The sequence below is a fragment of the Grus americana genome, chromosome 1 (genome assembly GCF_028858705.1).
Source record: "Grus americana isolate bGruAme1 chromosome 1, bGruAme1.mat, whole genome shotgun sequence".
Taxonomy (NCBI): domain Eukaryota; kingdom Metazoa; phylum Chordata; class Aves; order Gruiformes; family Gruidae; genus Grus; species Grus americana.
The window spans coordinates 166,609,066-166,681,154 of NC_072852.1; positions in this window are offsets into that span (position 1 = coordinate 166,609,066).

The following is a 72,089-nucleotide window of genomic DNA, read 5'->3' on the forward strand; positions in this document are numbered from 1 at the left end:
TAAAATATAGTATTAGGAGAAGAAAAAAAATCTTTAACTAAAACTTTATTTTTATTAAAAATAATGTCACTGCTGAAAAAGTTACAAAATAATATCTAGAGTGAGTTGTTTTTTCAGCCTGAATTGTGAATGTTCTATGATGGTATAAAATACAAAGACACATCATTTGGGAGCTTATTAAGAAAGTTCACAAGTTAGTGGTAGCATCAGAAAATGCCTATAAAATCTTAGTGATTTTTCTAATGGCAGCTCTATATCACTGCTGACACAGTTTTAAGTGGGTTTGCAGATCTACATGACCAGAAGGAAACTACTTCATCTAGTAGTGCCATATATTTCTAATTTAGTCTGAATAAGTGTCTCCAAAGGTGATTTAGACAGATCATAAGACAAATTTTGTCTACAGATCATTATAATGAAATGGAAATGATAATAGAATTTTAAACTGACAACATACTAAAATTAATGCAATAATGTGATGACAGTGATTAAGATGACACATAGATTTATAGGATGGTTTACATGTGGAATGAAGTTTTCTAAAGAGTAAGCATTAAAGTGAAAACCGAAAAAAGCACATTGTGAATAAAAAAAATCTGCAGAGCAGTAACACTTCTAGTCTTTAAAGAGATTTAAGATGAGGTATAAAAAGGTAGTGTACTTTCTAACAGTTATGTTAATTGAAAAAGGAAAGTAAGTACTAAAACTACTTAAAAAGCACTTGGAGTTCTAATGAATAACTTTGCGGCTGTGCTTGGACAGAGCTTGTACCTAGAAATGAATTCAGCAATAATTACAAAGCTACCCCTACCTTCCTTTTTTTTTTTTTTTCCTTAAAGAATTAATTACTTGGAGACAAGTTCCAGGTTGGTGGGATTTTTAAAATATCTTTGATGGCCTAATTCACAAAAGTCAATGTGAACAGAGATAGGTTAAGACTCAGGATTTTGAAAAGGTTAATTACTTAATGAGTTGTTAGAAAACACACAATGAGACAGTGAAAAAAAACATCAATATGTCTCTATTTTTCTTATATGATGAAAGTAAAGCAGGGCAGCTGAAAGCTGTAGTAGAGTGACTATCGGATCTATATCAAAAATCAAATGGCATTTATGTTCGAGTTAACATAATTAGACCTTACTGTTGATTTCAATATTCTGTTACTTTTCAAATGTTGCAGGTATTAGTAGCTGTGAAAAACAGATCCGAAGACCTTCGGAAGCTAGACACAGTTTCTGCCACTACAGAAACAGGGCAAAATTTTCTCTGCCATATTATCAAATTTCAGGAAGAAAATATTCCTTCAGTTTTCTAGGTCTATATTGAGGAGAAATTTCAGTGGTTATCAATCATCTGTTTAAGAGTATGCGTTATAATCTGTACTCCAGTCAATTATTATTGGAAATATAAATGACTGATTTAATTATATCATTTTAGTAAATAGGCTGATTCCTTCCAGCTTGTACTGATAGTGGTAATGAAATAATGCCTAGATGTCTCAGTATGGGATTGGTCCAGTGTGTTTAGTACAATGCATATGTGTGAAAGAAAGAGAGAGAGAGAACATACTCATGATTTAAACATATGACAAACTGAGAGGAGATATGCTAAGGGCAAAAGTTATAAGGGATCCGAACATCCAAATGCAATTGGAAACATACTTTGTGGCAGATATTATCCAGTCAGCTCAAATATTTTCAGCACTGCAGAGAAATATGAAATTTTCTGCCCTCAAGTGTTAGGGGGCTGTGGTTGGGCTGCTTCTTTTCTACAGAAAATAGATGGAAAAGGGGACCAAACTTCAAGGGCTGGTACTCGTAGTTCCAGCTGCTCTGCAGTGTGGGTTGGGTGTTTCTTCAGAGCTGAGTGGCGTGGGTTTTTTGCAATATCATCTCCTACTTTTTAATTGGTGGAAGTAGCAGTGACCTATAGGCCATGCGGAAGTTAACCGCATACTTCATCAATGTTACACACTGTGCTGCATCACACATCCAGCAATCCCATGGAACAGGATGACAGCTCTAGATAACAGCTTATATACCCTGCATGACAGCATGTGAGAGCTGAAAATATCTCCCTTCAAATTTAACCTGGACAAAGCAGGAAGCAATTGATCCATTTGGGAATAATAGCTGAAGTAACTTTTGGTTTTTGGTTCTCTCATGCAGAATTTTGTCTGGTTTTGAAATAACACTACCCATTAAATTGCATTCTTAAGCAATTCTCCATTTGTTTATTTGTGCAAATTTTTGATTTTCTAAAAAATGTAGTACTAAATTATAGTTGCAACATGGTGATGCAAAACTAGAAGCAATAAGAATGTACAATGAAATATTTAAGGCAGAATTCGGTTGCATAATGCCCAAAATCTCAGTGTTTATGTCTGACAGCATAATAGTCCATTTCCCAAATGTAAGTGGGAATAATAAGTGGGAATAAATGATAATAAAGCATCAAAAGTAGGTAAAAGAGAAAAGAATGTCTTCAAAATGCTTTGAAATGTTCACAGACACTTTATATAGAACTTCCAAATACTACATTGATGAAACACAGTTGCTAAAACCCCAGTAAAATATAAACAAATAAAAAATGTGTGTTAACTTCTATTGAAAACCAGATCATTACTATTTTGCTAAAGGAATTATGCTGAAATGGAGACAAGGGTGGAAAAAACAAATCCAAAGCAGATTGATTTTCTGTAGTTAAAGAACCATATACACTGGGAAAATGCCAGCAGCTGCTTTGGTGCAGGGGATGTTGTAGGTCCCTAATTCTCCAAGTGACAAAATCCCAGTGATCTTTATAATCCTTAAAATACACTGCAGATATTTTTGGCAAAGTTCTTAGTTTTGAAGGAGTGGATTATTATGAGTGGTGAAAAATTTTTGTGTTGGCTGATCAGTTAGATGCTTAAGACCAGAAAATAAGGAGCAGATATTTTGAAAGTCTTCCAATAAAACCTAAAAATAGCCAAACAAACCAATCAAAACAAAAACAGACAAAAAAAAAATTATCTAAAAAAATCTCAGCAGGAGTTTATGAGAGAAAAACACTGTAGTGTTTGCCTTCTTTAGCCTGAGAATATGATAAGTACTAAAAGTAAGATGTTTCCAAACTCATTGATGCAGCTTGATTTGAATAATAATTAGAAAAATTGTACCATAAAAAAAATCTCATTCTAATATTCCTCCCCAAAGTAAAGGCCCCTGTTTAATACAGATATTTTTCAATGACAAGTCAGTCTGAACTGTGGCTTTTCAACTTAAACAGTCTTGAAATATATCTTCAGAGCCCAATTGTAGCTACCAAATTTGATGAAAAAAATAGTTGTATCTAAAACCAAATATGAAGAACATTGTTGAAAAACATAAACATGTGTTCAGATATTTTGATATCAATTTTAAGAAATTTGCTATCATGTTGTGAGGGAGAAACGGGAGCAGAGCAAACTTGTTTTTATTGGAAATGTATTTTAAAACAACAAAAATGGGAAACTGTTCTTTACTTCTCTACTGTATTGTCTGCACCAGAAAAGTTACTCTGACAAAAGTAGCTGTAGTGATTAGATATAATAAGATGGAATAGATAGATCTAATAATTAGAAGTTATTAATATTAATTGTGGTAGTTATGGTGAAAAACTGTTGAATTACTTATATACTTGATTTGAAAATGACAGAGGTTAAAAACTGCCTGGAATTTCTAGAGCAGAGTCTTGCTCTTAGAAAGATTGATGACATTAACGCTGCTTGAGTGCTATGGTTTGCAAGGCTCTCCTAAGATGAGGAGTCAGACACTTCTAAGTGCCTTTGCAGAGATCACTGGAAGTCATCTCAGAGAATTATTTTGGCTGTCTGCTCTTTCTATAAGTCATGGAAGATCTGGTGTAGGAAGGGCACCGGAGCTCAGCGAAAAGGCAGTGGAATAGATGGCTAGAGCTAGCATTCCAGCAACAACTAACTGCAAGTGTTTTAGCCTGGAGGTCACTCTCCAACCCACTTCATTCTGTGTAGATGAATTTGCAAGTAGTAGTGATACACAGAAGATGGGATCCACAAACAAAATGGAAAATGTTCTAAAACCATTATCAATGGTTTATATATCTTCTATTTCTGCTCAATTACCTGTTTTTTTGTTTTGTTTTGCTATTGTTATTGTTGTTTTGACCTATTTTATTTCTATTGCTAATATACTGTACATGACACTGATAATTACTGCTGAAATCATCATTGACCCCTAATTAAAGAGTAATGTAATTTAATTGTATGAAGTATCTGGCATCACAAGGAACCAGGAAAATGGTATATATATATTTATTTTAAATTAGAGCACATAGAAATCATTTCATAAGAAGTTTATATATAAATAAGTAATTACTAAAATTATTTTTCCTTTTGCCTTGCCTTGCCTTGCCTTCCCATTCCCATTCCTCTTTCCTTTCCCCTTTGTTTTAAGGAGAGTTTATCCTCATCTAGATAGATGTACTCTCTTAACTATTCCATAATCTCTGGATGAACAATATTTGCCATGTATTTACTCAATATAAATAGACTTTTAGAACAGAACAAAACAAAGGTGGAGTTGGCTATTGTCTACATAGGCTCTCTTTCTATGCACATTTTTTATGCAATGTGTATACACCCCCCCCCCCCATTTATATACATATATACACACTACATATCTATATATAATGTATATATAGCATATCTACTACATAATGTGTACATGCAGTATGCATATGTATTATATATACTATAGCACAGGGATAATAAAAATATTTTTGTCCTTAATACATTAAATTGTCTGCTTTTCAAAAGCATTGAAGTGATTTTGCATTACTCCAGTGATTATTCTGATTCAGTGAGATTCAGTGAAGTTACATGAATTTTCCATCAGAATGAAATTAGAAAGATCTCTTTATAATGAAAGATTGTAATGAAACAAGATTCTCTGTGAATTCATCTCCCCCTTCATTCTTTCAGTTCCACACCTGCTGTTCCTATTACCTCTTTTTTTCTTCTTTCATCACTGTTGAAGTACCTTATTTTTTATCATTTTACAGTGCAGTACGATACATTTTTCATGGCTTCATCAGCTTCCTTCAAATTAGTCATTTTATTCAAATTCTTTCTCATCTCAGTAGAAGCACTCAAGACTGACATCCTTTCTAACAGGATCCCCATTGAGTGGCACCTTCACCCCAACTTGCTTTCACTTTGGCGGTGGGTTGACCACAGCCAGCAACTAAGCACCCAAGCTGCTGGCTCAGTCCCTGCCCCCAGAGGGTCAGGGGAAAGAATTGTAACAGCAAAAGCAGCAAAATCCCAACACATGGGTTGAGATAAAGACAGTTTAATAAATGAAGGAAAGAGGAAGAAACTGTAAGTGAAGCAGAGGAAATCACTTACCATGTCCCACCAGCGGACCAATGCCCATCCACTCTCTGAGCAATGGGTATTTTAGAAAGACTACTCCTCAGTTTTATTGCTGAACATGATGTTACATGGTATGGGGTACCCCTTTGGTCAGCTGGGGTCAGCTGTCCTGGCTGTGCCTGCTCCTAAACTCTTGCCCACTCCCAGCCTTCTCACCCCCGGGGAGAAAGAGCAAGAAACAGAGAAGGCCTTGATGCTGTGCAAGAACTACTCAGCAATAGTTAAAACATTGATGTTTTATCAATGCTGGTTTAGCCACAAATGTAAAGCACAGCACAATATAAGCTGCTGTTAATAAAATTAATCCCATCCTGGCCAGACTCAGTACAACTTTTTGCCTTTAAAATTGGTGAAAGGATTATATCTTCCAGTTGCCATAAATTCGTTTGTGACATGCCTTCTTGGTACTTTCCATTATGAATTCTGGTTTACTAAAATTTGATCCTACTAAAATAATGCCATCCCTTAGTAACTTTTGTCTATTTTGTTCCACTACTTTTAATTGTATTCTTTATGCTCCCAAATTTTTCTCCTTGGTTGTATTTCATTATTGTATCCTCCCTTGCTTCTTCTCTGACTCTTGATTCCTGGGAGAAAGAGAAAGCTGGAGCTGTTGAAAGATACTGCTCTCCTCTTTGACAATGACTATAGCATGGAGTTCTGCAGTGTTCTCATGCAGAAACAATGCCTTTCTCTGTTCTATACCCTACTTCTCATATGCCATAGCAACCATTACAATGATGTCATGCAGTTTGTACTAGAGGTCAAGAAGCAAAACTGATGAACTTAGTTTTGTAATTGCATTGAGCAGTTTAGATGTTGCACAAGAATACTAGCAGGAAGAAGCCATGACTTCTTGTTCCCAGATGAGTGGCTCTACCAAATATTACCTCACGTGTGTGCATGTGCATCTTTTATCTCATCCTGTGACTTTGACATTTTTGAAGCTGTACCACTGAGCAGCAAATATATGCCTGGAATAGATTGCACATCTTTTATCAGGACAAGGCTACACTCTGATGAATTAGGAAATTCTCAGGGAAATTGGGAGGTATTGTTTTTAACTCGTGAGGAGGAAACTGAAATTAACTGGTATACCTCTTAGGTGAGTGTTCCTAGACATTATTGATGCATTACTAAAAATGTGCAATGTATGAAGTTACACAGTTGTGGTGGGTTGACCCTGGCTGGAGGCCAGGTGCCCACCAGAGCCGCTCTCTCACTCCCCTCATTCACCAGACAGGGGAGAAAAAGTACAACGAAAAGCTTGACCACGGGGTCCTGCCAGCAAACCTGCTCTGGCATGGGCTCCTCTCTCCACGGGTCCACAGGTCCTACCAGGAGCTTGTTCCAGCACGGGCTTCCCACGGGCCACAGCCTCCTTCAGGTGCCTCCACCTGCTCCGGCGTGGGGTCCTCCACGGGCTGCAGGTGGAATCTCTACACCCCCTCATCCTTCCTCCATGGGCTGCAGGGGGACAGCCTGCTTCACCATGGTCTTCACCACGGGCTGCAGGGGGATCTCTGCTCCGGCACCTGGAGCACCTCTTCCCCCTCCTTCTGCACTGACCTTGGTGTCTGCAGAGTTTCTTACATCTTCTCACTCCTCTCTCCGGCCGCAAAAGCTCTCTCTAACTGTTTTTTTCCCTTCTTAAATATGTTATCACAGGGCGCTGATTGGCTTGGCCTTGGCCAGGGGCAGGTCCGTCTTGGAGCCAGCTGGCATTGGCTCTGTCAGACACGGGGAGCTTCTAGCAGCTTCTCACAGAAGCCACCCCTGTAGCCCCTCCGCTACCAAAACCTTGCTACACAAACCCAACACAACAGTTCCTCCCCTCACTTGAACAATGGCAGCTTAAGAGAGGGTTGTAGGACTGCTAGTCCTCTGCATTATAGTGAATTTAATCTAAAGCCAACTGACTCAAATCTTTTCTGAAACTCAGAACAGATACTATAAGGTCTAGTTATGTTATTTTCAAGACTTTTCAGTTCTTAGCAGTAGAGCTATCAGAAATGCACTATCTGCGAACATTATCATGCTCTAATCTTGAATGAACAATGCTTCACCAAATTAAATGTATTATTCCATTGAACTGAGGAGAGGCACTGTACTATGAAAGACTTCCAAATTTGTAATGCAAATTAGACAAAGGCAAGCCAGACTTAAACATGCCTTTGAAACAGATGACAAGCTATGCTTTCCCAAATATGTGATGTATTTCAGGGTATTCTCACTGATTCATTATGAGAAACAAAAATCCTACATAGTCATGGATGACAGCTTGTAGCATCTTCTGTCCTCTTTTCTTTTCAGAAATTCAAGGCTCTTCTTTTTTTTTTTTTTTGTTGTTGTTTTGTTTTGCTTTGTTTTGCTTAGCAGTCTTTACCACAAAAGCGACACTCCTCCTTTCAATAACTAGAGCCCTTTTACCTCCACCTCTCTAAAATGTTAATATATTTTCTCTCTTAGACTCGGTTCCAGGCACTGATGGTCTATAAAAGTCATTCTGTTTCTGCCCTCCGCACTTCTTAGTAGAAATTATTTCCTTGGGCAAGAAGAGTGTAAGACAAAGTTTGCTTAATATCTTTATGCCTAAATTGTGGTATGATTTATCTATAATCTTACAGACATGTAATACAATATTGTTTTTAGTAACAGGACATAAGCTTTTTAGTGGATTTGCAAGGCCTCAAGACTGAGGCTTGTCAGGCTTCCTCAGACTTAACATTTCTTGACATGCCTACACTTGTTTTACTTGGTTCAGCAGTGACAGCAATTTCCCTAACTGACCAGGTGTCTGAGGATAATTTGTGTTACTATTGTCTCTCTGTGTGGTGTAACTATAGTTTTATACAGAAAGCAGTAACAAGCAGCTGTCTTGTTCAGACTGGGATATTTACAACTCTATTCCACTATTCTGCATACACAGCCCAGGCTTCAAAGAAATATCTGCAGTGGTAGCTTTACAGAAACCTTTCTTTTCCTCTGTAGAAATAGATGGAAGTCAATGTTATACTGTACTTATGCACAGGCTTGGCAGATAGAAGAGTTGGAGTCAGTTACTGGATCTCCTTGCAGGCAAGGAAAACGCCGAAGGATCCAAAAGCTAGCCCCCATCTTTGCCTGTGGGCAGGAACTGATGAAAGTCTGAAGCCGGTATTTGATTCTGACTGCACATTTTGCATCACAGGAGCTCTCTTCTTGCACTGCCTTCCCTGAGCTGGCAGCAGAGTCGACTCTGGACTCTGCTACAGACAGCTCTGAGGTTGTCCTAGTACCGATGGTATTACACATATGAAATGTAGGAAACCTCGCTATAAAAATTGTGGTGATAATAATTGGCCTTGTGGTTCAAACCTAGAACAGTCAGACTTATAAATGCCTACATATAGAACCAGTATAAACTGAGGAGATAGATATCTAAATACATATGCACGTTTGATCTTTTGGACCGAAGGAAAAAAAAAACAAAGTTGGGCTTATTTTTCAATTTGAGGCAGTATAAGACATTAGAAAGAGTGTTAGAAAAAACATCATGAATGATTAGAATAGGGAGGAAGATTTTCTCAAGTTAAAATTTTAGAAAAGTTACATCGTATCAGTTTTACAGTGTACAACACTTGAAAGTTATCTGTGAAAAATCAGTGCACAAGACCTCTGACTGCAACCCACCAAGGTGTAAATGTTCTGTATTATATTTTCATGCTTATGTATTTATGTAGAATGAGGTAATTGAACAGATTTATCACTTCCTCAAATAAGAAAAATAAAGACTAGTAAGATTAGTTATATTTTGTTTCATAATTCATGAGCTCATGAAATTTCAAGACCAATCATGAAATTAAGAAGCCTGTTAGCTTGCAGTGAATTTTGCTTTGCTAGAGGGGATATTTCAGTAACCTCACTTTTCCTTTAAAATATTTATTAATCATATGAACTCTAATTAAAACAGTAGTATAATGAATTACATGAAAACCAACAACTGTAAAAAAATAGTTCTAAAAGTTATAGCACAACCCACAGTGATTTCTTTAAAAATAGCTGCTAAACAATCATGCACACCTATGAATGGTTAAACAATAATAATCACAAATAACAACTCAAAAAAAAATCATTTAGATACATTAAGTGTGATTTAGAGCCTACATTCAGAAGCATAATCTACCAAAGCCAAATAAAATCCAATTAAGAGTCCAGGAAACTCAGACGTCTGTCCAAAAAGCTATTGTGTCTCATGTTCTGCAATATGAATTCTGAGCATCACTGTCTTTAAAGAACTGAATATCAAAATACACATCCTGATTAAGGCTACATGGGATCCAGACACTTAGCTTGTCTAGGTTATTAAGTAAAAGTTATATCAGCTAGAAACACAAAGAATGGGCCAATAATTTTAAAGCTTGTTCTGAAAAAGTATTTTTCAGGTTCACTTGTGTCTATGAAAATATAAGACTGCCTTCCCCCATAAATGTCTTAAATGCCAAGAAACTTCTGTTACTTTGTTTTAAATTGGGTCAAAATATAATATATTCCCACACAAGAAAAAAGTCTGATTGTAACCTAGTTGGAAAAGAATTCCCTTAAGATTTGTGATGCATGGCTATAATCCCAGTTTGCCCAGTTTCTAGTTTCTATTTCTGGTTTTATTTTCCTTGTGGGTAAGAGATAGAGATGCAAACCTCCTCAGCGAAATGGATGTAAAGCCCAGGTCTCACCATCCATTTTTGGGCAACTGTCGTAACTATCATTCAAGTAGGTTGCCCCTTCTGTGTTTAAATACCAAAAATTGCTGAATGTGAGAGAATTTACGCTTTGAATCCCACGTTCACAAAATTGTTTAGCTTTAGCTGCCAGAAGACTCGAAGTCATGCAAAATACAGTATTTCAGGTGTACTGAATACACTGACTTTATGACCCCCAACATAGATGCCTTTAAAGTATAGCATATACTTTATCTAGCATTTTAAGGATTCAATTTACAGAGGTGGCTACCCGAGTTCTTTTCTTTTTTTTTTTTTTTTTTTTTTGGCACAGCTGAGAAGAAGATTGTGGTAGTGTTCCATAGTTTACTTAGGTGTCCAGAAGTCAACAAGATTAATTCTGAAAAATACTGAATGTATAATGCACACAGTTTTAAGAAAAGAAAGAACAGAAATTGGAAGCTCATTAGAGCTTTTGTACATGTAGTAATAGACAAGGCTACAATAATGCTACAGTAACTACCTGGGTGACTAGCAACATTGAGTCTAGACTAGTTAATCCCAAACTGATGTTTTAATTTGCTTACCTGACAGCAGCAAATTATATAAAATCATCTTGAAGTGACTACATCATATGAGTAAAAGATAGCATTTTGGAGATTTCTTGATCTATCTATATATATTTTTTCAGTAGTTAAAATGAGTGAATGTGTGTGAGAGTATAAGCACAGATATACATGACAGGTCTGAAACCCTTGCTTTCTTCTTTATATTTTTTCATACCTAATTTTTTATTTTATACGGGTAGTTGAAATAAAAGGTATTTGCTCTTTTCATATTCTTGGTTGCTATTTTACCCACAAATCTGTACCTTTTCATAGAATTAAGGACAGCTAATCAAGAAAACAAAACTAGTGAAATGATTGAGTTCTGAACATTCAAGGTTAAAATAACTTCAAAGGAAAGTAATTAGATAATATGTTGAAGTGAAAGCAGAAAAAAACCCCAAACCCAACAAATAAAACCCCTGCAAACCTTAACCTCAGGAATGTATCCAGGAATAACAGAAAGTACACTTCAGAATTCCGTGTCAAGAATCTAAATTATGGACCTTGGTTAAAAAATTGTTAGAGAATCTGTGGTTATAAGTCAATATCCCATACATAGAAAGTTTCCAAAACCATAGAAGTAAATTAAAAAATTAAAATGTCTGATGTATTTTGTGTCTTATTACTTGTTTGTTTTTTGTTCATTTATATGCTTCATTTGTTTGGTACAAAACATTGAGAAAAAAGTATAGACAGGAGAAAAAAGAAATACAAAGTCCCCCTCTTTGGTAAACACTTTAACATAAAATCATGCCTAAAAATGAGTCAAAAATAACTGAAGTAATGGCTAGGTGGAAATATGAAATTATTTTTCAAGAGAAGACAGAAATCATATTAATATAATCATGTTAAGAACAACACTTTCAGATGATTTTCAGCCCTTGTTTGTTCACAGTCAAAATGCATAGATGTTCAGTTACTTTGTTAACCTTCGTAATTTAGTCTTAAATATGTGTCTCACCGGGGCAAAGGATGGAGTCTGTAGCAGGCGTGTGTGTAAGCAGGAGTAAGCTACAAAGACAGGGGGAAAGATCAGAAGCTGCAGTGTGCCCATTGAAATGGGGTCCAGCCTGCCTTGAGACAAAGGAAAATAATAGTGGAAAATATTATTTCTGCACCAAAATTTAACTACACTGTACCCAACTTGATCCAATCAGAGGAACAGCCTGGGCCTGGCTAAAACATATCTAACAAAGACGGTGGTAGCTGTTAGGGGCTGGAGAGAGATGCCTGGGGAGGCAGTCCATGAAGTCCCTAAAGGCACCAGGATCTGTGGGCGACCCACGCCAGGGCAAGGACACCCCAGAGGGACTGCAGCCCATGGACAACCCACTCTGGGGCAGGGACAACCCTCTGGGACTGCAGCCCACGGGCAACTCAGGCCAGGCAGGGGCACTTAGGAACGGAGCGACAGGAATCATTAAAGGCAGAGACACGTACCACCTCAACCTCCCACACCATGCATCCCCTGGCTGGACGACTTGCACAGACTAAGCATAAACTATGGTGAAAATCAGCAAAATTGAGATAGGGGAGAGGAGAAAACAGACGTTTATGTATGTGTATGTGTGAAAATGTATGTGTGAAGGGTATATTGGTGTTCTTTTCTTTTTTTTTTAATTATTTTTTTTATTTTCCTGAATACCTTAATCAGTGATCAGCAGTTTGCCTTGGATGGCAATAAATCAATAAATTAAGTCAGGTAAAATTCCCATATTCTAGCCTTTTTATTTGCCTGTGACAGCAATTCGTAGAACATACATCATCACTTTTGTTTGGAAATTGCATACTATGACACAAATGTACATCTCAGTCTATAACCTATGCCTATCTTCACTTTATTAGCTTAAATTAAATATAGGAATATCTTAAATGTTTATTCAGAGATACAAATGAAGAAAGACACAGATAAATATACCCCTTTACTTATTTGTTTAAGGTAATTGTTTTAATACGTCCCTTTTGGTAAACTAGTATTAACAAAGAGGTAAGAAACCTTCTATGTAGAACTCAAACAAATATTATATATTTATATATTTATATATTTGTATATTTGTATATTTGTATATTTATAATAAATTTATATATAATTAATATAAGTAAATATATGATATGTATATATTTGCATAACTTTATATGTTTACATATATTAAACTATTGTTTTATATAGTTATATTTACAATGTAGATACATAGATAAGAGTGGAATGTTATTAAAGAGACTAATTCGTTAAGTATATGCACAAAACCCCAAAGCTGTTCTTGGTGAACTTTAAACAACATTAGAAATAAAAGGCTGTGACTGTGTACGGCTTTGGCTTTAGCAATGCTCTCCTGACTTCTGTCTTTATCCTGCTTCTGTTATAAACTGAGCTTGCAGCTGGCACTGAAGTGCGAAGAACATAAAAGAGTAATTTCATGCTTCCTAATATATTCTTCTGATGAGTAGATGTTAAAACTAAAATGTACTTTTAAACTAAAAGTACATTAACAAATTTCAGCACAGTCCAGGAGATGCAGAAACGAGTTGACTGATGAGCCCAGAGATGAACTACGGCTCATTTTCTTCCTCTTCAAATTCTCTCACATTTTCAGAATTTATACAAGTAGCAACCTTTCCTTGATAAGTTATTAAAGTAAATATTATTTCATGAATCTTAAAAAATCCTCACTGAATAATATACTTTGTATTTTACAGGATGCTTAGCATACTGCATAACACAATTTTGTTAAACATTTTTAGTCACTGTATTCAATGGAAGGTAGGCAATAGCTATCTAAACGCTTTAAAAATCTTTCCATTGTCCTTGTAAGATGTTACATTTGTATCAGAAAACAAAGATATGTGTATGAATATATACGTATAGCGAGCTTCTCCTTGATGGCAGTGATAGCAGTGAGTTAGATTGTGATTTGGCAGTATCATATAGCCTGAAGTTATTTTAGTAATTTTTCAGCCTGTCACTGATCTAATCATCCACTATTATAAAACTTCTCCCCTTTTATTTGGAAAGGATAGGCATTGAAACTTCATATTTTGTCTAACGTTGAAGACAGCTCTCCTTCCTCTCAGAAAATGAGCTGTCCATTTATTTAGCCCACTTTTAGTGCTTTGCATCTGCACCATAGCTTTCATCCTTGTCATAGAAGGCTTTGTGTTTTGTCATGTCTGAACATGTGACTGTTAAGAGTATATACATGGTTGGAAATATATGTGCGTAATGGTAGATAAATATTTAATGAAATTTGTGGATAGCAACTCTTCAACAGCAAAAAAAAAACCAATGCAAGTCTCTTTTTTGCAGAACGAAAATTATTTCCTAAATATAAAATACAGTATTTCCTTCTACACACAGTAGATCATCAATAATTAGATCACTAATAGAGATAATTAATTGATAGATAGGAATGATATAAATTATTGTATCTATTACAGTAATTACTATGAGCATGACTATATTAGTCTTTCCCAGATGAGATTTAAACCACTTACTTCAGGCAGAGATAACAATATTATAACAGTGACTCCCAGGCAAGACATGACTTCTATGTGCAAGACTAGTGTAAATAGGACTTATACATGTTGCATTCAAATATGAAAGGTTGCTTTTGCTTGTGCCTAACTATGAAGACAACTCTGAATAGGACTCTCTAACTTATTTCAGTCTTTTATAGCCCATAGTTAATTTAAATAAAACAGGAAATACCCACTTCCTTCTCTGCCTTCTAGTCACTTGATAGCTTTCTCTAAATTTGTGATCCAGTAGGCCACTATTTTGTGTGGATAGAAAATTAGGTCACAAAACTCATAATAAAGCTTTTCTTTATCCTCCTTTTCTACCCAGCTTCCCTACTGATGAAGATGATATCTTCACAGAAAACACCTTCCCTCTGCGCAATTATTACAGGAAATTATTATCTATGTAAGAGATTAAATATTGTTTGTTATCTAATTGGTAAGGCATTTCAACTGAGGTCCTGTAGATATCTGTCATGCGATTAGTACTATTCAACTTTTTAATTATTTACTTAGCTGATTGATAGAGATTACACTTAGGAAAACTGTGTATGACCCCAAAAATAAGGAGGTTAAAAACACTTAAAAAGATGACAGCAGAATTTTATCAAAGTTTTGGACAACTAGACCCAAATCAATAGGATTACATTCAATAAAGTACTTGACAGAAGAAATCCAATACATAGCTATGAAATGAGGAAAAAATGGCAAAGCCACAGTGTTGCAGAGAAAAATATGGAGGTTATAACGGACTGAAAACTAGTTTTGAACAGAAAAGGTAAATCCCATTCTGAGACAGATTAATAAGATTGTTGCATCTCAGGCAAAAATAGTAATAGTAAATAGTAATAGTAAAAGAAAAATAGTTTTCTGCTATCTGATGTTGGCAAGACTGCAGCTGTGATAAAGTGTGTTTTATAAGAACAGGTTCTTAAATTAATAAAACAGTCCTTTCCTCTCCTTACCTCCCCAATTTCCCTAATCGTGAAGATATTCAGGAAGGAAGATACCTTATTATGTTGATTTTCAGGCACCAACTCTTAAGGAAGATATTAGAAGTCTGGAGGAAAGTAACAAAATTAATTGAGTAGAGGCTGAAGAAAACAGACATACCTATAAGATTAAGAGAAGATGCAAAAAGACTCAACATGGAAAATGTTACAGGGAGGCTGGTGACACAATTGTTCTCTTTAGTAATTTGGTTATTAAGACATTATGGGGTGGAGGGAAACAAAGCAAAATATTTTCTAAATACGAGGATCATGAGATACTAAAAGTTTTTGAGATCTTCCTCTGGAGATTTTTAAGAGTGGGTTAAACAAACAAAAGCCAAGTATACTTGCTTATCCTTCCTCAGCAAAAAACAGACGAGATGTTTTCTAAAAGTACCTTCAAGACCTACATATTTATGGCTGTGTGATTATGATGGATCAGATAATCTGTAAATCTGCATATGGTTTGTATATTATGCTTATGTAAATATATCTGAATTATATTAAATTATCTGGTTTATGTATAACTGCCCTATTGTAACTTGTAAGGATAGAAAAGACACAGGTAAATCTCATCTGATTTCAGAAGGGTTCTTTCACTGCCATTTAGGGGACTTTCATATATCTTTTATTTATAAGTAAAGAAGCAATAAATTCTATTATGGAGACCAGATTTTGCTGTAGATTAATATTGACCTAGGATACATTAGTTGTAAGACTGAATTTCTGAAAAACACCTACAGCTTTTAGCATTGCAAGTTCCAGTGTAAATTGGTATGTACTCAAATTATCCAAGATGAGATTTATGTGAAATAACTGCACATCTTTACTTAGTCTACCAAGAGTTCTTCCATTCAATGGATGGTTCCAGGTGAGGTGGAGGGGTAGCGCTTCATGTAAAGGAGGGGTTGGACTGTACAACACTCACACTTAGAGATGACATGGTTGAGACCTTCTGGGTAAGGATTAGGGGAAAAACTAATACAGCAGATGTTGTTGTAAGATTCTACTGTAGACCACCTATCCAGGATGATGACATGGATGTATTATTGTGTAAGGAATTGAGGGAAATCTTTATATCAGTTGCCCTTGTCCTTCAACTTCCTAGATGTTAACTGGGATTATCATACAGTAGACACAAACAGGTTCAGGAAATTCCTGAGGCACGCTGAAGATAACTTTTTGATACAGGTACTAAGAGAGCTGACTAGGAAAGGGGTAACACCTGGTTGGTGGCCAGTCACTAGTGATGTTCGCCAGGGCTCAGTTTTAGGGCCTGTTCTATTCAATGATTTTATTAATGACTTGGACACAGGAGTTGAGCGCACACAAATAAATTTGCTGACAATACTAGACTAGGAGGAGTTGTTGATACCCTCAAGGGTAGAGAAGCCTTACAGAGAGATCAAGAGCAAATGCTGAATTCTGCACCCAAGACAGTGTAATCCTGGATGGATGTATAGATTGGGGAACAAGAGGCTGGAGTGCAGGCCTGCAGAAAGCGATCTGGGAGGTTTGGTTGATGGTAATCTTAATATGAGTCAACAATATGCCCTGGAGGCCAAAAGGGCGAACTGTGTCCTTGGAGGGCATCAGGCACAGTATGGCTAACCAGTCGAAAGGATTGTCCACCTGTACTCAACATTGGTGCAGCCTCATCTCTAGTACTGTGTCCAGTTTTGGGCTCCTGAATGTAAGAAGGATATAAAGATATTATAATGTGTCCAAAGGAGGACAACAAAGATGGTGAAAGGACTAGAGGGCATGACTTATGAGAACTGGCTGAGGCTACTAGGTTTGTTCAGCTTAGATAAAAGGAGACTGAGGGGTGACTTCATTGCTGTCTACAACTTCCTCATGAGGGGGAGCAGAGAAGGAGATGCTGATCTCTTCTCTCTGGTATCTGGTGATAGGACACAAGGGAATGGCTTACAGCTGCATCACTGGAAGTTCAGATTAGATATTAGGAAAAAGTTCTTCATTGAGAGGGTGATCAAGCACTGGACCAAGCTTCCCAGGAAAGTGGTCATGTGTCCAAGCCTGTCATTGTTCAAGAAGCATTTGGGCAATGCTCTTAGCTATATGATTTAACTTTTAGGTTGCTCTGTGCGGAGCCAGGAGTTGGACTTACTGAGCCTTGTGGGTGCCTTCCAACTCAGGATATTCTATAATTCTCTGATTCTAAATAAGATATCCCAGAATACTTTTAGAATGAATAGAAGGACATGAGCTCTTCTAGGGCATGACTTGCCTCATTCTAAATAAGATTTGTACATATGATCATCCAAATTGTTCCTTAAAATGGCCTGTACCTCCCTATTTACTATGAGAGTATTTTAGAATTCTAGACAGCTCCATTAGAGATGTCTGAAGTTCTGTTGGTTGAATTGTATCCTTAGGCATCTTAGTCCTTCAGCATTGCCAAAAATTCTTCTAAAAGGAAAACAAGACAAAGAAATGCAATTCATCTGAAGTCCTAATCTCCTTTATTAAATTCAAGTTTGTAGTTTTCCTTTGGGAACATGATTTGAAATTAAGCTATGCTACCACAATACTTTTTTTCCTGATAAAAAGGAAACTAAATTCAAATCATCCATTCATTGCACTTAAAAGTTATTTTAGAAGGTTCCTTCATAAAGTATAATTGTTTACATGTAAAAGCTCATTTTCTTTATAGTTCAAAATAAATGAGATAAAGGTAATATTGTAAATTTAGGCTAAGCAATATAATAAATTTCATAAACATGTTTTCAGAAAACTGTCTACAAAACAGAGTAGGCTCGAAATAGGCTAAAAGACACAAAAAAAATCCACCCTCTATTCTTTAATTTTATCTTCTTTTTTTTTTTTTCCTATTAAATTTTTTTTATTTCCTAATAGGTAGTACATTACAATGATATATTCTGCAACTGCCTGGATGATGTGACAATGTCTCTTGTTGATCTAAATGTAAATACATAGATAGAGATGTCCTGAGCATATCCTGTTAGTGTCTTGTCCGTATTTTAAGAAATCTCCCTAATTGTCTTTATCACTGGCTATGTATACTTTTATAATTTTAAATGTATATCAAATATTTGTGAGCAAAATAACATTTCATAAAAATAACCAGACCTAATGTGATGTGAAGACTATGAACGAGATCTAATGAAGCAGGAAAAAAACAATAGTTTTTCATTCACCTCCCAGCTCTGAAAACATTTCTTGGTACTTTAACAGGGAACAGTTTCCATCAATTGCACCAAAAAAAGTCAGCATATTATTAAGTTACGTTGTACATGCAAGACAAGCAAAATAGACCTGTGGTGGGTTGACCCTGGCTGGAGGCCAGGTGCCCACCAGAGCTGCTCTCTCACTCCCCTCATTCACTAAACAGGGGAGAAAAGGCATAACGAAACGCTTGTGGGTCGAGATAAGGACAGGGAGAGATCACTCACTAATTGTTGTCACGAGCAAAACAGACCGAACTTAGAGAGGGAATTCATCTGATTTATTACCAAGCAAAACAGAGTAGAGCAATGAGAAAATACAATCAAGTCTTAAAACACCTCCCCCCACCCCTCCCATCTTCCCGGGCTCAACTTCACTCCCGGCTTCAACCTCCTCCCCCTCCCAGCGGCACAGGGGGACAGGGAATGGGGGTTACGGTCAGTTCATCTCATGGTGTTTCTGCCGCTTCTTCATCCTCAGGGGGAGGACTCCTCTCATCGTTCCCCTGCTCCAGCATGGAGTCTCTCTCACGGGAGACAGTCCTTCACGAACTGCTCCAACGTGGGTCTCTCCCACGGGGTGCAGACCTTCAGGACCAGACTGCTCCAGCGTGGGTCCCCCATGGGGTCACAAGTCCTGCCAGCAAACCTACTCTGGCGTGGGCTCCTCTCTCCATGGTCCACAGGTCCTACCAGGAGCTTGCTCCAGCGTGGGCTTCCCACAGGGCCACAGCCTCCTTCAGGTGCCTCCACCTGCTCTGGCGTGGGGTCCTCCACAGGCTGCAGGTGGAATCTCTACACCCCCTCATCCTTCCTCCATGGGCTGCAGGGGGACAGCCTGCTTCACCATGGTCTTCACCACGGGCTGCAGGGGGATCTCTGCTCCGGCGCCTGGAGCTCCTCCTCCCCCTCCATCTGCACTGACCTTGGTGTCTGCAGAGTTTCTTACATCTTCTCACTCCTCTCTCTGGCTGCAAAAGCTCTTCCTAACTGTTTTTTTTCTTCTTAAATATCTTATCACAGAGGTGATATCAAATCCACCCCAGGGGTGGGTCTGTCTTGGAGCTGGCTGGCATTGGCTCTATCAGACACAGGGGGAGCTTCTAGCAGCTTCTCACAGAAGCCACCCCTGTAGCCCCCCCCGCTACCAAAACCTTGCCATGCAAACCCAACACAACAGAGAATGCAGAACTAGAGTACAAGAAATGATACCATGATATCATATACTCTTGTAGGATATATCCAGTACACTTTTACAGCTCAGTTATATCCAGTAGTCTATGATAGCTCAGCTTACTAAAATTAAAAAGAACGCAACAATATTCATTTCTATAGAAGTACTTTGCAGTATTTTAATCAGATTCCATAATTTTTATTAGTGCTATTTAACAGGAGACTCTTGTAAAACACAGCTATTAACCAAGTCTGAATCAACATAAAGGCATACTAACATGAGCTCCTGAAAATATGTCATTAAATGGAGCAAAGGCAGTTGTCTTTGTAGTTAGTGAAGTAAGGGCACAATGAGACCCAGAATCTTTACTCAAAACTGTGCACTGATGGAGCTAGCACCATCTCCAACACCAACTGGAGTAGCTATTCCTATCACAGCAGAGACCTCCATCCAGACCACTCCTGTGGTAAGGTGCTGCCATCCTAGTCTCTGGCAGTGCCTGCTGCTCTGGGAACACCCTAGCAGTGCCTGGTGCCTCTCTTCAGGGCCTAAGCAGTGGCTTCACCTGTGGGAGATGTGCTCTGGTTGAGGTGCGGAGTCACCAGCTGAAAGGGCTGTGGGAGGAAGTGAGCAAGCTCTGCACCATTAGGGAGGATGAACAGGAGATTCATGGGGTCTTCAAAGACCATACAGAGCAAACAGCTCTTGCTCCAAGAAGAGAGACACAACTGGAGACTATCCTAACAGGGAGCAGTGCATGGAGATGCCCACGATGGAGGTGGCTAGAAACTTACAACTTCTGACAACTGTCCTGGTTTCTGGCTAGGATAAAGTTAATTTGCAGAAGAAACTGGGACGGAGACACAGCCAGGACAGGTGATCCAAACTAGGCAAAGGGGGTATTCCACACCATATGATGTCATGCTCAGCATATAAAAGGGACTAGCTGGGGAGGAGCAGCAGTGGCTGTGGGACAGGCTGAGTGTGGGGTCATCAGGTGAGAAATTGCACTGCGTATCACCCGCTTTGTATATTCTGTTATTAGTACTGTTGTTGTTATTTTCCTCTCCCTTTGCTGCCCCAGTAACCTTTCCTTATCCCAACCCATGAGTTTTACCTTTTTCCGATTTTCTCCACATCCCACTGGGGGATGGAGGGTGAGCGAGTGGCCATGTGGTGCTCAGCTGCCGGCTGAGGCTAAACCATGACAGTAACACAGCAAAGCTCCTTCTCTTTCTGCAGTTCTGCAGTTACTGAACAGGTATAGTGCCCTGGCAATGGCTGAGGAAGATGACCTCCAGTTAGGCAGGCATCAGAGACACCTCAGCCTGAACCAAAGAAGAAAAGGAGGGTGACAGTCACTGGAGACACCTTCTTATGGGGAATGGAGACACTCACTTGCTGACCAAAGCTGATGTTTTGGAAGGTTTGCTACTTGCCACTTCATTGCCTCTTGGATCTCAGAGACTGACAAGGCTTGTCCAGCCCTCCGACTATTTCCCTTGCTGCTCATCCATGTAGGCATCAATGATACTGCCAGGGGAAACCCTGCACATGTCAAGAGTCATTACAGAGCTCTGGGAGCAGGAAGGAAGCAAAGGACAATGAGTGGCAGGGATGGTTACTCCCGCTGGAGGCCCAGATGAAGGTCTCAGTCACTCCAGTAAAGGGGGAAGGCTGAAGCAGAAGTGGACACACCAGCATATCAACACCTGGTTGAGCGGCTGGTGATCCATACAGGAGTTTGGCTACTATGACTATGGGACCCTCTTTGAGGTAAAAGGACTGCCTACAAGGGACAGGATCCATCAGACAAATGGGATGGAAGTCTAAAGTAGGTACATCAGGGAAGGGTTGTCATCATCTGAAAAGAAGCGAAGCTATGGAGGGGCAGTGAAGAACTGTCTGAATGTGCTGGTTTTGGCTGGGATAGAGTTAAATTTCTTCATAGTAGCTTGTATGGGGCTGTGTTTTGGATTGGTGCTGAAAATGGTGTTGGTAACACACTGATGTTTTAGTTATTGCTGAACAATGCTTACACAGCATCAAGACTGGGACACTGCATGATGGAGGAGGTTCTTGCACTTTCCCTGTGAAAGCAGCATGGCTGGGGTCCATCTCAAATGCCTGGATACATACACATGCAGCATGGGAAACAAACAGGAGAAGCTAAAAGTCACTTCACAGCTGCAGAACTATGACCTCACTGAAATTAGAGAGAGGTGGTAGAATAGGTTGCATGACTGGAGCCTTAGTGACTGGGCACAGGATTTGCCGAAAAGACAGGTGAAGAAAGTGAGGGGGAGGGTTGTACTCAATGTAAGGGAGTGACTGGAGTGCACACAGCTTTGCCTTGGAACTGGGAATGAGCTGCTTGAGAGCTTGTAGGTAACGGTAAGGGGAGAGACCAGCATGGGTGATGTTGAAATAGGCATCTACTACAGCTAGCCAGTACATGAAGTCTTCTTTAGACAGCTGGAAGAAGCCTTAAAATCCCTAGTTCTCTTGGTGGACGTCAACACCCCCATATCTACCAGCAGAAAATGAGGCTGGGTGCAAGCAATTATACAGGCAATTGCTGACTATAAAATGGGTAGAAATTGACTGGATTCACAGACTCAAAAAGTGATGGTAAGCAGTACCAAGTCCAACTGGTGACCAATTAGTAGTGGTATCATTTAGGGATCAGTTCTGGGGTCAGTATTGTTTAAAGCCTTTATTACCTGTCTGAATGATATAACAGACTGTAAGGCTCTGATAACAAGTGAATGTCGCAAACACCCGTCTTGACATGGACAGGGATGGGCTGATGATGACCAGGGAGTGTTGAACAAGAACGGAGCCTGCGGAGGCAAGATAACGTCTTGTGAGACCACTCCTCTATTCCTGAAACACGTAAACAAAGACCATCTGTGCCCTGTGCACCATGTGCCTGTGACAGATCACCACTCACTTGGTCAGCCCTGAAGGGGGGGTACAGTGAGACCCCCAGGACCCCCACAACCCACCGACTCATTTCTAGAACATTTCTGAACATTCCTGAGCACATATTGCGCCTGCTCAGTGATGACAGACCCCCGCCTATGGGGCAGGCACATCGGGTTATAAAAAGTGGAAACATAAGTTTTCGGTGCGCGCCCCCCACCTGAAGACTACAACTACAAGCAGAGAACATCGCTGGATCCAAGGGTGGTGATATCTTTTCTCTTTTCTCTTTTCTCTTTTCTCTTTTCTCTTTTCTCTTTTCTCTTTTCTCTTTTCTCTTTTCTCTTTTCTCTTTTCTCTTTTCTCTTTTCTCTTTTCTCTTTTCTCTTTTCTCTTTTCTCTTTTCTTTCTTTCTTTCTTTCTTTCTTTCTTTCTTTCTTTCCCTCTTTCTTTTCCTCTCCATCACTCTCTTTGTCTCTAACTTCATTTTCAGCACATTAGGGTAATATCGTCACAAGTTTTGCTAAACCCTTACCTTTCATAGTTCTGCTAAGTTTTAAGTATTGTTATGACTTTTGGCAAGCCACTATCTTTTGTAGTTCCACTGAGTTTTAAGTAAATTTGTGATTTGTTTGAACTTCTAGAGCAATTGTCTTTACTCCTGATTACTGCGCAGGGAATTAAAAAGTTAACCTGACCCTAACCCGTCGAGTGGGACGGGACACAGACTGCACACACAGTAAGTCTGCATACAGCATTAAATTGAGTGGAGCAGTCGATATGCTGCAGAGTAAAGTTGCAATTCAGAGGAGCCTGAATAGGCTGAAGAAATTGGCCAGAGGGAACCTCAAGAAGTTCAGCAACTGCAAATGTCAAGTCCAGAGCACATGTCATATAAGGAGAAGCCAAGAAAGTTGGGTTTGATCAGAAGTTTCAGGGGAAACTGTTTTGCTGTTTACAAATACCTAATGGATCAGTATGAAGGAGATGAAGCCAGACTTTTCTGAGAATTGCACTATGAAAGGGCAAGAGGAAACAGACACAAGTTGCAATGTCTTGATATAAGAAAAGTTTTTTCATTGCAAGGAGGATCAAACACAAAGAGGTTGTTGAGGGAGTTTGCAGAAGCTCCACCCTGGGAGACATTTGAAACAAAACTGGACAACATACTCGAAATGGATTTGCTTTGAAGTGAAGGTTGTACTAGGTTGCCTCTAAAGTCATCTTCCGACCTACATGGTTCTGTGATTCTATGATTCTTTGAAAAATTATTGTTGCATAGCCCCAGTACTAAATGTATTTATATTCTATTCATCTTTACCACTTGCTTTAGTTCAGTCTCACCATTGTAGTTAACTGAAACTCATTTTTTTCTTTCCACCCTTTCTTTTATACTTTTTTCTTTTGAAATGTGATAGGACAAAATCCTTACACCCTTTTCATGTACTTCTTAAGAATATGACTACCTCCAAAGTACTTCCCAAGACTGTCTGGCACAATTACTGAGCAGAAGTCTTCCCCAGTTAATGTATCTTATGTTATTATAGCAGGGAATAAAATCTGAAGATTTTGCTTCTGTGAAACAGAATATAAGTCAGGCTTATATATAAGGGAACAGTTACAATGCCTTCTTTCTGATCACTTCTCTGCAAAAACTTAAACCCTCCTTAATCTCTGCCTTGTTTTCCAGTATCCTGCTATTTATTAGGAAGTAGCACCTATATCTTTGTATACGTTTTATTTCAACTTATGATTTCTTATATAAGAAGTACTTCTAAAAGAAAATTATTTCTTAACTCATAGGCACTTCTGAACTTTAACAGTAGCTATCTTCTTTAAGCTTTCTCAATACAAATTATATATACTATGTCAAGAGTTTTGCTCTTGGTAGCCACTCAATGGATATCAAGTAAAGGAATACATAAAGTGATAATCCAAATGCTATGCTGTTATATTCATGATGTGACATGATGTGTTTTATACAGAAAAAGTTATAAAAGGAGAGATTCAATATCACTATTATTTAATAATTGCAGGGAAAGGCTTATTTGGCTATTTTTTTTGCCAATTATTTGAAGTAATCAGAGTTCAAAATTTCAGTGTAAAGTCTGAGTACGTGGTCATTTATTGACTGCCACTTTAGATGAGATTTATTGATGCTCATGGTTGCAAGGACTTTGACGTAGAGGCATGCACTTTTGATAATCTTTAAGTAAATTACTACAGTTCTGCTAGTGGTTGGCCACAATTAAAAAAAATCCTTCGTGCATGAATAAAAGAGCTTTGAAGGCCACAGGCAACCTGAAGACTGCACCTTAACAACTGGAGAACTATGCAGTATATTTAAAAACAACAACCAAACAAACCCAAACAAACAAAAAAACCCAAACCTTTTTAAAGCATTTGGAATTCTAGTAAAATCACTCTTCAGGCACTCCCAGAATGCTCCCCCACATCATAAATATTAAATCAGTTGAAAAAGAGTGAGGCCAAATTTAAAGACCCCATCCTGTTCATAATCACTGAAGTTCTTCTGTTGTGTTTTAAGCTGTTAAATATTCAAAAGAACAAGAAGTGGAAGATGGGTCTCTTGCTGGGTAAGTGCCACCAATCTCACCCAGAATTCTAGCACTTTCTTTTTGCCCAGTTAAGGTTTAATTAGCACAAAAATTAAAAGCTTTTAACAAATAAAAAAAGGAAATATAGTGTCTTCAACCTTTCATGTAAATATACACATTTACTTGACTAGTGAAGCATCTATATACTTCAAGAAGCAGACAATTGTTTAAGTATCTACTGGCAGCTGCTTGCACAATCAAAACTTGGGCATTTGTTCTTCTAATAGCATACTAGGTAAAAAATAACACCTGCTGTTTTCTTTTGCAACACAGAGTTGGTTTACATATATACAGCAGAACAGAGCTTTTGGCTGGGAATCCTATATAAAATCCCAAGCGCACTAAAAATTATGCAGTTAAAGACAATATCAAATGTTTTTAGAAACACGTTAACAACAAAAGGACAGCTAAGTAGAATCTCCATCATTTATTGGATGTGCGGGCAAACAGTGACAAAGGATGAGGAAAAGGCTGAGATACTTAACGCCTTCTTTGCCTCAGTCTTTAGCAGTAAGACCAGTTGTTCTGTGGGTACCCAGCCCCCTGAGCTAGAAGATAGGGATGGGGAGCAGAATGAAGCCCTCAGAACCCAAGGGGAAATGGTTGCTGACCTGCTACACCACTTAGACACACACAAGTCTGTGAGATTGGATGGGATCCACCCAAAAGTACTGGTGGAAGTGCTCATCAAGCCACTTTCTGACATTTATCAGCAGTCCTGGCTAACTGGGGAGGTCCCAGTTGACTGGAGGTTATCAAATGTGACACCCATCTACAAGAAGAGCCAGAAGGAGGATGCAGGGAACTACAGGCCTGTCAGTCTGACCTCGGTGCTGGGGAAGTTTATGGAGCAGATCATCCCGAGTGCCATCACGTGGCATGTGCAGGATAACCAGGTGATTGGGCCCAGTCAGCATGGGTTCATGAAAGACAGGTCCCCCTTAACTAATCTGATCTCCTTCTATGACAAGGTGACCCACTTAGTGGAGGAGGGAAAGGCTGTGGATGTTGTCTACCTAGTCTTCAGTAAAGCTTTTGACACCATTTCCTACAGCATTCTCTTGGAGAAACTGGCTGCTCATGGCTTGGACGGGTGTACTCTTCTCTGGGTAAAAAACTGGCTGGATGGCCGGGTCCAAAGAGTTGTGGTGAATGGAGGTAAGTCCAGTTGGTGGCCGGTCGCAAGTGGTGTTCCCCAGGGCTCAGTACTGAGGCCAGTTCTCTTGAATATCTTTATCAATGATCTGGAAGAGGGGATCAAGTGCACTCTCAGTACGTTTGCAGACGACACCAAGTTGGGGAGGAGTGTTGATCTGCTGGCGGGTAGGAAGGCTCTGCAGAGAGATCTGGACAGGCTGGATAGATGGGCCGAGGCCAGCTGTATGAGGTTCAACAAGGCTCAGTGCCGGGTCCTGCACTTGGGTCACAACAACCCCAGGCAACACTGCTACAGGCTTGGGGAAGAGTGGCTGGAAAGCTGCCTGGCAGAAAAGGACCTGGGGGTGTTGGTCAACAGCTGTCTGAACATGAGGCAGCAGTGTGCCTGAGTGGCCAAGAAGGCCAACAGCATCCTGGCTTGTGTCAGCAATAGCATGGCCAGCAGGACTAGGAAAGGTATTGTCCCTCTGTACTTGGCACTGGTGAGGCTGCACCATGAGTACTGTGTTTAGTTTTGGGCCCCTCACTGCAAGAAGGACATTGAGGTGCTGGAGTGTGTCCAAAGAAGGGCAACGAAGTTGGTGAAGGGTCTAGAGCACAAGTCTTATGAGGAGCGGCTGAGGGAACTGGGGTTGTTTAGTTTGGAGAAAAGGAGGCTGAGGGGAGACCTTCTTGCTCTCTACAGCTACCTGAAAGGTGGTTGTAGCAAGGTGGGTGTTGGTCTCTTCTCCCAAGTAACAAGCAATAGGACAAGAAGAAATGGCCTCAAGTTGTGCCAGGGGAGGTTTAGATTGGATATTAAGGAAAATTTCTTCACTGAAAGGGTTGTCAATCATTGGCACAGGCTGCCCAGGGAAATGGTTGTGTCATCATTCCTGGAGGTATTTAAAAGACGTGTAGATGTGGCACTTAGGGAGGTGGTTTAGTGGTTGGACTTGACAATGCTAGGTTAACAGTTGGACTTGATGATCTTAAAGGTCTTCTCCAACCACAACAATTCCAGGATTCTATGATTCTGTGTTTCTGTGTTTCTGTGATTCTATGATTCTGTGATTATGGTGATGGTTTCTTCAAGCCACAGCTTTTCCCAGATATTTTTTATGTAGTACCTTAGCTTTCTCCTCTGATTTAATACATTGTGGCTTTGCTTTTTGGGTTTAGGGGGTTTTTTGGCTGGTTTTTTTTGCTTATTTGTAGAAACTATTTATACTTTTCAAATCCTCTCTTGTAGTGCATAAAACCCCTGAAATCCTGACACGAAATTTTTCAGTCCCAGAGTCAGCAAGGTGCATACCACCCAAATCTCAGTAAGAGACATAAGCATTATGACAGTTCGAACTACAACGCCTCACTTCATGACTAAATGTCACAATGCACAGTGGGACAGATAAATTGTCATTGATAGAAGGAGGGATAAGTACACATACAGATTTTCTCAACATCTAACATATTAGGACACCTACACTGAGTAAAACAAAATAATGAAGGCCTGGGTATATGCAGAATTCTTCCTTTCACCTTTGCTTGATGCTTTATCTCAGGGGTAAAATCTGGTTACATTTAAAGATAATTAAAAACCATATTTAAGCATCTAGGTCACAAGAACATTAGCATGACTCTATTAGAACACTCCTTAAGTTGGCAACTATAGAACTTCTGCAATATGTAGTTCAATCCTGTTGGGATAAGCAGAGACTAGATACCAGAATACTAGTATTCCCTATTGTTATTCTATACTATTATTACCTACTAGTTGCAGGTAACACTTTTATCAAATCTAGTGTCACATTGGCTACAGTTTTCCAAAATCTCACCTATCTGTTCTGTCCAGGATGCTCAGACAGAGTTTGTGGAACTGTTTTTTAATCACTCTTATTAACTCCAGCATCTTTGTTTTATGATAACATTTTGGGGAAAGTTTTAGCCTTAGTCTTTCTCTAAGTAATCCTCATAGTTTTCTGAAGTGCTCACATGTCTTTTTAAAGTGGATTTAATCTTTGAAATTACATAATCATAGATACATAAAAACATACTTTAGCACACAGAGGTAGGTGAAATTAGAACACATCAAATGTGTGTCCACTCAGAACCCCTACATAATCCTCTGTCAAACCCAGAGCTAACAATATTTTTACCCTTAAAGTTTCTCAGTCAAAGATTTCATCTAGGTTCCTTCTAACTTTTAAAGAATCATTTATCTGCATATCTTAATCTGGTAGGAATTCTCTGACTGCAAATTTCTCCAACAATCTTTCCAAGGTCACCTACATCAAGAAGGTATCTTCTGAATATAGCTATTGTAAAAAAACCAAAACCACACCTAAAACAAAACAACCAAAACCCCTCAACCCACGGAGTTTGAGCCACTCTCACTTAAGAATATGATTAAGGAATTGGTAAACTCTACATGGTATCACAGTGTGCTGGCTAGGACGCTTTCCTAAGAAACAGAATATATGAATTTGAGACTTTCTGCACTTTGAAAAAGCTTCAATAATAAATTGTTTTCTTCAAAAAAGCCCAAAATCTCTGTGAAGATGTATATTTATGGTATTTGCCCAAAGACACATATCAGGATGCCAGTCAGTGGTAAGGAGTGTTTTGCTTTCCTTTTTGTTACCGGTATTCCTGTAGCCGTAGAGGAAGTTAATTCTCAATCCAGAGAAAAATATTTTCAGTTTGCTTTATTTAGATGTGAAAAAAATCACACTCTTCCTGAAAATGTAGAAGAAAAATGTAAAATATTAGAATCAAGTAAAGAAACATACTTCTCCTACTCTTGTTGGGTTTACTGTGTTTCAGATTTTCATTCCTTCCTCAGTTTTCTCAGAGATGAATGGTTAAGAAATAGGTACAACATGTTCTTTGCTTTGTTCAGAAATATCAATAACTTTACAAGTGATTTCTAATGATCTCTGGCACATTCTCTTTAGTAAGGCTTGCTCTACATGGTTTCTGAATATAGACATGTCGAAGTAAGTTAAGTGTACCATGACTTATTCCCCAAAGACAGGCAGAAGTTTAGACAGTCTTACCCAATGCAAATTTTCTTTTGCTTAAAGAGTGGATGACTTAATACTTTTCAAGTTTTCCCAGGGGTTCTCAGTAGTCTTTTTGAGGCACTGTTTTGGGAAGGAAGAAATTTTCCCCAAATAATCCAGATCTTGTATCCAGGGCATTACCTCCTTCAATGTCATACTCAAATTCTTTATAAAAATTACGGATCCTTACTGCCCCATGAATGGGTCTCAATTTTTAGACTCAGCTTAAACTATTTTGAACACAGTACCATTTTGACTACAACTATTAAAACAAAAAAGAAAGAAAAAAGAAAGAAAAAAGCAAAAAAGGCAATAAATGTTAAAGGACAAGATTGTGATTTGACCTACATACGCAAGTAAACAAGCATAAAGCACCCTCTCAATATACACTATGAGCTACTGATGTTTCTCATTGGGTTGTGGTAAGAAAAGCAGCATCTGGTGTGTGCACAACTACAGTGCACTTCATCCCATAGCTCAGCTGTGGCTGAGGGTAGAAGGAGTAACAAAATCTTCAACTCCTGGTCTCAGAGACCTTCGGAGGCAACTGTGTTAAGCAGACATAAGCTAGAGCAGTTCCACAATGCGGTTGACCCTGACTGGAGGCCAGGTGCCCACCAAAGCCACTCTGTCACTCCCCTCCTCAGCTGGACAGGGGGAGAGGTAATATAATAGGCTCGTGGGTCAAGATAAAGACCCACCAATTACCGTCATGGGCAAAACGAAATCAACTTGGGAAATTAATTTATTACCAATCAAATCAGAGTAGGATAATGAGAAATAAAATATCTTACCCCCACCCCTCCCTTCTTCCTAGGCTCAACTTCACTCCTGATTTCTCTCCCTCCTCCACACCAGCAGCACAGGGGGACAGGGAATGGGGGTTGTGGTCAGAACATCACACGTTGTCTTTGCCGCTCCTTCCTCTTCAGGGGGAGGACTCCTCACATTCTTCCCCTGCTCCAGCATGGGGTCCCTCCCACAGGAGACAGTCCTCCACTAACTTCTCCAACGTGAGACCTTCCCATGGGCTGCAGTTCTTCACAAACTGCTCCAGCATGGGTCCTTTCCACCGAGTGCAGTCCTTCAGGACCAAACTGCTCCAGCGTAGGTCCCCCACAGGGTCACAAGTCCTGCCAGCAAACCTGCTCCAGCCTGGGCTCCTCTCTCCACAGGGCCAAAGGTTCTGCCAGGAGCCTGCTACAGCATGGGCTTCCTGCGAGGTCACAGCCTCCTTCAGGTGCATCCACCTGTTCCAGTGTGAGGTCCTCCATGGGCTGCAGGTGGATATCTGCTCCACCGTTAACCTCCATGGGCTGCAGGGGGACAGCCTGCTTCACCATGGTCTTCTTCCAGCACCTGCAGCATCTCCCTCCCCTCCTTCTTCACTGACCTTGGTGCCTGCAGAGTTGTTCCTCTCACAAGTTCTCACTCTTCTCTCTGGCTGTAATTGCTCCTGGGGTTTTTTCCCTTCTTGACTATGTTATCCCAGAGGTGCTACCACCATGACTGATGGGCTCAGCCTTGGCCAGTGGTGGGTCTGTCTTGAAGCTGGCTGGCATTAGCTCTATTGGACATGGGGGAAGCTTCTAGCAGCTTCTCATAGAAGCCACCCCTGTAGTCCCCCTACTACCAAAACTTGCCATGCAAACCCAATACCCACAGGCTGCTCAAATTTATGCTGAAGGTCACATTAGCTTGAAAGAACTGTAAAAAAAAAAAGAAAAGGCACATTTTTTAAAGCCCTTTTACAATCCCAAAGTGTAAGTGTGCTGTACTATGGCTCCTGAGTCATATGCATTGGTCATTTGAGGTGAATGTGTGGGCCAAGAAATTTGTCCTGTGTCAAGTCATAGAATCATAGACTGGTTTGGGTTGGAAGGGACCTCAAAGATCATCCAGTTCCATCCCCCCTGCTGCAGGCAGGGACATCCTCCACTAGACCACGTTGCCCAAAGCCCCATCCAACCTGGCCTTGAACACTTCCAGGGAGGGGGCATCCACAACCTCTCTGGGCAACCTGTTCCAGTGCCTCACCACCCTCACAGTAAAGAATTTCTTTCTAACATATCATCTAAATCAACCCTCCTTCAGCTTAAGCCCATTACCCCTTGTCCTGTCACTACACTCCCTCATAAACAGTCCCTCTCCATCTTTCCTGTAGGCCCTCTTCACGTACTGGAAGGCCACCATTAGGTCTCCCCAGAGCCTTCTTTTCTCCAGGCTGAACAGCCCCAACTCTCTCAGCCTGTCCTCATAGGAGAGGTGCTCCAGCCCTCTGATCATCTTCATGGCCTTCCTCTGGACTCTCTCCAACAGTCATACAACAATAGTGAGCTAATGGTAAACGGCTTCAGTCAGCAAGTTTTTAATCTCTGATTTTTCCTTGTTTCCTGCTCCCTTTGATGGTGCATTAGCACAGCATGCTTAATGTGATAGTGCAGATTCTCTATGGACCAGAGAAAACTTTGGTTGTTGAAAATGGGGTGCATCTGTGTAATTGATGAATAAGCTCCTTCAATGGAAGAAGGCACAGAGGAGACAGGAACAGGTGATGTGCTCATGAAGATCAGGGAAGGATACAGAAAGTGACCACAGGTGGTGTAAAGAAAGTTGAACTTACCTGAAAACAAAGGGGACCAGAGGCTGGCTTTTGTGTTAGGTACATGGCTGTATCCGTTGAGAGAATCAGCTGGCTGTGTAAATGCCCTTCCCTGAAATAATCAAAAACTGTTAATGTCTTCCTGATGTGGTTTAGCCCCAGCCGGTAGCTGGGTGCCACGCACTACTCACTCACCCCTCCCCCAGCGGGATGGGGAGGAGAACAGGAAAAAAAAAAAAACAACGGCAAAGCCTCGAGGGTTGGGATAAGGGCAGTTTACTGGGACAGCAAGGGAGAGGGAAACAATCAACAACAGTACTGATAACAGATATTCACAATGGGTGATAACAAAGAACAATTTACCCATCCAACGACCAACCAAACACTCAGCCTGTCCCAGAGCCACACCGAACCCACCCCTGCCCGACCAGCCCCCTATTATGGTGAGCATGATGTCACATGGTATGGAATAGCCCCTGGCCAGCTTGGCTCACCTGTCCTGGCTCTTTGTGAAATTAACTCTATCCTTGCCAGAACCAGGACACTTCCTGATTTAGCCAGATCAGTATGAGGGAAGTGTATATGTGGCTCATAAAACCTGAGCAACTAACAAAATGAACCTTGAAGAGAAAAGTGGGCTTGAGCTCACTTCAACCCATGTAATCCTTAAATCCATTCTGCTAAATCAAAATCCTGTGTAATGTCAAATATCTTCAAATAAGTAAAATTGATATTAAAACACTAAACCTTCCCCATGTGGCATACCTAAACAAACCTGGTCAGAGAGTATTGGGCACTGACAGTCTGGTACCAATGCCAGGGCAGTGCATGAAGTGATATATGAAAAGAGACTAAAACCTTCTCAGTCTCTCAGTTAGCTAGGTGTAACTTCTAAGATAAATATTTTCAAGGCGGTAAGAGATTTCTGCAGAGAAGATTACCAACAGTCAGTGAGAGAACTGGGACTAGAATATCCCACTTATACATATGACCCATGGTAAGGCCTCATTTAAACAAGAAAGTAGATGTTAAAACTAAGACAAAGCTTTTACTTCCAATAACTGAGATTTCATCAGGATTGCTTATTACAGGACTTCTTTTTGATCCCGGTACCTCTGGCCAAATGTTGACATTAAAAAGGGTGTTGGCATCACAAAAGAGACATACTCCATGCCTATATGGCGAATTAAAAAGTGTGCTGAAAGCATGGAGTTCAAGGAAGTGGAACAGTGAGGGTGATTTTATTTCTGCATGTGACATTGATTGACAAATATTCTTGAGATCTTATAGGCCCATGTTGAAAGGAGAGAGGTGGGGGAAAAAGTCAAAAAACGCACAAAAAACATGCAGGCATTTTAGAAGATTATTAAAGGAGATAAAGAAGTGATCTAATTATGTTTTGTAAACATATATGTTTATAATGATATTTTCAGTATAGCAAAAAAAGTGTAACAACAGCCAAGACAGACAAATGCAAACAGAAAATAAGGTGCAACTAAAGCAGGGTGATTAACAGTTGGTGAAAAGACAGACTTCAGCCAGTGATGCTGCGACACAAAACAGTTGAGAAAGGGCTAACACAGCTGCTCAACTACATCAAAACTATACCTCCTAGAACATGTATATTGTGACATGCAATGCTCCAGACCTTCTGCAATTCACCTCTTTATATTTGCTTTCAAATTGTATGACCATGAGAGTCTCCAACTTGTGACTTCTGGGCTGAAGACAGAGATTAACTAAATTAAATTGCCTATGTTAATATGAAGTAACTGGATGAAATTCTACAGGTTATATTATACAGAAAGTCAGGTCGTTATGCTTTTGGAAATGCATGGTAGAAAAGCATTCTTTCACACAATATTAGTAAGGTGGTTTTGTGCTTTTAGTCATCTTCCTTTAAGCATATAATAACCGTTACAAATTCCAAATGGGCTTCTGCAGGTTGTTAGCTCAAAGAATCATAAAATGGTTTGGGTTGGAAGAGACCTTTAAAGTTCATCTAGTCCAACTATGCTGCCATGGGCAGGGATACCCTCCACTAGACCAGGTTGCCCAAAGCCCCATCCAACCTGACCTTGAACTCATCCAGTGATGGAGCATCCATAATTTCTCTGGCCAACCTGTTCCAGTGTCTCACCACCCACAACATATTTTTTTTTTCCTCATGCTCAATCTAAATGTACCCTCTTTGTTTTAAAACCGTTACCCCTTGTCTTGTCACTACAGACCTTGGTAAAAAGTCTCTTCCATCTTTCTTATAAGCCAATACTTTAAGTATTGAAAGGTAACAATAAGGTCTCCCTGGACTCCTCTCTTCTCCAAGCTAAATAACCCCAATTTTCACAACCTTCCTTCATAGAAGTGTTCCAGCCCTCTGATCATTTTTGTTACCTTACTCTGGGCCTGCTCTAACAGCTCCATGTCTTTCTTGTACTGGGTCCTCCAGATCTGGACGCAGTACTCCAGGTGGGGTATCACAAGAGCAGAGTAGAGGGGGAGAATCACCTCTCTTGACCTGCTGGTCACACTTCTTTTTATGCAGCCCAACATACGATTGATTTTCTGGGCTGTGAGGGCACATTGCTGGCTCATGTCCAAAATGACCACTGGAAAGCCAGATTTGTGTTTACCTTGGTAGTAGAAGAAAGTGTATTACAGTTCTGAGTGCAATGGCCTTTTCTTAAAACAGTATTTTGGATGTGATAGGTCTCTGCTAGGTCATTTAGTCAATGTCTCTGCATTAGAGGAAGAAATATTATTTTTTTTCTAAACCAGGGCTCACACAGTGGTGTAAACTGGCTTTGAATCTTTCACTGAGGCTGATTGTATACCTGCCCTTGGCAATCTTTTCCAGCATTCATCTACTATCATTGAAGGATTTCCTCTCCCACCATACTATTCCTTTGTCAATGTTGATTTTCCAGGCTGAAGCTTCGTTTTCAACTCCTTTCATCAAAACGAAATGAAAATATTGCTTATCTAGTACAAAAAAATGCATTAACTTGCTTTTCTTTCTAACAGCTGGGTTTTGGTTGTGGGTTTTTGTTTCACTTTATTTTTGGGGGGGTGTTGTTTGGTTTTTTTTTTTTTTTAAAATGATAAACAATTTGTTGTCATAAAGAGAAGAGGCCAGTTATCAAACTCTGCCTTAGTAAGCACCTAATTCAGTTTATGGGCTACTCCCCATAGGTCACTCAGGGGAGAAATTCGGACAACCAATGAAAGCTTTCAACAAAAGAACATTCTTTGCAAGAGCCAGAACTAAACTCAACATTATAATGGTGCTTTATGAAAATTAAAAATGTTACATTAGAAATATTACCTGCTCTGAAACAGAGTACTTCTTTCCAAAACACTATTTTTAGCAGCAAAGTGATTCCTCCTGCTTCCTCTCCCACTCCCTGTCATCTCAGTTCCTTTTAATAACACCTTGTTCACGTAGTTTAAGAAAAAAATAAATGTTGCTTATAGCTAAAACATTCTAAAATTGAAAGTACTTTGTCTGCATGAGATCTTGTTAGCCTCTATAAAGCATATTTATTTGCTGTGTCTTTAAGTAAAGCTCCTTCCATCAATAGTACAAAGATTCTCTTCTGAGTAATTGGCTTCAGTCATACTATTTCATCATTTTCCAAATTTTGTACCTATCTTACTTTCTCTTCCATCAGTCCCTAAATGTCAAAACTCAAATAGGTTCCTGTCTCTACTGCTTTCAGACAAGATAGCTCTATTTAATCACGTGTCCCTACGAAGAGAGATTTTTCTAGAAGTACTGAACAGAAAGACAAATAAACAGGGCGGGGGGAAGTACAAAAGTATAAATCTTCCTGGGTAGAAATCACAGGATTTTACTATTCAGGCAGAACAGTTGGCAAGATCCTACTTTTCCATCTCTTTCCACAGTACTTTTCTTTATTATCTCAGGATATGCTACCATATTAAAGAAACACAGCTGATGTGGAAACCTCCATGCAGCAGGTACTCTGGCATACCTAACTTTTTCTAAATTAAATATGTGTGAAAGTAAAGGAGATAGATACATCAAAAATAGGAAAGATTTGCAGGAAATCAGCATTTGGAACCTGACAACTATATATTACTTGCACGCCATGAATCTAAGCAGATTTTCTGTGATTATCACTGTTAGCTAGAACATGTCATTATCTCTCCTATTGTGATGACTCTTTGGATCTTAAGGGAACACACAAATTGTCTTTTTTATAGTTTTGTGTCAATATGAACTACTACAGATATCAGCAGAATGACAAATATATAAAAATACTGTAAGTCAAGTGTGATGATATACATAGAGACTGCTTATAAAAGCACATGAAATACTGAAGGTATAGACAGAAACATTGGTGGTAAATCATTGTTACACAAAATATATGTGAATAAAGTTACTCAGATCAGTTGCCATATTTGAGATATGAATCTCCTGCATCTTCATTTCTAGTTTCTCTAACATTTCCTTCAGAAATCTTGCTATGTGTAAAATTTAGAAGTGCAGGCAACTGGCAGGAACATAAATTATAAGTAGTCAGAGAAAAAAAGAGAACCACTTAGCTTCATCTATGAAGTGTTATCTTTATGGGAAAAAGACAAAACGAGGGGTTTTCTAGTTTCTTTTTCCTATATACTTTATCAATTTAAAATTTTAAACAAAAAATGTTTAAAAAAATTTACATTTTCTTCAAAGATGTATTTTTAGAATTTAAATAGAAACTGAATTTTTTTCTTTTGAATTTGTCACTGTATTTTTTTCAGTGCAAATTGGCAAACATTAGTTTAACTGTTCAAACATGTAAGTTGTTAAAACATATCTATAAATTAATTTTTATGTTTTGCAGAAAATATAAATAGAATTCTGTTAAGAGCTTAATTTGGCAAGGATTCTAGAAATTTTTAAAAAATTGAATACTAGGGAGAAAATACGAAGACTATATATTCTAGAGTTAGGAAATATAGCAGGAAACTTTAGTTATTCCTAAAAATGCTTAAATCTGTAGTGATCTTTCCAAAATTGTTTGACTTTCCCCACTGGAAAGTATTTTATATGGGTATGAACTATTGTTGTTTGCAGACAGCTGGACAAAAGTTGTGAATTTTCATCTTGCAGCCATTCTCCTTATTTTTCTATGTAATTGCTAATTATGTTACCCTTTCATGGAGAGGAATGGTCTTACACATTTCCTGAATTACAAGTACTGAGTTTTGTAAAGACATGATCACTGCTGTGAAAAAGAGAATGAACTTAAAAAGTATTCAGTAAATGCCCAGCACTGTCCTTTTCACATTTCTTCTGTAAAGCCTGGAAATCTATGTACATGCTTTTAAATTGTTCACATAGTTTTGTGTTTACTATGAATTGCTTCTGTATTATAATTTACAATTAAATTCCTAGCCCTTGCTGACATCAAGAAATTTGCAATAGTTGAGAGGAGAATAAGGATCGCCAAAGTATGAAGGATCATACAGAAGTTCCCAAGTATCTGGTTACTATGGCAGGGACAGACAAGAAATAGCTGCTGGATCTCCTTTTTAAAGACTAAGAGTGATAGCATTTGGCACCTGTTGTTCTTCAACCTTCAGCAACCCCACAACAGAAGGGTCCTCCAAGAGACCTGGCAAGGTGGACAGCTGTTCAATTTCCTCCATCTCCAAGGCAGCTATACCAAAAGCTCAGCAGTTTCCTTTTGGGTCCGTGACATACCCTTTCCTAAGGCTGGCTGTGCCAAGGATGCGCAGAGCCTCTGGGCCAGTCACCTTGGGGTGCTTTTGCCACTTATTCCCAGTTAGGCTTACTTCAGCTTCCTACACAGTTAACTGCTGGAATTCCCCTGTCACTCCAGAAATACAGACGGGATCAGGTGATCACTTCTGTTTCTGGCTCTTCTTGTTCTTGTGATGGTCCCAGTTCATCATCATCTCTCACTAAGAGAACTGATTTCCTTGTGTATTTCTTTTTGTGTATAGGGGCGACTGATACTGGTATGGGTTGATCTTTTGGCTCGGCTACAGTGCCTGTTGCGGGGGCTTGGGCAGCTGCAGGGCCTTTGGGTCCGCTCTCTCCCTCTGGATGGTGCTGTCTACTCTCAAGCAGTGCTTGATAGATTGTGGCCAGGGCCCAGCACAGTGCAGTAAGTTGTGTCTCCTTAGAATCCCCACAGCATTTTCCTTTCAAATATTCTACCATTTTATCAGGGTCTTGCAGTTGTTCGGGAGTGAAGCTCCAAACCATTGGGGGTGAGAAGGTCTCTAGATACCTGCCCATACTCTCCCACATGCCATGCCAGCCCTGACCATTCAGCCTTGGGGAAGATCCCTGGGTGGTATTCTTGAAACAATTTTTGCTAACCCTGAACAGGACTTCGAAAACATGCAGGAGACCTAGCAATAGGAATATACTGGCCTGAACATTCCAAGGGTATTCAAAATTCTCAAAAATTGTTGTAACTAACCAAAAGGGAAAAGGGGAGGTGAAAGAATGGGAGAAGGTATTCCCCCTGTCTTCCCCATAGATTGGGTGCAATTATTAATCAATTCTGAAAGATGTTGACTGAAGTAGGGGCATGACAGAAATGCTACATACAAATACCAGCTCAGACTCATGATTGTCCATGATATCTTATCATAAGTCATTATCACACAATACAACAATATGAGAATAGGAACCCCTCTCCCAGAGATGATAAACAGCGCCACAGGGATTACATAGAGTAAACATAGGTTTACAAACCAGAGCCATGTGACCAAACAGAACATCATTATGACCAGCGACTGTTTCAATAACATTATATATGCTTATAACAACTTTGCTTTAACACACTTGGGTCAGACTTCTCCTTATCACAACCCCTCGGGCCCCACGTTGGGTGCCAAAAAGGACTGACGTGGTTTAGCCCCAGCCGGCAGCTGAGTGCCACACGCTGCTTGCTCACCCCTCCCCCAGCGGGCTGGAGAGGAGAACGGAAAAACAACGGCAAAGCCTCGAGGGTTGGGATAAGGGCAGTTTACTGGGACAGCAAGGGAGAGGGAAACAATCAACAACAGTACTGATAACAGATATTCACAATGGGTGATAACAAAGAACAATTTACCAATCCCACGACCGACCCCACCGGACACTCAACCTGTCCCTGGAAACCGCACCACCCGCCCCTGCCCGACTAGCTCCTTTTTATGGTGAGCATGATGTCACATGGTATGGAATAGCCCCGGCCAGCTTGGGTCACCTGTCCTGGCTCCTTGTGAAATTAACTCTGTCCTTGCCAGAACCAGGACACCCCTTCATGGCTTGATGGCATTAGGGTACACTGTGCACTGTGCACCGGTGTCTGCCAGAGCCTTAAACTCTTGGAGGTCTGATGTGCCAGGACATTGGATCCACACAGTCCAGTCAACCCAGTTGTCCCTTTCCTCCACCTGGCTGGAGGCAGGGCCCCTCTTGTCCTGGTCATCGTATTCATTACCATTGAAGGGATTTGTGTGGTACACATGGGTTTGAATCTCATCCTTGCTACTCACTTTTTTTGCTAAGAAAATTAGCATCATTTATGGTAAACTGCTTGGATAATGATGACATACATAGATTCTACTTCTTATGATCAGTATCTTATTGAATAGTCACACAGGTACCCAACTGAATATTGCCTCACTGAAATCAGAAAATTGGTTCTGGTTGGGAAAGAAAGGTATGTGGGAGAATGGAATTGATGAGAATTGATGAGGTAAAATTTGGCCCCCCCCTCTTCCTCAGACCTTTGGCTTATTGCAGAATTTTAGACATCTGTATAAAGTCAACCTGCCTACTTAAATTAGGCTTTGTCATCTTCCATTGAACACATTAGAAATATTAAATAACTGAGTGTTTAACGGGTGAACCATTATATAAAAGGTGGACACCAGTACCTTGTGCTTGTAAATAAACTATAAATAAGTCATAAATATCCATCTGCTGCAAGCTTATAGATGTGTGTTTACAAGTAAAGTTTGTCACATACAGAATATTTCTGCTAAATACAAAGCTATATATGGATGTTGAGTTCCCAGTGCAGAAATTACTTGGACTTTAGAGGGGTTTAGGTGACAAAATTTAAATTAGGAAGGACTGAGATGAGCTGGGCTTCCTTCAGCTATGTGGACAAAGATCTAATATATATAAGTTTTCAAGGTTATGACACTTAAACACTCAGCTCCTTTTGGCTTTTATTGAGACTAAAGAACAATCTGAGCCTTTTCCTACATATCCCCCTTTTTGCAAACCTCTCTTTAATATTCTCTTCCCTTTCTTTTTGCCTTTGCGTGTCTAGCATAACCGCTGAAGCTGTATCAGAACTTACTAGCTTTCAGTTTACAGGAAAGTGATTGAAGATGTAAAATATTTCAGAAAGAGGTAAAAGTTGGTATAAGACTATGATGTTTTAGGCTACTGACAATGAAGACTGACTACGTAGCATAAATAGTAACTGAAGGAAAAATTTTAATAGAGTAAAAGTGGTTTTAAAATATCTTAAACATATAGGTTGCCTGAAGGAGTTGCACATCGTCTAATCCTCAGTGTCAGTCATATCACCCTAAAATATTCTATGAACACCAGAGAAGGTTATAGTAACAAGCAATGTAAGGAGAAGTGAATCACTTTCCTTTCCTTGGTATCATCACCATGATTCTGTTTCTTCAGGTTTTTACAAAATGTTATCTATATGCAAGAAAAAGGTGTTTACTTATTTTAATGGTTTGTGGATCACACTACACTGCTCCAGTTGCCATGGTAGGCGAAAACCTAAGAAGCACTTGGGGGTATTGATTGATGAGAAGCTCAACATGAGCTGGCAGTGTGTGCTTGCAGCCCAGAAAGCCAACCGTGTCCTGGGCTGCATCAAAAGAGGTGTGACCAGCAGGTCAAGGGAGGTGATCCTGCCCCTCTACTCCGCTCTTGTGAGGCCCCACCTGGAGTACTACATCCAGCTCTGGGGGCCCCAGTACTGGAGAGACACGGAGCTGTTGGAGAGAGTCCAGAGGAGGGCCACGAAGCTGATCAGAGGGCTGGAGCACCTCTCCTATGAGGACAGGCTGAGAGAGTTGGGGTTGTTCAGCCTGGAGAAAAGGTGGCTCTGGGGAGATCTAATTGCGGCCTTCCAGTACCTGAAGGGGCCTACAGGAAAGCTGGTGAGGGACTGTTTATGAGGGAGTGTAGTGACAGGACAAGGGGTAATGGGTTTAAGCTGAAGGAGGGTTGATTTAGATTAGATGTTAGAAAGAAGTTCTTTACTGTGAGGGTGGTGAGGCACTGGAACAGGTTGCCCAGAGAGGTTGTGGAGGCCCCATCCCTGGAAGTGTTCAAGGCCAGGTTGGATGAGGCTTTGGGCAACGTGGTCTAGTGGAGGGTGTCCCTGCCCGCAGCAGAGGGGTTGGAACTCGATGATCTTTGAGGTCCCTTCCAACCCAAACCATTCTATGATTCTATGATTCTATGATTCTATGATTCTATGATTCTATGATTCTATGAAAATTGCAAAATTAACATCCAGAGGTGTAGGTGGATTTTTGCTCCTTTTGGTATTTATTTCCCTATTATATTACTATAGACTTAACGTTTATTGCTTGGCATAACTGCTTCCAAAAGAAGTACTGTTTCTGTAAGTATTCTACTGGCAAATGCTATTTGCTCTTCTGCTTTCCATGTCAGGACTCAGAATGAACTTCCACCACGTGGCTTTTTCATAGCCATACTGTAAAGTCAATGTCTAGAACACCAAGGAAAGGCTCAGATATGTATTTAGGTATGTAAAGTTCTTTCTCTGTTTGCATTTTTATAGAAAAATAGTTCACATCTGACTTCAGTTGAGTTGGTAAAATGCATGAAGACTGGCCAAGTGTCATTCTCTGAGGTGTATGAACACTTACATTACTAGTCTGAAGGACACTGACCTGAGTGTCATGGCACGAATATTGTTTTAATCAAGGAAAGTCATGCCAAATTAAAGATAGTTCTTTCATTAACCTGTAAGCTAAAGACTTGTCCAGTGAAAGAGAAGATTAATGTGTTTGCCTTGAGGAAAGTATTCTCTGAATATTAATTTGTGTATTTGCTTTCTTCTTTCCTTAAAAAGTTCATAGGGACACCTTGTGGATTTGAATCTGTTTTATCTGAACTGTTTGTTAGTGGAATGCATTACAATGTAGTCTTTCCAGTAAACTCATCTAATCTTACAAAAAGAGGAAATAAAGGCTATACAGTTGGTTTTCTACCATATGCTTTTTTAAACCAATGTTACACATTAAGAGCTGAAAGGTTAGAAAAAAAGAAGTTGGAATCTAAATGTAGAATTCAGTTTGAAAAAGGGAAAGCTGTTGTTTTAGGCTAACAATAGGCAAAACACAACCTTGAAATGAGTTTACCAAGCCATCAGATTTACACTGTGTGATGAATGAGATGAATTTGACCTATAGTTTAGGCTTGTCAGGGAACATCAGGATATTAAGAAGGAGTTTAATAGAGTCTTCATTTCCCCATGGATAACTAGCCTTCAGAAAATATTTCTGGTTTTCTGTTCTAGTCGTTCATGTGGTTGATTGTTAGGTTTCAAATACTGATCTCTACTGTTTATCTCTGACTGTTCCTACCTGGAGGCAGAAGACATGAGAAGAAAACTAACTCCCTTGGGACAGGTAAATCACACAAAATATATGACAGAAATGACAGCATTTAGATAAGAATCTGGAATCCATCTCCAGCTTCATTATTTTCTAAGGAATGATAGCACACAGAAGTCAAATAATAATAAGAAAATATTTCTGTATATATACGTCATATGAATATACACCCACTCTAAAACTCAGAGTTAATAGAATGCTGAAATGGCAAAAATAGCAGCCAGAACTCATCAATATAGATTGCAGGTACCTGTGGTGGCTGGTACACATGTTTTTAAATTAAAATCTCCTCTAAATAACATGTCAGTAATTTTTTTTATTTTTATTTTTACATAGTTCTTCCCAATGAATATCCAGAGACATAGCTATGAACTTATATAATGAATATTTTCAACTACTTTTTAGTATTTATGCTTGGTGAAACTAACAAATAGTAAAACAGTATCCTTCCAGAGCATGAAAATGTTATAATTTCATATAGAAAGTTTTCATTGACGGTTACTATAGTAATTGTAGTCACTATCCAGGGCAAAACCATTCACATTAAGTTGAGATGAAGCTTTACTGCCAAAAGCAACATATATCACTCCATTGTGTAATGTATACTTCTGTGGTTATAAAATAAATGGTGACCACAACCTAGCATATCTTCCTGAAGAAAAAGAGGTGTTTTCTGATCCACTGGGTTAATGTGTGATAACTAATACACTCTAAAACCTAGCGAAAACAAAGCACTTCATTAGAAACAGGTTCATTTCATTGGCTGACAGCTCATCTTGCAAAGGTGAGACTGGAAACTAAAATTCAAAGATTGTTGAATGTGGAAACGTCAAACTCCCAGACCCCCTGCTAGATAAGGTATTTTATTATCTGTCTTCTTCCCTCCAGTTGTTTCCTTCTGTGTTCCAAAAGCTTCAAGACATAAATCTTTCTCTTTTACTCAGAGTGTGTAACTTCTCACCCTCTCTCTTTTCTCTCCTTCCCTCTCCCCCAATTTTGTCTCTCCCCCCGAACTCCCAATTAAAATACATTCTTTCTCACAGATGCCAGCTACCACTTCTTTCAAAAAAGGCTCAATTTATGCATGTTATACTAAACTGATAAATTATTCTCAATTTGCATTTAGACTAAAATAAGGAACTGCATACCCAAATTTTGGCAAATTCTTCCCAGATATAATTGCTGGTCCACTAAAAGATAATATCTTTATCCACAGCCTTGTCTGTCTTCTGTTGTTAGACCAAAATAGTTTTAACAGACTATCAGAGTAATTTCCATTGGTCCAGTAGGGTTTTCAAGTGTAAATACTGGTAGGAAGATACGCCTCCTTTTCATATGTAAAATAATCTAATTAGAGCATTGTCTAACCAAGTCTCAGTGAAGGGTGCTGAAGTACAGTAGTGAAATTACCATTTATGGTAATTGGCTTATATAAGTATTCATAATAAACAGAAAAAAAAATTCTGATTCTTGCCATTTTCAAAGAAGAAATCTTGCTATCTGTAAAGATAAGTTTTCCCTTAGGCCCTTCTGGACACTTTGATGAAAAATGTCATAGAGATTTTCCTATTACTAATTTTTGCAAGTGTCAATACACATCCAACATTTAAAGATAAACCATTGCAAATTGATGTTTGATTTTACCTACTGACAAAATACATTTTTTATATCAAAAGGTTAAACACAGAAGTTTCCTCAGTACTATTTCTGATTAACCATGAATTCTTCAAGCTTAACAATACTTGTTTTGTAATCAAGATGATAGATTACATAAATTAACAAACTTTCAACTTTTCTATTGGGTCATTAGTTAACATTTTGCAAAGCACTTTTTCAAAGTCAAGCATCACATATGTAACATGCAGTAAAAACACTGAAATTTCACTGGTAGTTCTTCTGACTGAACCATTTACAAATTCCTTACAAACATTCTGTTTCATCTACTTTCTTACTTGCCCCTCTGTTCCCAAACTTGCACGGAATACTGTAGCTATCTTGCTGTATTGAAGGCAAGGATGATGTAAGAGAGAAAACAGGTGTCAAAACACATCAGGGTAGAGGCCTATATGGAAACAGGCACTCTGAAAGCACGATAAGCAAGCTTATGAAAAGAAATATAGCATATTTGTTTTTCTTGATTGTTATTACCAATATTTTCCAGAATAATAAAAAGAGAGAAAAATGAATGCAAACCTCTGCTTAGATGAAGAAATACACAGTTCTTCGGAGACGGCAAGAACTATGCTTTTCTACAGCATGGTTTTGTGTGGGTACTCGCTTGCAAAATGGACCAGAGTTGACTGAAATTTCCAAACCCATACAGACATTCCATATAATCTCCAATCACATCCATCTGCTCTTAAACTCATGTCATTCACATGGCAGATTGTCAACCATAGAGTTCTTGAAAAGTCTTACACTCTGTTTGCTACATAAGCATACCACTTCTCTAGGCCCAGCAGTTGTGCAGTGGGGTATCAATATCCATCATCCAACCATGCACAATTCAACCAGAGAATGTGAAGTTTAGAACTCTTTTTTGCTCCTGCTTTTCGGAAACTTTTATTAGGTAGTATACTGGATTTTATAAAAACATTTCTGAAATGCTTAAGCAAAGCTCTTAAGCACTGAAAAATGGACCTATGAACATACTTCTAGATTCATTCAATCCATTCAGAAGCCAAGACATAGGTAAATTAAGTGATGTTATCATGAGGTAATTTTTTTTCAGTTAATCCATTGTACTTACTGTATCACCTTTACAATTATTACTTCACAGAATAAATGTTCTCAAAACAGAGACGAATAGAAAATACAGCGTGTTGGGTTTGCATGGCAAGGTTTTGGTAGTGGGGGGGGGCTACAGGGGTGGGAAGCTGCTAGAAGCTTCCCCTGTGTCTGATAGAGCCAATGCCAGCCAGCTCCAAGACGGACCCACCGCTGGCCAAGGCCAAGCCCATCAGCGCCTCTGTGATAACATATTTAAGAAGGAAAACAAAACAGTTAGGGAGAGCTTTTGCAGCCGGAGAGAGGAGTGAGAAGATGTAAGAAACTCTGCCGACACCCAGGTCAGTGAAGATGGAGGGGGAGGAGGTGCTCCAGGCACCGGAGCAGAGATCCCCCTGCAGCCCGTGGTGAAGACCATGGTGAAGCAGGCTGTCCCCCTGCAGCCCATGGAGGAAGGATGAGGGGGTGTAGAGATTCCACCTGCAGCCCGTGGAGGACCCCACGCCGGAGCAGGTGGAGGCACCTGAAAGAGGCTGTGGTCCGTGGGAAGCCCACGCTGGAGCAAGTTCCTAGCCGGACCGGTGGACCCGTGAAGAGGGGAGCCCACACCAGAGCAGGTTTGCTGGCAGGACTTGTGACCCCATGGGGGACCCCACGCTGGAGCAGACTGCTCCTGAAGGTCTGCACCCCATGAGAGAGACCCATGTTGGAGAAGTTCGTGAAGGACTGTCTCCCGTGAGAGGGACTCTATGCTGGAGCAGGGGAACGATGAGAGGAGTCCTCCCCCTGAGGATGAAGAAGCGGCAGAAACACCGTGTAATGAACTGACCGTAACCCCCATTCCCCATCCCCCTGTGCTGCTGAGGGGGGCAGAGGTTGAAGCCAGGAGTGAAGTTGAGCCTGGGAAGATGGGAGGGGTGGGGGGAAGTGTTTTAAGATTTGATTTTATTTCTCATTGCTCTACTCTGGTTTGCTTGGTAATAAATCAGATGAATTTCCTCTCTAAATTTGGTCTGTTTTGCTCATAACGATAATTAGTGAGTGATCTCTCCCTGTCCTTATGTCGACCCACAAGCTTTTCGCTATACCTTTTCTCCCCTGTTTATTGAATGAGGGGAGTGAGAGAGCGGCTCTGGTGGGCACCTGGCCTCCAGACAGGGTCAACCCACTACATACAGATGCTAAATTTCTTTCTGTTCTATTTCCTTTATAAAGTCCTAGAAAGAAGTGTACATTTTCCAAATAAACATGGTTGTTATTTCAATTACTATGTAGTACTGATATGTTTGACTGCTTACAAACCAAACCGGTGCTGAAAGAAATGTACGGTTTTTCCGGTATTCTCTATATAAGAATGTAAAGAATGGGATTTTACAAATTAGAGGGAATCCAAAGATGAGAAGATTTAAAGTCTATACAGAAAAATTCTTGATTTTTTTTTTCAAAACAGAAAGAAAAATTATCCAATTCAATCTTTAATGTAATATACACTATTTTGAATGGAAGAAGTAGGAGAAAGAACATCTGAAGTTCCAGATGTGATCTGAATCATATAGTTCTTGAAAAACTGAAAAACAAAAACAACCCAAAACCTTAAACAGATATTCTATTAATAATTGCTTAGCCTCTAGCTTCAAGCAAGTCTGTTCACAGGGTTTGCACTGATCCCATGAACTCATTCATTCTCCTCAGTAATTAAAACAAACTATCTCTTTTATGTAAGTTTCTTAAAAGTTGCATCAATGGAGCAGTTTAGTTTGAAGTCTCTATACCTCCTGCTGTGACATAAAATTATTCTGGAGCATTAAAGCTAAAAAAACCCTTCCAATCATTCAAGTACAATAAATGCAGATATTTTTGCATCACTGTGTTTAATCTGGATGTTGGCCAAATTAACTTGTAATTCTAAAAAAACCCCACAGCTGCCAATGCAAAGTAATTTGAAGTGACAACATATCACTCTAAATCGCAATCACAGCACAAGGTGTTACAATTTGTAAACCCAAGATTGGTCTAGCATTTATTTTTATAACTACAAATTATTTATTTTTTTTAGAAAGAGGAGAGATTTGATTAAGGAAAATCAAACTATGGTCCAAGCATAATTTAGAAGGAAAAAAAAATATTTACAGATTACATATGCATGCATACTTTTAAAACTCTCTTGGAATTTCTGCTTTATTCTGTGAGAGAGAGACAAGGGAAAGAGTTACAGCTACTCCTAGGTCACAGTGGCTCTCAGAGGCTGAATATCTGCATGTTAGCACAACAGAAGTAAGTAGTAAAGGCAGTAAAAAACCATAACTACAACTGGTATTTTCACTAAAATAATAACTTGCAAAGAACATTAAATCATAGCACCGTGTATTCTTTTACTGCAATTATGGGTTAACAGAAGTGTAACTCTGTTGGGTTTTTTATCCCTCTTAATGTTATAGTTTGTGATTTGTTGGCATCCTGATGACCAGGTAGATAGATAGATGCAGTTTTGCATGTGTATATGTTGCATGTTATATTTCTAGCAATTATGTCAAAAACATTTTTAGCAGTTATTTTTTGGATAGTATTTGAGGGGTTGCCAATTGCAAATCTGGAAAATTATGAATTCTGAAAAAAAAAATCCATTATAAAACAAATTTAGGACCCTCTCCCCATATTTTAATTCTTTTTCTTAATTCATCACAACATTTAATTATGTAGATTTGTAAACAATAAAAAAAAAATATCCTATACCCCTACTGAATATCAGTCAGTAAAAAGCTAGTGATACTTTCACCTCAAAAAATTTTAAAGGAATAGTCAAATCAGTGAAAAATATTTTGAAATTCTCTTTACTATAAACAAAACATCAGAAAATTGGGAATTTACTCAGTCTTCTTGGATCATGTATTTCCAATGGAATGTGTTTGTTTGTTTGGCTATAGTAGCTGATCCTGTATAAAAACGCCAGTGGTAGCTCCCACTGGGTAGCAACAGTCACCTGAGCATGGGAGGTTGTGGGGTGAGAAAGGGCTCCTGCCGCCTGGGCTTGCTGTGCTGTCCCAGGTGACCTTACTCCAGTTAAGCCCCAAAGTAAGAGATCCTCAAAGCTGTCTTGTTTATCAGGCAGCTTTCTCATCCCCTGGTGATAAATCTCCGTGGAGCAGAGAAGGCTTCAAGGCTTACTGGTTTAGAGAAGAAGTGAAACTGAAGAATGGTTCTGTAGCCCAGCAGCACTCTCAAGAGTATATACTTGCACAGATTATTGATTAGTATGCTTGCACGGGCTATGCTTCCTGCCCCTAGTAGCGCTCGTGTATTTTACATCATAACTAATTAAGCAAATTAAAGAAGCATCCCTAGCAACAAGGATCAGAATCCTATTTCACCACTTTTATGTGGGTGTCCTACACAGTAGGCTACAGAGTCACTTTCTCATTGCCTCCCTGTAATTATTATTGAATCCTTTTCTGTACACTGGCAGTGGAGGGTGGAAAGCAGCTGAAGTCTGAAATAGTTGATGATTCTTTCTTGGCAATTCAAGCATTTGAGTGCCCTCCAGCTGAAGGTGTTAAATTAACTCCCTCTCTGAGCAGTTGTGTGCCTTCTGGACCTTACAAAGATTATGTAGCTCCCTTTACATGGTCAGTAATGTCATGTCCAGATAAATGAACTTTGAAGGCTCTCTACAGTTTATATGCCATCTATTCCTTAAACCTCTTTACAGCAAGATTCAGAATGCGAATTTTCGTCCTCAGCTACCGCAGCACAATTCCTGTATAAATCCAACAAAATCTCCAGGTTATACTAGATATACCATGATGTTAGATATAATTAAAACAAGTGAATACTGATAACGTCAAAACGTATCTATGTGGCCATGCATGGTAAGGAAGTGATAGATAATCTTTCAAAAAGATATGTTATTTTAAATATTTTTTTTTATTTTCCCCATTAACTATGTAATTGGCTAAACAGATATTTTGAGAATGCATATCATTTATTTGATTGATAGTAATTGCTTCTTTGGAATCAACCTAGTCAAGATATAGCTATATTTCCAGCAGAACATTTCAGCAGTTTTTACTTTTGTAGCTACAAAACCAGTGCAATAATTTAATTTAATGTTGGTTAGCAATAGAACTTCATAGATATGTGAAGGAAGGGAATAGTCAGCATACTGAATAACAATTGTTATGTAAAATATCTTTCTGTCTGATCTCTTTGAGTAGGAAACTAAACAAATTAGAGAGCATGAAGATTTTTCTCTTCCAATAATGGAGTTTTTACCTTCCTCTTAAAAAAGAATGGTACAGATATCATGTACATAGTATTTCTTTCCCATTAAATAACCAAATTTGGAAAACCACCAGAACACTTTACAGTTAATTTTTTTCTGAAAGTGACTTTCTATTTTTTTCTATGATGATTTTTTTTCTTTTATTTCAATGATGGCATTGTGTCATTTTTTTGTTTATATTCACTTTTCATTTTGAAATTTCCCATTTCTTAAAAGTTGAAAAGAATTTACACGTTAAAAATAAAACAATTAATTTTGTCAGAATAAAACAATTTATTCTGCTATGAAAGCATTTCTTAGATTTTTTTTTAGTTCATTGAAAATGGTGGTGACTTTTGTTTCAGTTATCATTTTTGTATTTATTCCTTCAACTGAAAATTAATTTTAAAATCACTTATTTCCTAATATTTACTTAGTATATCATATATTCTTCCTTGGTTTTATAGCTATTTAAATGGAATTTAGTGAAACAGTGGGGCTGGTTTTTATCTCTGGAGCTGGCATAAGACATGATTTATGGCCTCAAGTTGCATCAGGGGAGATTTAGATTAGATATTAGGAAAAATTTCTTCACTGAAAGAGTGGTCAGGCATTGGCACAGGCTGCCCAGCGAGGTGGTGGAGTCACCATCCCTCAAGGTGTTCAAAAAACATGTGGACGAGGCACTTTGAGACATAGTTTAGTAGACATGGTGGTGTTGGGTTGACAGTTGGACTTGATGATCTTAGAGGTCTTTTCCAACCTTAAGATTCTATGATTCTATGATTACTCTTTACTTGCTTTGCAGGTAGAAAGGCTGAAAAGGAGAGGCTGCAGAGAGCTCCTTGAACTCTTCTTTACATTTCCATTTCTCTTCAGTAAGCAAAGCCTGTATGAAGTATTGTAAAATCATACACTAAGTTAGAATTAATATTTTAAGACCTTTAGGATAGCTCTATGCTTTTCAAGTCAAAGCATGCACGCAGTTCTGCAAAAGAATATCTGTACAGTTTAAATTTTTGATATATTTGTGTTTACCTGACTAATTTTGGAAAGCATTTTTGTTTTGCCTCAACCTATAATATGCTTGTTTGCACAAATATGAATATTTAAAAGAAAAAAAAAATTGTAATTGTACCTCATATATCTCAGGTTCTATGCAGCTGTTTCCATCTGGGTGGATGTTTATAGTGCTTAATTTTAGGCAACTAACTTAAGCGCACAGATTAGGATCTTAGTCTTCCTCTAAGTGAAGTTAGATGTGGACTTTTCCAAAGGATGGTTCATATTAAAAGCATAATTGAATTATTCAGGCTGCACTACTGAACTAGTCATACTTCCCTCATAATCCATACTCCATACCCATTAATAAGTACCTTTAGCACTTCATATTTTTGATACGGGTCTAGAAAATTGTGACATGATGCTCAGGGGAAACAAAACCCCTAAATCCATATGCGTTTCAAGGAAGGCAAGTTCTAAGACAGAAAGCCCTGTTGTAGATGCAATATCATTTTCCAAAGATCCCTGAGTGTGGTTGGTGGAAGATCTCTTTTGTAAAGTCTAACCATCTAGCAAATCATTCAGATCATTTTCTTCACAAATATTCTCTTATTTGTGAGAGGAAAAACATAGTAGGATATAGAAACTGGACATACTTTTAAAATCTCTTCCACTGTTCGAAAAATTTAGTAATGTAATACATGCACAGGCACACAGAATAATAATATTCTACTCCCTTCAATCCTCTTTAAGATAGCATTCATCTTAAAAATAGTGCTATTACGGATCTCTATGTGTATTTTTTCTGATTTTTTTCCCCTATTTAATAATACATTATTATTATCCTATTCCTGTTAGTGACATCTGTTAATTTCATTTGGCTGTGCAATGTGATTACATTTACCCAATTTCTTAATGATTACATTGTGAATAATTAATAATTTTATATTTAGTCTCATTGCCAGGAAAACATTTATCTAAATTACAAAGAAAACCTTTTCATGTAATCAGCTGAACACGTAGCGGTTTTCTCTTTTCAAATTAATCTTAACTGTTAATTTTAAAAGTTACTTCTGGAAGATTCTATTATTCCAGCAGTGACTTTATTAAGCCCTCTTGTGCTGAGAATTGTCCAAATAAGAATACACATTCTCTGCCCTAAGTAGCTTTCATGCAGCAGAAAAAAAAGGAGAAAATAAGATAGCAACTAAAATTACATGATTTTCAGGCTCAAGTCTTGTGCAGAATTGTGCACTAAAGAGTAATTGCTCTTCTTAGTCTAAAGTTTCTTTATATTTTTTGTCTATTGAATATTCATGTTACTCATTAATAGGCTTATTGTACAATTGATGATCAAGTCTTGAAAAATTTCTTTCTTAAACATATTGAGTGAGATTTTCAGTCATTACTAATGATGTTATATCTGCCCTTCACCTCTAGTATTTATATTTTTCCCTTCAGGAAAGAGGAACTGCTTTCAGCAGTCATGGTCAGTTGTTTCCTGAGAAGCAAATCCATATAAAAGATTGAAGTTGATCCCAAGATGCCAGGCACCAGTGATGAATCTATATTTCTGAGAATCATTAGTCTGATTCAGCTGCTAGTAATTGATAGCTTTGGTAGGGCTGCCTCGGTGGACAGAATAACGGAAATACAAATTCTGCTTACATTCACTTGTTGGAATATGAAGTACAATTTAATCAGTTAAAATGCAAGATCTCATTTTGCTTTCTGGACTGTGAAAGCCCTGGAAATTTATATAGACAATGGCAATTTGGCAGGCCACTACTATAATGAGATGTATTGCCCATATAGGTAGAGAGGAAAAAAAATCACAGCCTGATGCATTCTGTAATTGCAAAGTGGCACTGAGGAAACAATATAAATCAGTAAACCTATAGTCTCTGAATCTATTTCTAGAATACATAGTTTTGATTGCCATTCAATATCTATCTCAGCATTACTGAGCTAATATCTAAACTGGGACAACCACTAATGGAGATTCTGTAAGTATGATCTATGCTTATTTTCAGCAAATCTACCAAAAATCCTGGAGTACTCTTTGCAATCCGTTGCACTATTATTATTAATGTGATACTTGAAGACTGTTTCCATTGCCCCAATTCCCACAAAAAATATTTTCTTCTTGAGTCAATCCTGTTTCTGATTTTAAAAAAAAATATCAGAAATACATCAGCAAAATAATAACTACATCTGAAATCCAAATTAAAATACATTACTATTCCAGGGAGCACTGCTGCAAGACTGAGATAAATTAAATAAAAAGGAACAAATGGAGATAAAAGAAAGGACTTTGGGGGTCTGAGATTAAGAATGTTAGCTATTGCATGAGTAGTATTTTGCAGTAGCTATGGTGGTATAAAAAAGCTAACAGAAGAAGGACTGTAGTAAAGGAAATAACTTTCACTACAATTTGTTTAGCATTGAATTGTGGCCACATAACTACTGAATGAGGCTCTACTCTGTCTGTAGTCAGCAAAGAGAATGGCAACAAAACGGAGGGAGGAGAACTAAAAGATTTAAGGATCCAGCATCAAGGAGTGTTAGAGCTGAGATTACTCACCAACTGCCCAAGCTAGAACATCAGACAGGCAACCTTCCCTTTTCTAAAATGATTTAGTGTTCTACAACTGGAATAAAATTAGGGTAGTAAAGAGTCTTTATCCTGCACATATGCAAAAGGAAATAATGAGTAGAATAAAGCTGCACTGTCAACACAACAGGGACTAGAACATGCTCCTGGTGTCTTCCAGTGTTTTGCTAAAGCCTTTGAAGTAGCAAAAGACATGGGTAGATGCAACCACCCCACCCCACCCCATTTGGCAGGTAATAAAGCTGGATGATCCCCAAGTGGGGAGCAGATTTAAAGAAAAAGATGTGCAACAAATTATTTTCTCTCCTGTGTTGACACAATTGAAATCGTTAATGCTTCCAGTCTTCCCTGAGACAATATGATTTCTGGAACTAGCTTTCCTTTGATTCTTCCTAAGTGGAAAAAATATGGTGTTAAGTCTCTAAACATATGGGGGAATGCTGAATGATAAACTCCCACTGAAGGCCCTAGGCCACTAAGAAAAGTTTCACATAAATTGCTTATCTCAGCTGTACTTCCAAGCCTGTAGAGATTCACTCATTTGTAATTTACCATGAGAGTTGTGGGAAAATAATCCTTGCTGCTGGCAAAACTCATGAAAGTCATGTTTTACCAGGGAAAACAAGGCCTTTTGGGGAGGCTGGAAAAAATTAATGAGGAATATGCAAAATTAGAAGAACATGGAATTCATTCCAAGAGCTAGAGTTTTATGAGATGTAAACACATTTGCTATTCTGTATGGAACACACCTGTTTCATTTCGTTATTGTCTTAATGCTTTTGTTTGAGTACATGATGCTGTGATACTTGAAGTTGCATCTTTTGTTTAAATATAAACATATTACGATTTTCACTGGATTTAATAGGTGATGATATGTTTTTGTCTTCTGATCTGAAATAAAGATGTGCAGTGTAATGCACCTCATCCTCATCCAGTGTATCTAACTTTCATTAACTTCGAGTTTTGAGGCAAACTGTCACGTTTTTCTGTTCCTATATAAATAAAAAGATACAGAAATAGTCAGCCATTTACACTTTCCTGACTTTTTTGGCTTTTTTGTTTATAAATCATTGCTATAGACTGATATTCCCCCTATATTTATAAAGGGTTGAGAAAGAAAACAGAATTGTTCCTACTTGAAATCTCTAAAAATAACTTATTGCATTCACTATGCAACTCTGCCAGAACAGTATTCAGGCTTCAAAATGAAAACCAACCTACCAACCAAACAAAAAAACCCCAAACTAAACAACTTCCATATTAGATAATTTTGGGATTCAGACTGTTACAGCATATTATGGGTGGCTGCCTCCTCCTGCAGCTCTAGCCCAAGCCTTCCTCCTGCCTGGCTGCTGGAGCCCAGATTGGTACCTGGGGTCTCTGCCCAGGCTGAGAGGTGCGACTGCTGCTTTTCTGTTTGCAGGGAGACAGAGAGTGAAAGTACACAGAAAAATAGTTAAGAGAAAAGGATGCATGTAATAAAAAGATAGTATAGACAGAGATGATCAGGTGCTGGGCTGAGTCAGGCAAGTGTACTGACTGGCCCTGCTTATATGCAACTGGTCTCTTTTATCCCCTTTCCTGTCTTCCCACACTTGTTCCTCCCTGTCTCACCTGATGCCCCCTTTTCCCCATCTTTGGCCCTTACACTAAGCATCCCACACTAAATTTTGTATATTCCCACAGACACCACTCAAGTAACCCCTAGCAGTCTTGTTTCCCCATGCCAGTTACAATGTTCAAGGTGATCGTCTTCAAAGCTATGCCTGAGTTGTTCCTCTATGGCCCATCCATCAGTGGCTAAACAGTTCTGATCTTCATTATTGTCACTGTTATCACTTCTTAGGTTGGTGTATCTGTGTGTTTAATTATCACTTTCTTTGTTACTTATTTTCTTATACTAAATAGTTCTCAACTAAGTAACTTAAACAAGCACATGCTATCACTTTCCACATTCCCTTACATCAAAGGTAAACGTTATTTTGTAAACTAATAAAATATGATCAAATTATTGATCATGGAATCATAGAATCATAGCATGATTTGGGTTGGAAGGGACCTCAAAGATCATCTAGTTCCAATCCCCCTGCCATGGGCAGGGACACCCTCCACTAGACCACATTGCCCAAAGCCTCATCCAACCTGGCCTTGAACACTTCCAGTGCTGATCAAATTTGCTGTTCAGGTTTTCCATCTCCAAGTTCATGAGTAGGCCACTTGGGTAACAATTTATGTGATTAAAGGAGTTTCCCTTATTTTCCTTATTTCTTTTGATTATTTAAAGACTTTTTAAATAGAGATAATAAAAATCAGAGCTTTTGTTTCACGTGATTTTTCTACCTTCTAAGTTTGTTTTCTGTCAAAGTCAATTTATTATTCTTGTTGTTAAAAATATCATCCATTTATATATATGAAATTCCCAGTCTCTATAACTCTTAAATGGTATTACAGTTCTTGAAATTCAAATAGATCAGTATATTAATGGTAGAAGTTACAAGGACCTATTGAGATTGCTGTTCTTCCGTATACAACTTTCAATCTACTCTCCAGTAAAACTAGAATGCTATGATCTCCAGGGAAATTGTTAAACCCTGACAAGTTGAACACAGCACTTGGAGATGGAAAACCTGAACAGAATATTTGATCAAGTATTTGATCTTATTTTATTACTTTACAAGACAATGCTTACATCTGCGTACACATCCAGACATGTCAAGGTCTTTATTTTTTCATCTTTTTAATTTTTTTTAATATGAATTTATTTGAATCATTGCCAACTTTATATATATATTATTTTCTTCTTTCCAATATCATGTGCTGCTTTGCTTGACTACTATACTACATGGCCTCAAATTAACTAATTTTAATGATTCTTTTATGTGTTTGTTCAAATGCTTTAGGCTCCTGCAGTATAATGTTATCCTATCATGGCAAAGTGATCCTCATTACTGGTTAGCTTGAGAAACTGCTGAGTAATCTCTGTCATTACTGATGAGAGAGGCCATGACATAATGTTCTCAAAAGCATTATAAATTCTTGTGGCATTGAAGATATTTAAATTAGCCTTCTCCTCCTTCTTATAGATGTATATTTTAAAAAATTCTTTCTGGATAGCTGAAGCATTTAGGAAATTTTAATCGCTGGATCTTGTCTCATGCATACATTATAAGTATCTTCTCTCATAGTCTGAAAACTAGTAATTTTGCAGTGCAAAATATAATAGCCAAAGTGGTAAAAATATTCCCTGTGGATATATGGAAAATATGAACTCCCTGTGGACCTAGTTACTTAGGAATGTAAAAATGCTCAAAGAAGCCAGCTGTTGGTTTTAACTTTTTAAACACTAATTCCTAATTTGTTAAAAACTTGCCATATATACTTATCTCAACACATTTATGTGACATAACGATAATTTCAAAATGAGTGGTTTTAAATTATTGAATTACTAATGTTATTAGTCACTGTTTTTGTTATTTTTTATTCCATTTTGGGACAGAGAGTTTTCAGAATATAAACCCCCCTTATTTTAAGTGACAAAACCCATTTTCTGTTATTTCTGCCAAGTTAGTTTGCAAATAACACCGTGGCAAAGGTAGGTATAGGCTATACAGGCAGTTTCATGACATATAAGGATGATAGATGATGGGAACAGCATAAGCATGGTAAAGTGAGAGAAACAATGAGACTTTCCAGATTTTGGAGCAGTGACATGTGCTAGATTAGAGGTGGCACCAGATTGCTCAACTGTCATAGTCATTTTCCTCAGGGAGTCAATGTCCTACCTGACTCCAGCAACAGGTGACTCCTTACTGCTCGCACATCTTATCTGGTTTTCTGCTTGCCTCAGCAATGAATCTCTAGCAGGCAGAGGACCACGAGTTTAGTAGGCTGTCCAGCAACCAGAAGTGGACAGAAGACAGAGAAGAGGGGCATAGACTAGAAGTTAAGCACGACTCTTTTCACCAACCTTTCTTCCCACTATCAGTTCTATATTGTCGTGACAGGGCTGGGAATATGTTGTGGGCATGAGCGGGAAGCTGAAACAGAAGGGCAAGCAGAGAGCAGAGCCAGGCACACAGGCAGCAGGACCATTACAGCCAGCGGCTGCAAGGTGTGCTCAGTCCTGAAAGTCTTAGGCTGTTTCGGGAGGATGGTGCCTGTGTGAGCTACTTGGTGACACAGTTGAAGTTAATTCTATCAGCCTAAAAATGAAGACAATAGTTTTGCAGAGATGCCTTTGGCAAACCTGCAGCTCAACATGTTTGCATAAATACTGCTTAAGTCTCATCTTTATACCCGGTAGATGCTGCCATCCTTATTCTGGGCATGGCTTCGAGCAAGTTAGAGCAGCTAAGCGAAACAACGCAGTGGACCAGCAGCAATAGCAGCATCATTATGAAAAAGACTTGCTTATCATGTCTGGATTCCACTCTAATTAGCTAAATGAAAGCTGTACTCTTACTCCAGGCAAAAAAAACCCAAACCCACCCCCCCAAAAAAAAGGCCTTACTTGCATACATATTCTGTCAGACATTTGGATCTACTAGAAGTTATCACATCTCTGCAAGTTTTGTGAGGATGGGGATGCTTTGATCTGTTGCAAGTTAGAACAGATATAAACTTTATCATAGCCTTTGTCTCATGCAGATATAAAAGATGTTGGTGGAAGAAAGATTACTACCCCATATACCACCACCTTTTGTCAGTGAATCAGAAGAATCTGATGTGAGAAGTGATGAGTGATGCTTCTGTGCTTTTGTATCATAAGAAGTATACTTCTTTTAGTATGAAGATATGGATATTCTAGTTACAGACATTTAAATGCTATAGAAGCACAAAACAAAAGGATCTCCAGTTTCTTTGAGATACAAGAGTTTAAGGGAACAAATAACATCTGAGGAGAAGCAGACAAGTACTGTGAAGCTGGTGGAAAATTCTGATTAGTACAATAAAGAAAATTTTCAGTGAGTATATTGAACTTCTGTACAAGCATAGCACAGCATAGCCATACATAACATTTCTAAAGTCTTGTTTCTATTGCAAGTCAGTCTAATGTATTATCATGTCTGTGACCTATGGAATGCGTAACAACATGTTAAAGTTTATTTACACTCACCTCTGTAGGCTGAAGATTATTTTTTTAAACTGTAAACATTAAAGTTTTCCAGTTTTCTAGAAATAAATAGGGGTTTTTAAGTTATAAAAAATAAATTCAAAGTGTTAACCTATCTTTCATAGATGCTAAAAGTGAGAGCTCCTTTTGAAAAAACAAATACAATTTTTATAGTATACTTCATATTCAGCTTCATTTCAGTAATTAAGCTGTTTATTTTGTCTGTACAGAGGCTGGAATAGGCTGCTAAAACACATTTTTCTGTATTATCAAGTTTGTGCTTATAATGAGAGAAAGTTTTGATTGGTGTTTTAAAGTTTACTTACAAAAAAGACTATTTACAGAATGTACTATTCATCCTTATTATTTGGATGTGAACCGTGTTGTTTCAAAAGATCCTAGTTGCAGTAGATCTTTTAAAAGCTGATACCTGATCTGGTTTGTGAAGCCGTATAGCTACATTTATGCAGTTATTCCTTCCCCTTAAAAGGTGGTAATATGGAAACTCAGCTCCAGTGCCTGCCTCTATTACAGAATTAATCTATAATCCAGGTTTACTGCCAATAGAAGATACATTTGACTGATACATTCCATCAAAATCAGAAGAAAACAAACTAAACATATATTATTTTCTCCTTAATCTTCAGGTGTTACTTGCTGCATTCCAATGCTCTTTTTCAGACCAACAGAAGTAGGGGCATCTACACAGTCACGTCAGTTTGATTTAGAAGTGAGTTTTGGAGCAGATCTCTATGCTGTCCTCAGCACTCACTTTCAATGAAACTTACAGAGGAGACACACTCCATGTGTTTTCCTGGTGCCTGAACAGCTGGTAGATGTTCAGTTCAAAGTAAAGTTGCTTTGAAATATTTACTGTATGGACATCACATCCTCAGTACCAGCTGCTTCACTGTGCAAGCCCAGTCCTATTTATCTACGTTACTTGCTAATGTAGACATATTCACTGAGTCCAATTCAGTTTGGGCACACAGAGCAACTGTACATGTGCCACACAGATGGCAAGTGAATATGAACAAATTACGCCACACCATAGGCATGTCAGACTTATTATGGATACCTACAGCATGTTTGGTAGGGCTGATCTGTTCATGCACGATGGATACTCCCATGGATATTGAGCAACTGCCCACACAGACAGGGCCATTTCTCCAGCTGTGATAGGTGGACTTCTAGTTAAGTAGTCAAAGTTTTTAGCTTTTGGCAAAAGACTTTCTTATCAGAGAAACAAAGATGTATAAATAAAAGTCTGTCAACTGTTCTTGGAAGATTATGATGCAGCCTTAAACAGAGGTCACAAAGTAGCATGTCTCTACTTCTTTGAGGTATTTGTTCTTTCCTGCACATGAGAATAGAAAGTAAATATTGCAATAATATTAATGATATTACCTTCCTAGCAGACTCTAGATACTCTAAATAATAATAAATATTTATACTGCTTGAAATAATGATATCTAACATTAATATAATATTAATACATCAAAAATCATGTCCATCAGAGTTTTCACACTGAGCCTTATTTCTTAAAACTTTCACAGATAATTACACTCGACTCATTCACTGTCCTATATCAATAGGTTTTGGGTTTATTTGTGAAAAGGAAAGTCTAGTTCAGTTGCTGCTAATTTAACTTTCCAGAAATATGAAAAGTTTTCATGTAAGTAGAAGAATATAATTTGACGATGACAGCTGAAGAGTGTAGCCCCCATTTACAGTGTAAAGTCACAGTCAGTGCTGAGCATTTATCCTCTGCCTTGCTGTGCAAGCTTGGTCTTGAGTTACATTGAGGGATGCTGCTATTCTTGCTCCTACAAAAAACTTTCCCATTTGATCACACCTGATACTTTTTTTTTTTTCAGGCTACTGGGATTACTTTTCTGATATTCGTGTGAGCAGGAATACAAGATGGTCCTGACTGCTGATCTTAAGTAATATTTTTGGTCCCTTGTCATTCTGACAAGATTTATCTTGATTGCACTTGATCAATTGACTATTCCAATTGCACAGAGTTGAACAAATGATAGTGGACATTTCTTCTAAAGTACAGGAAGAATTCATAGCAAATAATCCACAGGAAAGGTAAACGTCTATTGGATGTGAATTTTCACATAAAAGAAAATAATGGCACTTTTGTCCATATGCAGTTAATACATACTTAAATAGAGTAAGCAGCTAAACCCAGAAATTTGGGGAAAAGTTTGAAAAGAAAAAAGCCATTGCTTTCTTATGTTATTATAGTCAATGATAATAACTGATTTAAATAAAAGTTTTTAGATTATTCCGGTAGTCATAGGAGTTAAGAAATCAGGTAAAAAATGTACGCTGAGATTAAGGAGAAGTTCTCGGCTCATTAAAGAGGTCATTTAATTTTACTGAGATGCATTTCCTGTATATATCATAAAGATAGTTCTTCCTCATTCAAACTGTGTTTTCCATTGTGAGTGGATTTTTAACTGTGTTATGTCAGTTTTAACAGTCCAGGACTGAAAAGGCAGTGAATGTAGGAATGTATGTTAGTAGTTTGAACTGAAACCTAGTGTGAGAGGTCAGTCCACAGCATAATTAACTTTCTCAGTCTATAACTCGCCTTGACTTTCCTAGGTAATTTGGTAAACTAGGCAATGTGTCTGTCTTTGTGACTTTTATCCAAATAAATCAGGATTTTAGAGCACAATCTCATTAGGACAAAGGCTTTTTCTTAAATGAGAATGTGACTTCCTACATGAAAGGAAGGCATGAGAGTTTTAGCTCTATAGATCGAATTGTGGGCCTGAAGGCCACCAAAGTATTGTTGCCTTGTTTGGTTTTTTGTTTGTTTTATTGGTTCCCACACACACCCTACCCCATCCCCCCACAGTACAGATGAAGAGTTCATAAAAGCCACACAGTAGAGCTTCACATTGATTTTACAATGGATTTTCAGACAGATCAAAAGATGAGACCTATACAAAATACCAAAGAAACTAACATAGTCCCAGTTAAAGGGAGAGAGAAAGTAACAGAAAGGGAATGAGCCAACATTATGAGATCTATGTATAACTAACAGTACATTTCTAATTCCTACTCAACTCAGACCTTCAGAGAAGCTACCTGCAATTAATTATGGAATAGGACATGTTGCAGTTGGGAGCTGAGAAGGCCTTTCAAACAAAAATCCTGTTGTGAACTATGGAATGTGTGGAAAAAAACCCAAACAAACTGAGTATGTCTTTACTGAGGGAGTCTTTCCCTATGAATTATTCACTCAGGTTTCACATGGGTTTTGGGATGTTGTTTTTTGTTCGTCCTCCCCCCTCAAGGTACTATAATTTGCTTAAAAAGGGCTATGGATTGGTTTGTTAGGCTTACTTTCTCCTGTTCTGTCCACAGCCATGAAGAAAAAAGCAGTCACTGTTGATCTTGTCTTTACAACCCTGTTAAAAGAAATAGTCTTTTTGTATATAGCTCTGTAAACTGACTGTTACTTTGTGTAACTTCATTTTTCTGTGAGCAGTCAAATACATTAAACATAACTAGGAATAACTAACAATAATAAGAAAAAAAAAAAAAAAGAAGCTATTCTACTCTATAAATAGAATAGCCAAGAATTTTAACTAGAGATTACTTAACAGTTGAATACTTCTAAAAGTATTTCATGTTTGCTATTTGAAAACTGAAAGTGACTTTTTAAAGATATGTTCTTTTTCTTAAAAAAGAACAATCTTTTGAGTTCACTTTATCCAGGCTTAGCAAAATGAAAGTTATATGTTATTATAAAGCCATTATAATATTATGCTATAGGGATTATGTCTGATTTACAACTATCTGCAGTCAGTATGAATCTTTCAGGTTGATCCAACAATAGCCTTAAAGGCAAAACAAAACAGAAAACCTGGTATGTTTTACCTCTTTATCATAATGCTAACCTTCACATCCCAAAAGAATCCATCTGGGCAACCTTCTCTCTTACCAGTTTTGAAAAAAAAACCTCAACAAAACAATCAACCAAACAAAAATTCTTCTCAAAACCAAACCCACCCAAACTTCTTTGTGACTTTGAAGTTGAGAACCCAGGGTTTGTAACATTTTGGGTTCTCGTGATCTGTCGCTTCTACCATCTTATTATTGCAAATCAATAAACGCAGCAGAGGAGTCACAGACAACCTTAGGCTGTAGAAATAACTTCGTTAAAGCAAGCACTTGAAAATTCACACAAAGCTCAGCAGTTTAATAGTTAATTTTTTTTTTCTCTTCCTTTTTCCTTACTTTTTAAAGTGTATTTTCCCTGAAGGGAAGCAAGTTTACTGTCTTTATCCCTACAAATACTTTGGGACATATAATCCATTCTCTACTTCTTAATTTTTGCCAAAGTGGAAAACTGATAAATTAATCATAATTGTTAAGCAGATGCCAATAAACCTTACAGCTACAGAATAGCATGCACAATTTCATTAACACTGACTTTTGATTCCACTTTGAAAGTCACAAATACTTTATATATGACTCTCTAAACATCACTTTTTCCTTTTTTTTTTTTCTTTCTCATACATCTCCATTTTTTAAAGAAAAAAAATCATTTTGGTCTACTTTACCACCATGTTACTATGTTTTGGTAGCTGTTTTTTCATAAGTAATATTTCTATGATGTTATTCCTCTCATTGTGCAGTTCATAATTTTTCTTTCAGCATTACTTAAATAACATTTAAATAAAAGTCTTAGTTGCTCTATGAATGTTTGGCCCTGTACTTAGGCTTGATTTAAAAATGGTAAAGGCTAGAGAAGTAATAATGGGTTATGGAGTGAAAGCAGTGGTGTGCATTGAGCTACACTGCTTCTTCTCCAGTCTAGTGTAGCAGGGTATCTAACTAGGACTTGAATGAATCTGAGAGGTCAACACCAGGTGTAAGAGGCTGGGCCTTCTGAAAATGCTAAGATTGAAGTACAAAGCAGGTACATTACAGCAAAAATGGCAAGGACTTTCAGCAAATTTGAGACCTTAATGAATAATACATTATAATTCTCGCACATCAGTTATGCACATTCTTAGAAACTGCTGAACTTCATCCCATGTCTCTGATTCCAACAATCAGACATCCCACAAGTGAACCTTTGTACTTTACCAAACGCATAATGTACGACTTGGCATACAAACATCAATCCTATGAAGATGAGATCTCCATGTGAAGATGAGCTAACATGTCCTGTTACTGCAAAAGGCTGGAAACTAAAATCACCTCCCAGCTCTTTATAATACCAAGACCTTATACTGTGAAGTAATTTCAGGATACAGGAACAAAGGTAATCTGTAAAGGTAAATATCGTGAATCTTCTAGCTTGTGTGAGTAGTGCACTTAAATCTGCTATTTTTAGTAGCAACAGGTATTATCAATCTAAATGAGTAATCTAAAACTGCTAAATTAATTGGGTAGTAAATGGATTATTTAACAGCTATTTTCATAGTGTCAGAGTACTGTCATCAGTCAATAACGATTTTTGCCTGAAAACTATGGATAAAAGCAAAAATAGTATTTGTGAGCTGACATCTTAAGTATCTAATGTTAATTGTCATTTAAAAATAATACCATTAGCAGCTCACAAAAGCTAAATAATCACCTTTAATAACACATGGGTATTTAGAACAGTGGATGTTTTACTGCCTCTGTAGTTATATAAAAAATACCATTTCTGCCTTTGTAATTCCCTCTAAAATTAAGCTAGCTCTGGTCTGGTCTTCCTGGAATTGCTGAATAACTTATATATATGTGTTGGGAAAGAAATGCATTAAGCATACTGACTATGTTATGTTTTTAACACATTCCTTTTAGTAGACCAAATTTTTATTCATGATCTAGTGACATACTGAATTAGGAAGCAAAGACATATGTTTAACATTTTTTTCCCCATTTATTTCATCAAATTATAGTACATGATTAACAAATAGTACCCACTGGGGTAGAAGAATTCATCTGGCTACCTGTAGCTTTATACATACACCTGGTATGAGACAGCTGCCCTCTGCATTAGTAAATAGAAAAAGGAAGTACTTTTAGCATGAAAATCTGTTGAACTCACTATTTGAAATAGATCATATTAGTTGTACCCTTGAAGTAACTGTTCCTCTTCATGATGCAAAACAGAATCTACTTGTAGTTGAAGCAATCTCCTCCCTAAACATTAGTTTAACTTGTAAAGTAAGGCCACTTGTGTTTTATACCCAAAGATGTTATTTATAATGTTGTTTATTACTTTTGAGCAATGCCATGGTGGTATGCTGTTGACAAATATATCAGAATCTGAGTAAAGTGGACTAAATAGAAATCGGGTTAAGATTTGTTTCAATATGTTTTTTGGTTTTCTTCACTTCAGAGTTACAGATTTTCTAACCTAAGCTCTTAGCTTCCTTTAGGGAAGATATGTCATCCCATTCTAAGGTAGATAGTCAGAATAAACAAAATAAAATAAGCTATGTAAATGATTCTTCACCTCTTATAGAGGGAGCCTAAGCAAGTGGATTACAATAGGTACTTGCATTTTAAGGCAGCTAAAATTAGATAAGATGACTCTGCCTCTGCAGGGGCTAATTCCACAAAATGAAATCAGTGCTACTCCATATATGAAGATGAAAGTTAAAATAATATGGAAATTATCTCACAATCCTTTGCATTTTGGGGGACTTAAGTCGATTCTTTTGTCATTTTATATATATTATAAATATATATATGTGTATATTTCATATATATATACACATATACTAACACATATATACACTCATATATGTATAATATGTATGTATAATATACATATATACACACTCACATAAATATATATATATATACAATCCTGAGGAAATAGTTGTACAGTTCTCAACCAACAACTGGACATTTTTTGAACATAGTTCTCTTCTGATTTGCAGAGTTTTCTCCAGTTTCATCAAGCCAGATGATTCATGAACGGTGTTCTTGGAATAATTAACGAATAAAAACAGATCAAAAAATTAGAGATTAGTAAATGGAGAAAACTCTTACTTGACTGTCCTAGGCAAGGACTGAATTGATCAAGCTGCTAAAGCTTTCAGGCAAAAACATTCCTAGACATCTTCAGCTGTGCTACACAATTTGTAGATCCCCTGGATTTACTGAGCTGTCTGTATAGCTCATGTCTAACTTTATTTAGATGTAAATGCACTTACCTTCTTATAACGACTAGTAGGTGTTCAGTTCTCCACACTTACGTGAGTGTGCACTCTATTCCCTGTCCTGTTTGAAACTTATATTCAGCCAAGTCATTTAGTATTCTTCGAAATCTAGGAATGAAAAAAATAATTCTGCATGTGCTGGCATAGACATGATTATTGAGGCTCCAGGAAACAGATGTCCTAGAATTTATGTCCCATGAAAACTCATAAACATTGGCTAGTCTGTTCAGCCATATGTTGTTTGTGCTTCATTGACCTCAGTAAAAAGCACGAAGGATTCCTAGCACTGTACAAACTTTATATAAAAAAGAGAGGGAACTGTAGGTGCTAAGTTAAATCTCTTGGCCCTGGGTTTAACCAACAGCTTCCTAATTTATAAGCCAGCAGACTACACAGCATCTTACATAGGGGCTTTGTCTATGTCTCCATTTAATGCAGAACCAGTGTGAAGGCAAGAGGCAAGGTCCATAAGTTTGGAAAAAGAGTAGGCAAGAAGGAAAATATTGAAAAGTAGTTTAAAGGAAGTTCCTAGATGCAATAGTTGAACAGAATAAATATTTAAACAAGGGAATATAAGTACACTTTTGCAGTTCGATACCCAGGCCAGTGACAAAATCAAATCAGGAGCCTAAATTCCTTGCAGAATAGATAATGGATAGTGAGGGTCCTGGACTGGAGCACACAGGAGACAGGATATTCCCTAAATCAGCTAAAGGACTGCACTAGAGCCTGAAACAACTCCTTCTGTGTAAGTTCAAAAACATATCTCAAGACTGTAGTTGAGGAAATGGGGTCACGGCTTTAAATTACTCTTCTGCTCAGGTGACATGGCTGAGAAACCAGTTCTCAGCCTTGATTATTTTCTGTATTTGTACTGTACATTTGTAATGTTTAATTGGGTTTAGAGTCCTAAATGTCTTTAGGTATAAAGGTAGAGAACCCTAAAATTTTCACTGATTATTTCGCTAAGTCCATGCTGAAAAGAGGCCTTCAGTCAATCCTTCAGTCTGAAGTGCATGTAGTACTGTTTTGACATTTCAGATATAGATTGATTTTAAAAAAAATCCTTTTCCTTGCCTTATAACTGTTAACCACTAGACAACTTCTCACATAACTGCCTGAGTAATAATCAGAAAAGTAATTTTGTGTTATTAGGGAGTGCTCTTCATAGGATAAAAAGCTGAAATGTGGCTTGCAAAGATACCTAATTTTATTTTTGAAAGAAATTGGACTGTAAAGTTTGGTCATTGGTTATTCTGTTGACAACAATGTCCATAGAACAGAGCAGTTCTTTCTTAATGATTTTTTTCCTCAATAAAAGAATAAAGAATAAAAAAAATCTGATTTCTCCTGTAATAACCTCCTCAAATTCCAGATATGTATCTCCTGATTATACATAAGCCATAAAGACTGACTAACCACATATTCAAATACTTGACTAACATCTGTATAACAATTGCACAAAAAGTACTTGAGAATATTGATCTTCATTAAGGTGATAAAAAAGTAATCAATATGTTCCTAAAATACCAGAAATTTCAACATTCTTAAATGAAGGATTAATTATAGTAACTGATATACTTGCAAGTAAACCAGTCTTAGTCTAAGTCATAATCAGTGGAGTGTGTTAACTCTTCTAGCCCTTCCAGATGTTGAATGGGGGAAATAAAGCTTCAGAATTGCAGTTAGCACAAAAGAAACCAAGCAAAACAGTTTTTTATACGCGCACAGCAAAGCATAGCACAGCTATTTTCTGTTTAGTGCAGCAAGTTATTCATAGCCCTAAGCATCTTTTAAATGTCAAAACATAACAAATTTTAAAATTTAACAAAGTAATATTTCAGTCATATCACCGAATCATGGAAGTGTTATTAATCTTTTATAAAAGATAATAAAAATACCCCATTACTCAGTCATTTCAAACCTTTTAAATTAAGAAGGCTAGGCATGCAAGGTAAGGGATTAATTCTGTCTTCTGTTTGCTAAGCGAAGATTCAAATCCCAGCCACATCGATATTTATTGGTGAGGGAATGGTTGAGAACTATGGAATGAACTTCCATAGCAACTAAGCACTTACCTGTTCCACTCCAAGTGCTGTTAGGTTTATCTAATCTGTTTGTGAAAACACATGATAATAAGCACCTTATAAACAATTGCAGCACACTCTTTTGTCTTCTTGGTAATACAAAATAAAAGTCATGTAACCATATGAGACATCTGAAAGACATATGAAAGAAATCTGAAAATCTACAGTTAAGACACTTAAATAAGGACTTTGATAATATGAAATATTCCTGATACAACTCAGCCTCCTCTTCCACTGCCTGACTTCAAGAAAAGACTGGGATTGTGACACATCTTGAAGTTTAGCAAATCCAAGACTCAAATGAATAAAATTTGGGAAATAAAAATAAAAATTCATCGTGTATACTGAAGAAAAACCCCTACCTGGGATATTATTCTACTAAAAATGTGGCTAACTTTAATCTATCTTACTCTTAACTCCTGATTAATGTCATTGAACAGATGCATGGTGACAGCATTTTACAGATTGAATCGAAAATCTTACTGACATAGGAAAATATACCTGAAAAAGAAAACAGCTTTTTCTTCTAACCAGAGGAGAGTTACAGTGTTTTCTATTTCAATCTGATTGTGACTTCAGTGATCAGAAATCTGAGTTGTTTCTGTTTATCACTAAAATATTCCTAATGAGAAATCCTTAATTTTGAAATCCATTCTTCCTTCTGTTTGAAAATAGTTATTAAATTTCAGAGTTACTGTCATTGTATGAGTAGAGACCAGCAACGAGTAGCACTCCTCAGGCGTCTGTACTGGGACCAGTGCTGTTTAATATCTTTGTTGATAACATGGACAGTGGGATTGAGTGCACCCTCAGAAAGTTTTCCCATGACACCAAGCTGTGTGGTGCAGTCAACACGCTGGAAGGAAGGGATGCCATCCAGAGTGACCTTGACAGGCTGGAGAGATGGGCCTGTGCAAAGCACATAAAGTTCAGGAAGGCCAAGTGCAAGGTCCTGAACATGGGTTGGGGGAATCCCAAGTACAACTACAGGCTGTATGGAGAATGGATTGAGAGCAGCCCTGAGGAGAAAGACTTGGGGGTATTGATTGATGAGAAGCTGCACATGACCCAGCAATGTGTGCTTGCAGCCCAGAAAGCCAACCATGTCCTGGGCTGCATCAAAAAAAGTGTGACCAGCAGGTCGCGGGAGGTGATCCTGCCCCTCTACTCCACTCTGGTGAGACCCCACCTGGAGTACTGCATCCAGCTCTGGGGCCCCAGTACAGGAGAGACATGGAGCTGTTGGAGAGAGTCCAGAGGAGGGCCACAAAGCTGATCAGAGGGCTGGAGCAGCTCTCCTATGAGGACAGGCTGAGAGAGTTGGGATTGTTCAGCCTGGAGAAGACCCCAGTAAGACCTTATAGCTGCCTTCCAGTACTTAAAAGGGGCCTACAAGAAAGTTGGAGAGGGACCGTTTACAAGGGCATGTAGTAACAGGGCAAGGGATAATGTCTTTAAGCTGAAGGAGGGTAGATTTTGATTAGATATAAGGAAGAAATTCTTTACTGTGAGGGTGGTGAGACAGGTTGCCCAGAGAAGCTGTGGATGCCCCCTCCCTGGAAGTTTTCAAGGCCAGGTTGGATGGGGCTAGACCTGGTCTAGTGGAGGGTGTCCCTGCTCATGGCAGAGGGTGGTGGAACTAGATGATCTTTTAGGTCCCTTCCAAGCCAAACCATGGATAAGTGGATAAGTGTTCAGTAAGATGAGAGGAAAACTGACTGGACCCATCAGGGTCAAAGAGTTGTGTTCAACAGTACAAAGTCTGACTGGTGCTGGTTAGTAGTAGCTGGTTACAATCCCTCAGGGATCATTACTGTGGCCAGTACTGTTTAACTCTTTATTATCAACCCAAACAATGGGGGAGAAGGTACCCTCAGCAAGTTCATGAATGACACCAAATTGGCGTGAGTGGTTGATACATTTGAGGACAGGGATGCTCTTAAGGATCTTAACAGGACAGGACAATACTCACTCTGGTTGATGTGTCCTGGCTAGCAGCCTGGTCCCTACTCACAACTGTTCTACCTTGGCTTCAAACATCTACATGGAATCAGAGATCCCTGTAAAGAGTTCCCCCTCAAGGGATAATTGTTTCATTACTTATTATTTTCTAACTTCCAGAATGTTAGCATAAGCTGCCGAAAGCCTTGCTAGTTACCTAGGCCAATCTGTTGGCCTTTCCCTGTATCTAAATATAAATAGGATTTTTTACCTGAGTTACTATCACCTCCCAGCTTTCACCTCAAAAGTGTTAGAAGGATGGAAACTTAACAGCAAATCTTTGCTCCTTTTTTTCTTTCCCTTGTATATCTGAATGATCTAGTCAGTCAGAGCTAGGTAGATACAGTTCAGGCCTCATTTACAAAATCATGAAGTTGACAACAGTTAAATAACAGAATCCATCTATTTCTCCTCTGTTCTACAGCATATAACAAATTATTTTTGTCAAAGAGGGACAGATGTAGTCTACACATCACCTATTTTAACAGTGATTTTGGGTAGGTTTCACAGAATCATAGAATCACAGAATCATAGAATGGTTTGGGTTGGAAAGGACCTTAAAGATCATCTAGTTCCAACCCCCCTGCTATGGGCAGGGACACCCTCCACTAGACCACGTTGCCCAAAGCCCCATCCAACCTGGCCTTGAACAATTCCAGGGATGGGGCATCCACAACCTCTCTGAGCAACCTGTTCCAGTGTCTCACCACTCTCACAGTAAAGAACTTCTTTCTAACATCTCATCTAAATCGACCCTCCTTCAGCTTAAACCCATTACCCCTTGTCCTGTCACTACACTCCCTCATAAACAGTCCCTCTCCATCTTTCCTGTAGGCCCTCTTCAGGTACTGGAAGGCCGCAATTAGATCTCCCCAGAGCCGCCTTTTCTCCAGGCTGAACAATCCCAACTCTCTCAGCCTGTCCTCATAGGAGAGGCGCTCTAGCCCTCCAATCAGCTTTGTGGCCCTCCTCTGGACTCTTTCCAACAGCTCCATGTCTCTCCTGTACTGGGGCCCCCAGAGCTGGATGCAGTACTCCAGGTGGGGTCTCACAAGAGCGGAGTAGAGGGGCAGGATCACCTCCCTCGACCTGCTGGTCACACCTCTTTTGATGCAGCCCAGGACACAGTTGACTTTCTGGGCTGCAAGCGCACACTGCCGGCTCATGTTGAGCTTCTCATCAATCGATACCTCCAAGTCCTTCTCCTCGGGGCTGCTTTCAATCCATTCCTCGCCCAGCTGATAGTCGTGCATGGGATTGCGCCGACCCACGTGCAGGACCTTGCACTTGGCCTTGTTGAACTTCATGCGGTGCACACAGGCCCACCTCTCCAGCCTGTCAAGGTCCCTCTTGATGGCATCCCTTCCTTCCAGCGTGTCGACCACACCACACAGCTTGGTGTCATTGGCAAACTTGCTGATGGTGCACTCGATCCCACTGTCCATGTCGCTGACAAAGATGTTGAACAGTGCCAGTCCCAGTAGCGACCCCTGAGGAATGCCACTCGTCACCGTTCTCCACTTGGACATTGAGCCATTGACCACAACTCTTTGAGTGCGACCACCCAGCCAATTCCTTATCCACCGAGTGGTCCATCCATCGAATCCATGTCTCTCCAATTTAGAGACAAGGATGTCATGCGGGACAGCATCAAATGCCTTGCACAAGTCCAGGTAGATGATGTCAGTTGCCCTTCCCTTATCCATGGACGCTGTAACCCCATCACAGAAGGCCACCAAGTTTGTCAGGCGCGATTTGCCCCTAGTGAAGCCATGTTGGCTGTCACCAATCACCTCCTTATCTTCCATGTGCCTGAGCATAGTCTCCAGGAGGATCTGTTCCATAATCTTGCCAGGCACAGAGGTGAAACTGACCGGCCTGTAGGTCCCTGGGTCTTCCTTTTTACCCTTCTTAAAAATGGGGGTTATGTTCCCCCTCTTCCAGTCGGTGGGAACTTCACCAGACTGCCAGGACTTCTCAAATATGATGGCAAGTGGCCTGGCCACTTCATCCGCCAGTTCCCTCAAGACCCGCGGATGCATCTCATCAGGTCCCGTGGACTTGTGCACCTTCAGGTTCCTTAAATATTCTCGATCCTGATCTTCTCCTACAGTGGGCGGTTTTGCATTCTCCCAGTCCCTGCCTTTGCCTTCTGTGACCTGGGCAGTGTGGCTCAAGCATTTGCCAGTGAAGACTGAGGCAAAGAAGTCGTTGAGTACCTCAGCCTTCTCCATATCCTGGGTAACCAGGTCACCTGTTTCATTCCGGAGGGGACCCACATTTTCCCTCATCTTCCTTTTATCACTGACATACCTATAGAAGCTTTTCTTGTTGTCCTTGACATCCCTGGCCAGACTACTTTCTATCAGGGCTTTGGCTTTCCTAACCTGCTCCCTGGCTGCTCGGACAGTTTCTCTGTATTCTTCCCAGGCTACCTGCCCCTTGCTTCCACCCT